At 40.4% G+C, this 71,277-nt stretch overlaps 5 protein-coding genes and 1 non-coding gene across 31 annotated transcripts in view; 4 read left to right on the top strand and 2 right to left on the bottom strand.

Annotated features, from left to right (window-relative positions):
* Positions 1–12,595: 12,595 nt before the first annotated feature.
* LOC141594476 (uncharacterized) lies at positions 12,596–16,522 on the bottom strand. The gene is made up of 3 exons (XM_074414493.1): positions 16,190–16,522; positions 13,881–14,131; positions 12,596–13,232 (listed from the first exon to the last, which is right to left on the bottom strand). The coding sequence occupies exons 1-3, from the start codon at positions 16,520–16,522 to the stop codon at positions 12,596–12,598; spliced, it is 1,221 nt and encodes a 406-aa protein (XP_074270594.1).
* A 1,051-nt stretch (positions 16,523–17,573) lies between these two features.
* On the top strand, positions 17,574–17,680 carry LOC141597692 (small nucleolar RNA R71). Its single transcript, XR_012522913.1, has one exon. It is a non-coding gene; the product is annotated as a small nucleolar RNA R71 (small nucleolar RNA).
* A 20,345-nt stretch (positions 17,681–38,025) lies between these two features.
* On the top strand, positions 38,026–45,511 carry LOC141596139 (uncharacterized). Of its 10 annotated transcripts, none has more exons than XM_074416212.1 (6): positions 38,026–38,285; positions 39,086–40,885; positions 41,518–41,597; positions 43,110–43,476; positions 43,639–43,821; positions 45,156–45,511. In XM_074416212.1, exon 2 carries the CDS (start codon positions 39,088–39,090, stop codon positions 40,510–40,512), a length of 1,425 nt encoding a protein of 474 aa, XP_074272313.1. In that variant the 5' UTR covers positions 38,026–38,285; positions 39,086–39,087; the 3' UTR covers positions 40,513–40,885; positions 41,518–41,597; positions 43,110–43,476; positions 43,639–43,821; positions 45,156–45,511. The 10 variants fall into 10 exon arrangements, 7 of the variants coding, with proteins under 7 accessions (XP_074272313.1, XP_074272314.1, XP_074272316.1 ...); XM_074416213.1 differs by having other exon boundaries at positions 43,110–43,231; XM_074416215.1 differs by having other exon boundaries at positions 43,119–43,476.
* Positions 45,512–46,382: 871 nt separating this feature from the next.
* Positions 46,383–56,282, top strand: LOC141596138 (uncharacterized). Of its 11 annotated transcripts, none has more exons than XM_074416207.1 (6): positions 46,569–49,270; positions 49,850–49,929; positions 50,890–51,020; positions 51,688–51,785; positions 53,165–53,417; positions 55,820–56,282. In XM_074416207.1, exon 1 carries the CDS (start codon positions 46,739–46,741, stop codon positions 48,908–48,910), a length of 2,172 nt encoding a protein of 723 aa, XP_074272308.1. In that variant the 5' UTR covers positions 46,569–46,738; the 3' UTR covers positions 48,911–49,270; positions 49,850–49,929; positions 50,890–51,020; positions 51,688–51,785; positions 53,165–53,417; positions 55,820–56,282. The 11 variants fall into 11 exon arrangements, with proteins under 11 accessions (XP_074272311.1, XP_074272310.1, XP_074272308.1 ...); XM_074416208.1 differs by lacking the exon at positions 53,165–53,417 and adding an exon at positions 55,527–55,614; XM_074416210.1 differs by lacking the exon at positions 55,820–56,282 and having other exon boundaries at positions 46,383–47,150; positions 47,484–49,270; positions 51,688–54,862.
* A 1,484-nt stretch (positions 56,283–57,766) lies between these two features.
* Positions 57,767–63,032, bottom strand: LOC141596125 (uncharacterized). 7 transcript variants are annotated; one of them, XM_074416183.1, is made up of 5 exons: positions 60,852–63,032; positions 60,297–60,353; positions 59,430–59,603; positions 58,996–59,130; positions 57,767–58,226 (listed from the first exon to the last, which is right to left on the bottom strand). In XM_074416183.1, exon 1 carries the CDS (start codon positions 62,868–62,870, stop codon positions 61,224–61,226), a length of 1,647 nt encoding a protein of 548 aa, XP_074272284.1. In that variant the 5' UTR covers positions 62,871–63,032; the 3' UTR covers positions 57,767–58,226; positions 58,996–59,130; positions 59,430–59,603; positions 60,297–60,353; positions 60,852–61,223. The 7 variants fall into 7 exon arrangements, 6 of the variants coding, with proteins under 6 accessions (XP_074272284.1, XP_074272281.1, XP_074272282.1 ...); XM_074416180.1 differs by having other exon boundaries at positions 59,430–59,613; XM_074416181.1 differs by having other exon boundaries at positions 59,430–59,636.
* A 5,956-nt stretch (positions 63,033–68,988) lies between these two features.
* LOC141596140 (OPA3-like protein) overlaps positions 68,989–71,277 on the top strand; it is a 5,882-nt gene continuing 3,593 nt past the window's right edge. The window contains exon 1 of the mRNA XM_074416219.1: positions 68,989–69,382. Coding sequence (XP_074272320.1) covers positions 69,254–69,382 — 129 coding nt within the window. The 5' untranslated portion in view covers positions 68,989–69,253. The remainder of the gene's footprint in view (positions 69,383–71,277) is intronic.

Raw genomic sequence — 71,277 nt, forward strand, 5'->3', positions numbered from 1 at the left:
AGGGGTATAAGATCGTCATTCCTAAGAAGGGTCAGGCGGTCTGTTGCCCTCCACCGGGTCACACCGGCGTGTACATCAGGCATCTGGAGTATGGGCTGCGGTTTCCTCTGAATAAATACGTCGTGGCCATTATCAGTGCTATGAACGTCGCGGTGGCCCAACTACATCCGCTGGCCGTGAGGACGATAGTTGGCTTTGTGTGGCTTTGTCTCTTTAGGGGGGAGATCCCGACAGTCAACTTATTCCGCCGACTTCACAGTCTTCGGCCGTCAATTTCCGGTAAAGTGGGGTGGTAAACGTACTGACGGAGCCGAGCTATGTCTCCGTGAACAAGCTTACTTCTTGCAAAGACTGGCAACGGCGGTGGGTGTATGTCCAAGTGCCGGAGGATTACCCTTTGCCTCGGTCTTTCCAGAGCCCTGTCCACTTTCGGTGTGAGAGCCGGGAAGAGTACGATAAATGTATCTCCCGGGGTAAGGCTAAGATGGATGCTTCGATGGTCCTTCTTTGCGAGGATGAGAAGCGGGCGATGTTGTTTGACGCCGAGAAGGGATGGCTGCCCCGACTCGATTATTCTTCGGGATGAGCCGCTTGGCCACGTCGGCCTCATACCGGCCCTCAGCCAGGGTGAGTGGGGTCGGTGTGAGGCCCATCTTAGCTCGTTATGTTCCTGTTTTTAGAGCTATGTTTCATTTCTTTCATGTAATTCTTTGTTTGATTTCTTGCAGACCGGTTTGGCGAATCGTCCGAGAGTACCTTAAAGAGGATAGGCCTTGATAAGGACGGGAAGGTCGTTTAGCAAAGACATCCTACGGCTGAAAAAAGTGATCGTAGACCGGCTCCTAACGACCTTATGGAGAAGCGGTGAAGTCGTTGGATCCGTCGGCGGCTCAAGTACGGGTTCTCGGAGGCGTGCGAAGAGAACAAAGAAAGGAGCGTCCAGTGGCGGCGACGGCATCGGTGTCCACTCCCTCCTCGACCCCGGTGGTGCAGAAGGATCATGTGGAGATTATCGACATCACTGACAAGGTGGTGACCGTTGCTAAGGGTCCTTCTTCCCCAAAGAAGAGAAAGGAGCCACCACCGCTTCCACCGTTCGGGAGAAGCCTACCGCCCTCCATTTAAGAGGGTCCAAACGGTACGGATCTAACTTGCGGTTCGGATTTAGCCGGTTCGTTGGACATCCCCGATGACCGCTTTCGATGTGTCAATGCAAGGTGATATGGATGCTCTGTGTAAATTTTTTGTAGATCCTCCCTCGGCGACCGCCGTTATTGCTGAACGGCAATCAGGGAAGCAGCCTGAGAAGGCTAGTGTCAGAAATGTCATCGTTGACTCCTCGGCTCAGAAGATTTCTGCCTCCGAGCTTGTGGCAGAGGGTGCGAAACTGTATAAGAAGCTGGGGAGGTGGACCCAACAGGCCGGCTCCTACATCACGGAGCAGGAGAAAACTATGGCCCAAGTGCGCGCCCATTGCCGCAAAGCTCAAACTGGATCTCTCTGCCGCAAAGGGGGAAGCCGCGAAGGCTAAACTGGATCTCTCTTCTGCCACGAAGCGCGTGGAGGAAGTTGAGAAGCTGCTAGGGGCCGAGAGGGCCAAAGTTGAGGAAGCTGATGCCGCCACCGCCAAGATGATGGAAGAGCGGAACAGGTATAAGGATGCTTATGACGCCATGGTTGCCAAGAGGGATCAGTGGAAGGATCAGTTCGACAACCAGGCGGAGGCGCTCAGGGACGCGCAGGCTGCCGTTGCCCAAAAGGAGAAGGATATTGAAATGCTTCAAGATGATCTCCTCCCTAAAATGTGTGCCCAGTTTCGGGACCGGGCCGAGGAGGCGACCAGGGAGGCAATTAAGAAACTTATCCCCGACGGCACCTTCCCGTGGGATAAATTTGACCAGCTTCTGGATGAGATGGCCGATGCTGCGGAAGCAGCGGATGCGGAGGCGGCGAAGGCGGCTCAGATAGCTGAGGCGAAGGCGGCCTGCTATGCAGAGGTGAAGGAGGGTGACGGGCTAAAGGTGCTTGAAAATGTCGAGCCCTCTTCTGAGCCGGCCACCGAAGATGCTGCTGCTGCTGCTGATGGAGGGAAGCAACAGGCATAGGGAGACGGGCGGTCGTCACCAGACTCACCCGGCGTCTCGGATAGCTTTAGCTGTTCGGGGGCCAATTATTGAGCCTCCTCTCCCTGCCATCTTTTGGCGCTTCAAATCCCAAGTCTGTAACCTTATGTTTTTTTTTGTTTCGTAGCTTTTGTAAAGCTTTGGTAGGTAGAGTTTAGGCTATCCCCATGGGGACGGCCGTCGTTTGTACTCTCCTTGCAATCATGTTCAATAAAGTTTTGTCTTTTCGGTCCTCGGCTTGGCCGGGACTTTGGTCACGAACCTTTGCTTTTCTTGCGTTATTAATTGAGTGCCTTCGTTTTTACCGCCAGCATGGCTGAGGCAGTTAGAATACATATCTCAACTGTGTCTAACGTCTTTAGTGTATTGCTTGATTTGCGTCTCGGCTGCACCGAGTCTATGTTCCCGCTAGCATATCGGTCGTTGTGTCCCCGTCGCTCTCGGCTTTGGCCGAGGTAATCGGGTTACGGCTCGATAGCGCGTATCGGTCATTGTGTCCCCGTCGCTCTCGGCTAGGGCCGAGGTAATCGGGGTTATGGCTCGATAGCATTCGTAACTGTAGGCATATTGACCGTCAGACTTGCGTCTCAACTGCACTGAGTGTACGTTTCTTCTTTGGGTGACTGACCGGTGGCAACTTTATGGAGGGGACAAGTACTTTGATGGAAAATTTGGGTGATTCTTCATTTGTTATGATTACGCGTTGGGGTGTCCACAATGGGCTTGGACACCTCCGCCGCTATACAAAATACTTTCTTAAGTTGTCGGTATTCCAATGGCTCATCAAAGGCACACCCTCCATGTCCGTCAGCCGGTATGTACCCGGCCTCATCTCTTCAACCACTTTGTAGGGACCCTCCCGGTTGGCGTCGTCACTTACCGTGAATGTTTCCTTTGTTGGTGGCGGTGACTTCCTTAGGACTAGGTCTCCTATTTTTAAGTCCCTTTTGTGGACCCTTCGGTTGCATGCTCTTCTCATCCGGTTTTGATATCGCCAAGTTGAGACGTCTTTGTATCTCGGCTTTCTTCGACCAGTGTCTAGGGAGGCTTTCAGGCCCTCCTCGTTTTCACGGGTTAAAGGTAGCCGTTACGAATGTCGGCACCGTTGCTTCAATTGGTAGGATCGCCGGAACCGTAGACCAGGTGGAAGGGGTGTACCCGTTGCTTCTTTCTCCGTGGTCCGAAGGGACCACAGGACGCCGGGTAGTTCGTCGGCCCACCTTCCTTAAGGTCTTCAAATCGTTTTCTTCAAACCGTTGAGGATTGTTTTGTTGGTCGCTTCCGCCGCCGTTGCTCTGTGGGTGGCGGACGGAGGAGTACGCAAACTTGATGCCGAGCTCTTCTAACCGATTCATTATCAGTCGCTCCAAAATTCTCGGCCGTGGTCGAATACCATAACTTGGGGCAACCCAAAGCGAGTTATCACATTTTCCCAAATTACCTTTCGACGATCATTTGTGGTCTTCGCCGGTATGCTGCTCTGCCTTCTACCCATTTGGTGAAGTAATCAACGGCGACGATTAAGAACTTCCTTCCTCGGAGGTGTGGGGAAGGGTCCTAGCATGTCCATCCCCCACCGTGCGAAAGGAAGGGGACTAAGCACCGGTTGTAGGTCCCGGGAGGGAGCGTGTACACGGGGCATGCATCCGACAGTTTGTGCATTTCTTGGTCTTTGTTCCGGAATCTTGAAGCATGGTGGGCTGGAAGTAGCCAGCTCGGAGAGCTTTGTGGGCTAGTGTTCTTGCCCCATGTGATGTCCACAGATGCCTTCGTGAATCTCTGTCGATGCTCGATTCTGCGTCGGCCTGGACCGACACACTTCAAGAGTGGTCTTATTACGGATCTTCTGTACAGTTCCCCTTCGAACACCAAGTACTGGTGGCGATCCTTTTATTTTGGCCGAGGGATTGCGGCCCTCCAAGCAATTCACCCGTGAGTTTGTATTTCATGATCGGGGTCATCCACGTTGTCTCGGTCTCTATGTTGCCTACCATGCCGACAGTCTCTGTGATGCTCTTCGTATTCCTGATATCTACCAGCACGGTTCGGCTGACATTCTTGATGGTTGAGCTGGCCAGTTTGGAGAGAGCGTCGGCCGGTTGTTTTCGGATCCGGGAACGCATTGGATTTGGAAAGATTTCAATTTCGCTATGTCGGATTTTACCCTCTCTAGGTACCTTACCATTCCGTCGTCCCGAGCCTCAAACTCCCCTCTGATTTGGTTAGTAACCAACAGTGAGTCTGTCTTCAACACAATGTGTTCTGCTCCGGCGGCCCTAGCTAGCTCGACTCCGGTTATCACCGCCTCGTATTCGGATTCGTTGTTCGAGGCCGAGAAGGTGAATTTCAAGGCGTACTCGAACTCGTCTCCGTTTGGGCTGATGATAAGGATGCCGGCTCCTGAGCTGCTCGTCGTGGAGGAGCCGTCGGTGTAAACCTCCCATATGCCTGGGTTTGGCTCTTCTTGATATGTGCATTCGGCCAGGAAATCTGCAAGTGCTTGCCCCTTTATCGAAGGCCTTGGTTTGTACTGAATGCCAAAACCAGAGAGTTCCACTGCCCATTTGATGAGCCTGCCGGATTGTTCGAATCTTTCCAAAGCTTTCTCAAGTGGCTGATCGGTTAGGACCGTCACGGGGTGTGCGTCGAAGTAGGGTTTTAACTTCCTTGTGGCAACGACGACGGCGAAGGCTGCTGATGGTATCAAGCTATACCTCGCAAGTGCACGATTCTATCGTTGTACACTATTAAGGGTCGATCCCACAAGGAGTTGAAAAGATTACTAATTGTTCTAATCCGATCGTTTAGCTAAGTCGAAAATAAAAGATGATGGTTGTTATACTAATGCTACCTAAGACAAAATGAAATGCAAACTTAACAAAAGCAAGGAAAATAAGCAAGAACGAAGGATAAGGTGTAATTCAAATAATTTAAAGGCCTAAGACTCGGTTCTTCCCAAACAATTCGCAATTCCACATGGTTAAATTTCTAGGCTAATCACAAAGGTAGTTAGGTGAGGAGGTGACGGCTCTAATTCGCCTAAGACCCCCCTCTCGGGTTCGAAATAGGACACTAGCACTACCCACCAACCCCCCTCTCGGGTTCGAAGGTCGGAATCCCTAACTCAATACCCCACTACCCCAAAAACATGCATTTTCCCGAGGTAGTCCGATATTCGCTAAGGTCATTAAGCCCCATCAATACCCGGGTCATCCCACTCCCTCTCTCGAGGGTCGATTTCAAACACTAATTTAGAGGTGTCCTACCCCGGTTCTCCCTTTCGGTCTCAACCGAGGTCAACAATAGGGTCAAGTCTCGGGTACCCAAATCACAACCTAACCAACTCTCGTTGGTGGTCAAGGGTCGTAAGTCAACACTACCCAAGAGTCAACCCATAACCCAAGTCATCCCTCTAAACTACCCTCACCAATTTCCCCAAATAATTAGCCTTTATGAAATTCAATTAATGAAATTACTCATGTCGGGTCAAACCGAGCCCTAGTGGAAGACTACTCACTAATCATGGTTCTAATTGCAAAATTAACAATAAAGATGGAAACTTTGGTCACAAACATGGTGAGAAGATGAAATTCACTACTAAACATGCAACAATCTAACAATGGGTGGAAGGAAAGATGATTTAATCTAATAATGAGAAAGATTTAAACCTAAAGACACAATCTTTAACCAAATCAACCCAAAGATTAAGTCTTTGAGGACAACTACCCAATGATGAACAAAAGCAAGAGGAACAAAGGAAAGATGAACAATGATAAGATGAGCAATGATGGAATTAACAACAACAAACAAACAACAACAACAATTTTAACATAAACAATCAAACAAACATAAAAGATGAACAAAATGTAAACAATTGAAAATAGGGAGAGAAATAATACCAACAAAATAGTGAAAGAGGAATTTGGATAGAAATAATAAAGAAGGAAATCCTTCAATCTTCTTACAAACCCAAATTCAATCACTAATTGATTGAAGAACTTCTCTAATTAAAGAAAGATTAACAAAGAGATTAAGAAAGTTTAAAGCTTGAAAGGGTAAAATTTCTGGATCTAGGGTTGTGTGTACAAAAGGGTTTAAGAGGGGGTATATATAGGTTATACAAGGATTAGGACTGAAATTGGAAATGGGCTTTGAAACACGTATATGTACTCCCGGCCGGTCAACCGGCCGCCGGTCATTTGACCGGCTGGGAGATCCCTGGAAGTTTTGAACAATTTTTGAGGTCATCAGGTGTGCACGGCCGGTCGACCGGCCGCCGGTCCCTGACCGGCTGGGACAGCTTGACTTTGAAGCTTGACTTTTGCCTTGGAGGAACTCCCAGCCGGCTAGCCGGCCGCCGGTCATTTGACCGGCTGGGAGTTTCCTGTAACATTCTTCCAATTTCTTTGTTTCCTAAGCTCAAGTGTCCTCCCAGCCGGCCAGCCGGCCGCCGGGCCACCGGCTGGGAGTGCTTCTTCACAATTCTTCCTCCATTCTCCTTGTAGATGTACTCCCAGCCGGCTAGCCGGCTGCCGGCCTACCGGCTGAGGGTACTCCTCAGCATAATTCCCTTCTTCTTTCATGCAAGGCTTAGAAATCCCGTCTATCTAGCTTCGTTTCGCCCGTTCCCGCCTCAATTTCTGCAAGGGGGCCAAAGTGTCATAGTAAAGGGAATCGGGACTAGAAACGAGAGTAAAGGGGGTACAAAACCGCCTTAAATGGGGTCGAATATGCATGAAAATAGAGGGAAAAAGAGTGCAAAATGGTCCTATATCAAACCTCCCCACACTTAATCCTTACTCGTCCCCGAGTAAGTCCTTAAACCAAATGTACAAAGCATTATTATGATAGACATGGAGAGTGGATGCACAATATAAGCATCACTCAACTAAACTACTACTTAAGCCGATCGAGTATTAGCGCACTCAACGCCCCTTCAACTCACAATTTGACACCCATGAGGGGAGAGTGCCCTATTGCAAGGCAAGTTGGGTCTTGCTACAAAACTTTTGACACATTCATCATGAAAGCACATAATCAACAAATAGAATGCATCTAACAAAATGATCCACCTTCCTCATCTAAGTGGTCGGATTTTTCAAATAACAAAACATGGTCTCGGTCGGGAGTACCGTCTCAGGAGTGCCAAATGAGGTGCCAACCCCCTAAATGTGACAAAAGCAACCCATGTGTGACCAAGGCTCAAGAAACTAATTCAAGAGCGGGGAAAGGGAAGAAAGGGCAAGTCCGCCGAGAATTACAAGGCCGACACAAGATTCGACCCAAGGACCCATGACTAAGGGGACCAAGGCAACGACATCCTCACGGTTTTCACTCGTCACTCAATGAAAGAATAGGGTGATTTTTGTGACAAAAAGTAACCAAAACCACTCGACTAACTCGACTAGCGAAAACGTGCCCGCAATCTAATGTGTAAGACCGTCCTATGTCCAATGAAATGCAAACAATGATAAAAATGCATACAATATGAAGCAAAGGGTTACAACGGGGCTAAGGAGAAGGTCAAAACGGGATTGGTGCAAGCACCGTTGGATATGTGGAGCTCAAATCAAGAATCGTCGACACATCACATCCCATCTCTTATTGCAACACATGAGACACGTCTATGCCCTAACATAGCAATGATGACCAAAACTATGCAAAAATTGCATAAACCCAACTCAAGTAGGAAAAATTTGATAAAACTCCTTTTATTTCAACAAATGGTAACGTCTACACCGTAACAACGACTCGGTTTCCCAAGCCATGCAAAAAATGTGCAAACCCGACTCATCTTTGGAAAAACATCAATTTGCCCCTTTTTATTTAGCAACGGCTTTTTCTACCCCTTTAAATGATGAGTAGGGGTGTTGCTTGCCTTTTTCTTTTCCTTGACAACAAACAAATATTTACAACATAACTCATTTTTCTTTTGATTTTTCATGACTTTCTCACTTTTCTATTTTTTTTTTTTTTTTTTTTTTTTTTTTTTTTTTTTCATTTTTTCCCTCTTATTTTATATACAACACCAAATGTAGACAAAATTTCGACCCAATGGACACGTACTTCGTCCATCACCAAATTCCGACTCCACCACCTAGACACTTCTACAAATCATGACCCATTCTTGATTAAGGAGGGGTGTTTTTGGGATGTAGCACTTTTAGTGGGTATGCCAAAAGGAATAGGCTAAGGCTCAGAGGGGTGAATCAAAAAAGGAAATCAATGCAAGGGACGAAACTAAGCTAATTTGGCTATTGTGAGGTTCATAAAACTGATTTTTGCTTCATATCATGTGCACAAAAATGTAATGCAATTTCATGGTCTAAGGACGACGCGACACACTTATGCGTAATGATGTGACACGCCTCGCGAGGAGACCTACTCTCAAACCTAGATGAGGGCGGGGTATGAATGTACCCGCCCTAGGAGGCTCTACCCTTACCTTTGAGTAGTTAAGTCGAGTCAAAGGTCTAGTCTGACCCTAGGTCTCACAAGATCGGTCTAGACTCATTGGTCAAGCCCTCCTTCCTCGGCTAACTAAGAGGCCACGGGTGCGAGTCACGAGGAGGGGGAAGGCACAATTGAGCACATAAGTTCATCATGGGGGTACTTGGTTCCCTTCCTTTGACCATGTTCTTTCTTAAAAGCTTATTTACAAACTCAATGCAAAAGAAAGAAATGCAACAAGTATTTACATGTGAACAAATGCATGCGGAAATTCAAACAAACATGAAATGAAACGTGCAACAAATTGGCTAAACCTAGCAGCACATCAACACCAAAATTCCAAACGGTCTCCCAAGGAGACACCCAAAGCAACAAAATTCCCATTCTCCTTCAAAATATCCAAGATACTAAAAAGAAAGAATAGTAAAAAGGAGCAAGAGATAGGAAGGATTATACCAAGCGGTCTTCAAGCTCCTTTTTGCCTCAAGTGGTCAATGCGCCGAGCCAAAAGGTTAGACAAAACATATATAAACAATGCAATTTTTTTGAAATTTTCAGAAATTTTTCAATTTTTAGGCATTTTCTTGAATTTTCTTAAATTTACAAGCATTTACAAATATATACAAATATTCACAAGAGTGATATTTCCCTCCCCACACTTGAGATGTACATTGTCCTCAATGGACAAAAGCATAGGGAGTGAATAAGAAAAAGAAAGGAACATATTTTTTTGATTTTTGATTTTTCAAAGGGAAAAAAAAAAAACATATTTTTGTGATTTTTGGTTTTGAAAAATTAAAAAGACATATTTTTGGGTTTTTGATATGAGAACTCCCTTCCCACACTTATTTATTTACATTACTTCCAAATGGAAATAAATGTGTGGAGGGAGTATAAATTAAAAGACATATTTTTGTTTTTTTTTTTTTTTAGGCCCTCCCCACACTTATTTATAGACATGGGAGGGCATATTAGTGAAATAAAATAACATGTTTATGGTTTTTTGGTCATTTTTTCAATTTTTAGTTGTTTTTTTTTTTTTTTTTTTTTTTTTTGAAAATGCAATGCATGCTCTATTCTATATGCTAAATTGAAATGACAATGCAAATTACGCTAAGTGAATGCAATTATTAAATGTGACAATATATTACAAAATTGAAATCTAATGCAATCCTATATGATGCAACTAAATGAATTATTAACTAAATGCATGCGAAAAATTTAAATATGGATGAGAAATTTGGATAAAGGGGAAAGATCATACTTGTCATTTGGATTGATTGGGAGGGTAAACGAAACCATCAACTCGGGGACTAAGACCCCATCTCATCATCATCATCTTCATCATCTTCATTATCTTCATTACCATCACCATCACCTTGAATTCCCCCGAACTCGGAGCCACGAATGAAATCGCCCGTGTTCAAGAGGGCATCCGAGCTAAAATCCTCCATGGCTTGGCTCATACCAACAAACATCTCCGGGTGCCCTCCGGCACCACTGGACCCGCCCTCTTGGAAGATCGAAGGGGCACCCCCGAACCACCTCGCGTCATGTCCCTCCCCTTGGGAGGTAGGCGGGGTGGGAAAAACCGGAGCGCTAAAATAGTCGGGCCGCAAGTTAATATCTCCGTACTTGAAGGTCCCATCTTCCGGATGTCCACCATCCGGGAATAAATAGTAGGAGGGGTGAAGGCCGGAGGGGTGTTTGTATTGGTTCCTCATACAATCATCATAGACCGGGAATTGACCAAGAGAATGGTCATAGTAAATCCGGTCAAGCCTTTGTTGAAGCCCATGCCGCTCATGTGCGGCGTTTGTCATATTAATTTTCATCTCCGCCATGAAGGAGACGAGGTCGGCATGGAGAGGAGGCGATTGTTGTTGGTGTTGAGAGGAGGACCCCTCTCCTTGTTGCAAGGGGCCGGGGACAAAAGGAGAAGTCGGTGTGGCATACCGCAAGGTAGACCTTGCGGGGATGATGGGTCGGCCACGAGCATACCGAAGGTTAGGGTTAATTTGTTGGGGGATGGAGGGGTCTTCAAGATCTTCGATCTCAAGCAAATAATATTCTTGGTTAGGCACCACTTTCATTTTGTCGGGGTTGGGAAGAGGGATAGAATTCCGATCAACTCCATCAACCCGAATTTGCCAATAGTCTAGGCCATCATTCGGGTTGGTCTTCAACCAACCGAGGTTGTGGTGGATGTAATTTTTGAACAACATTGTATCACCAATCATAGAACGCAACCCACCCAAGTTGACCCTCCGATTGAGCCTCTTCATCAAGTGGGTGATGAGTCCACCCACGACAATGGCCGTAGTAGAGGCCGGAGAATTGCTAAGCCGCTGTAATGTGAGGGCCAAATGGTGAGCAATGTCAATTTTGAAAGTGGTTGGGTTGGAGCGAAGGTAAGAGCCGAGAATTTCCAATTCCTCCGTTCTAAAATTATGATTTTCCTCTCGGCCAAAGATGGTCCAACCCATGTACCTATGCCAAACCCGGATAGCCGCATTGTGGACTGTATTGGCGGCTCTCTTGACCCCCTTAACATCATCTAAACCCGTAATAGCCTTCCATAAGGCCCCATGGTCAAATGTCTCGGGTGCCTTGTGAGGAGGGCTAGAGTCAAGCCCAAAATGGGATGCAAAGGTCGGAAGGGTCAAGGAGTAGTCCTTGTTCATCAATCTAAAGTGCAAAAAGGCTACCTTTTGGGTTTGGCGGTGTTTGTCAAGACGGAGGGAGCTCAAAAACTCCCAAGTAAGACGAACATAGGTCCGCTCATGAATTCCATACATCATTCTCATGCCTACCCCATCAAATAAATCAAGAGTAACTTGATCTAATCCTAGTTCCCTCATGGATTGACGATCAATGAATCGGGTAGGGACAATAGGGCGCCTTTTGAATAAGACAAACTTACCTTTCATTGTGATTGAGGTGAATTGGATGTCCGGGAAGTCGGGGTCGGAGCTCATGTCGGTCGCCGCCGCCGCTACCGCCTCCGCCTGTTGAAGAGCCAAGTCTCCTCTCCTCACTCTCTTTTTTGGGGCCATGATTGTGATTTTGATGGTGGGTGAAAGGTTGGGAAGGAGGTTGGGGTGGTTGTTGGTGGTTGAGGTGGTGGTAGGTGGTGGTGGGAGGGGTTGTTGAAGGAGATGAGGGAGTGGGAGTTAGGGTTAGAGTGAGAGAGAGGGGAAGAAGGGGTCGAAAATAATGAAGGAATTTGGGGATTTTGGCGTTAAAACACGATCAGAGGGCTCCCAGTGGTCGGAGAGCCGTGGCACGGTCACCTACTGGGAGTTCAAGTGATTTTGAAATTTCATAAAAAGGATCGAAAACTCCCAGCCGGTCGGGAGACAGCCGCCGGTCACCCTATTGGGAGAACACCCATTTCCCACTTTCTTCATACGTGCATTCCCAGTAGGTGGACCGGCGCATTCGGCCTCGCCACTGGGACTTCCTTCTTCGAGAAAACTTGATGAAAATTCCTCATAAGCGCATCCCAGTAGGTGGACTCCGGCCGCCTACTGGGACTTCCTTCAATTCATTTTGATACATTTCAATTGTATACGTACTCCCAGCCGGTGGACCGGCTGCCGGCCTGCCGGCTGGGACTACTTTCCTTGTGTTTTCTTCAAAATTCCAATAAACTTACAGGAACTTCCCGGTCGGGGGGGGCCCGCCGGTCACCCGGCTGGGACTCCTTCTCATCATGATTTCTTCAATAAACCCTTTACTCCAATTCCCATCATTTATTGGCCTCGATCTCCGTGTTTTCCACTTTCAAACCCGACTCGGGACGTCGGATAAAGGCCAATAAATGGTCAAGCGCTTGTTCATCAAACAAAAACCCCAAGTCTTCAACACTCATGGCCGACAACAATCAAATTGACAAGTAGTATCCATCCAAAATTCCTCGAATACTTCCTAAATGCATGATATATACAAAGATGCATGGGTTGCCTCCCATGAAGCGCCCTTGTTTATTGTCGTAGGCTCGACGGAGTTATGAATAACAATCAAAAATTTGGAATAAAAGTGGCAATTGAGCTCACATTCTTGATAAGAGGGGTTCCGGCAATGTAGTGCTTTAGCCGTTGTCCATTTACCTTGAATGTTTGGTCACCATCGGAAACTTCAACCGACCCATATGGAAAAGCTCGGACCACGGTGAAAGGCCCCGACCACTTTGACTTCAATTTTCCCGAAAAGATCTTGAACCTTGAATTAAAGAGGAGAACCAAGTCCCCCTCCTTGAATTCCCTCCTTATAATAGCCTTGTCATGGAACCGCTTAGTCTTTTCCTTGTACAACCTAGAGCTTTCATAAGCCTCTAGTCGGAATTCTTCAAGCTCATTGAGGTCAAGTAGCCGCTTCTCCCCGGCGCTCTTTAGGTCAAAGTTTAGTAGACGGATGGCCCAATGTGCCTTATGCTCCAACTCAACCGGTAAATGACAAGGCTTATCGTACACCAACCGGAACGGTGAAGTTCCAATTGGTGTTTTAAAGGCGGTCCGGTAAGCCCACAATGCATCGTTGAGCTTGGTAGACCAATCTTTCCTTGACCGGCTCACGGTCTTTTCGAGGATCATCTTGATTTCACGATTAGAAATTTCGGCTTGGCCGTTGGCTTGCGGGTGATAGGCAAGGCTCCGCCTATGTTGCACCCCGTGCTTCTTGAGTAAAGCATCAAGAGTCCTCTCCCGGAAATGGGTTCCACGGTCACTTATCACAATTCGTGGGACTCCAAACCGGGGGAATATGATTGTCTCCATGAGCTTGGTCACGGATTTTGCGTCACAAGTCTTTGTTGGAATTGCTTCAACCCATTTGCTCACGTAGTCCACCGCAACAAGAATATACTCATTCCCATTTGATGAGGGAAAAGGGCCTTGGTAGTCAATGCCCCATACATCGAATAGTTCCACCTCAAGTATGTAGTTCATTGGCATTTCATGCCTCTTTGAAATGTTACCACTTCTTTGACACTTGTCACACTTCTTGACGTAGGTGGCCACATCGTGAAATAGGGAAGGCCAAAAGAATCCACATTGGAGCACCCTTGCGGCGGTTTTTCGTGAACTACCATGCCCTCCACTTGGCATGTCGTGGCAATGAGAGATTATGGGTTGGACTTCTTCTTTGGGGATGCATCTTCTAATTATCCCGTCGGCACAAGCTTTGTAGAGACACGGTTCTTCCCAAAAATATTGCTTAAGGTCATGGAAGAATTTCTTTCTCTTATGGGAATCATAACCGTGTGGGATGACCCCGGATACCAAATAATTTGCATAGTCCGCGTACCACGGGGTATCCATCAAAGCTAGTGCGAATAGTTGATCATCCGGTAATGTGTCATCAATTGGCAATCCATCCTTATCCTTGACATGGAGTAGCCGAGAAAGATGATCGGCTACCACATTTTCTACACCTTTCTTGTCTCTAATCTCGATATCGAACTCTTGCAACAATAGTATCCACCGAATCAAGCGGGGCTTTGACTCCTTCTTGATTAGCAAGTGTCTCAACGCCGTGTGATCGGTGTGCACAATTACCTTAGAGCCCACCAAATAAGAACGAAACTTGTTCATGGCATATATGACCGCCAAAAGCTCCTTTTCGGTGGTAGTGTAATGTGATTGAGCTTCATCCAAAGTCTTGCTTGCATAATATATGGCATGGAGTTTACCATTCTTCTTTTGTCCTAGCACCGCTCCCACCGCCACATCACTAGCATCGCACATCAACTCGAAAGGTTCTCCCCAAGTGGGAGGTTGCATGATTGGAGCGGTGATGAGAGCTTCCTTCAACCTATTGAATGCATCCAAACACTCATTAGTAAATTCAAACGGCACATCTTTTCCAAGCAACAAAGTTAAAGGTCGGGCAATCAAAGAAAAATCCTTAATGAATCTCCGGTAAAAACCGGCATGCCCAAGAAAACTCCTAATTCCTTTTACATTAGTGGGAGGGGGTAGTGTTTTGATCACTTCAATCTTGGCTTGATCAACTTCCAAGCCCTTACTTGACACTACATGACCCAAAACAACCCCGGATGTCACCATGAAGTGACATTTCTCCCAATTCAAGACTAGACCACTCTCTTGACATCTTTTCAAGACCTTACCCAAATTAGCTAGACATCCATCAAATGAGGTGCCTACGACCGAGAAGTCGTCCATAAACACCTCCATGATGTTCTCAACATACTCGGAAAATATAGCTAACATGCATCTTTGAAATGTAGCCGGCGCATTGCAAAGCCCAAAGGGCATGCGCCTATAAGCAAAGGTGCCGAATGGGCACGTGAATGTGGTCTTTTCTTGGTAATTAGGGTGAATCGGGATTTGGAAAAATCCCGAAAACCCGTCAAGGTAGCAAAAATGAGAATGTTGGCCAAGTCTTTCCAACATTTGGTCAAGGAAAGGGAGGGGGAAATGGTCTTTCCTAGTTGCCTTGTTGAGGCGCCTATAGTCTATACACATCCTCCACCCGGTTGTGACCCTTGTTGGAATTAGTTCATTCTTATCATTGGTGACTACCGTGACCCCGCCCTTCTTCGGCACAACATGCACCGGGCTCACCCATGCACTATCGGAGATAGGGTATATTATGCTTGCATCATAGAGCTTCAACACCTCCTTCCTAACCACTTCTTTCATAGCGGGGTTAAGGCGGCGTTGAGGCTCAATGGAAGATGCACTCTCATCCTCCAAATGAATGCGATGGGTGCAAAAAGAAGGGCTAATCCCCTTGATATCATCAATTGAGTACCCAATGACATCCTTGTATTGTTTCACAACATCAAGTGATTTTTGAAGTTCGGTGTCATTGAGTGCACTATTGACAATAATAGGGTAAGTATCATTAGGGCCAAGGAAAGCATGTTTAAGAGTAGAGGGAAGGGGTTTCAACTCCACTTGAGGAGGCGTGGATCTCTCCTCTTTCTTATCATCTCTTCTCAAACTTTCAAATTCTTTTTCCGGGTCTTCTTCAATTGTTGCTTCCATAGCTAAAGCATACTCCCGGTGCTCCTTGCAATCCTTTACCTTGCCCTCAAGGAACCCTTGCAAACCCTTGTCTTCATCAAATTTCTTCATATCAACCCACTCTTCTACCACATCAATCATATAACAAGACTTTTCTTCCGAAGGCTCTTTCATAGCCTTGTTCAAGGAGAATTCAACCTTTTCTTCACCCACTTGCAAAGAAAGCTTCCCATTCTTCACATCAATCATGGCACCCCCCGTAGCAAGGCAAGGGCGCCCCAATATGATGGGAATATTTGAGTCTTCGGGGATGTCCATTACATAGAAATCACATGGAAATGCAAGTTTCCCCACCTTGAGTGGGACATCCTCCACAAGACCAATAGGGTATCTTACCGACCTATCCGCAAGTTGGAGAGAAACCCTTGTTGGTGAAAGCTCATAACCCTTCAACTTCTTGAAAATTTTGAGGGGCATAAGACTAATGCTTGCCCCCAAATCACACAAAGCCCTCTCAATGTGCACGGTCCCAATCTTACAAGGTATGGAAAAACTCCCCGGGTCTTCAAGCTTTTGAGGAGCTTCATTCATGAGAATTGCACTACACTCTTTGGATAAGCTCACCGTGGTTGTTGGGCTCAAAGAGTTTTTGTTTGAGATAAGCTCCTTCAAGAACTTGCTATAGCTTGGGATCTCCTTTACGGCATCAATGAAAGGCATGGTAATGTTGATACCCTTCATCATGTCCATGAACTTCCCATACTTTTGTTCAAGTTTGGCTCTTGCCAACCTTTGTGGAAAGGGAACCGGTGGGACATAAGTTCTTACCACTTGTTGTTGAGGCTCTTCAACCACCCTTGTTGGTTCATCAATCACTTTTGGAGTTTCTACAACAATTTCCACAAGCTCATCTTTTCCCTCCTTTTCTTCAATTACCCTAGGAGGTTCAACCACCATTTGAGGTTCAATGACATTGCCCGGTCTACTACTCTTCCTTTTCTTGACAAATTCCCGGTCTTCCAAATCTCTACCACTCCTCAAGTGAATAGCATTCATGGTTTTCGGATTTTCCTCGGTTTTACCCGGGAATTTACCTTGGGAGGCTTGTAGTTGGCTCATTTGGGTAGCCAATTGGGAGATTTGGTTGTCCGTCATCCGTTGAGAAGCTTGCATTTGGGTTCTAAGTTGGTTGATGGATGAGGTTGTCTCTTCTTGTTTTTGGGTGGTGTGGTTGATGAATTGTGTTTGATGACTCATCATTTGTTCCATCATGAGTTCCATGTTTGACTTTGGTTGGGTGGGTTGTTGGAACGGTTGGAAATTTTGTTGGAAAGGTTGGGTGGTTTGTTGGAATGGTTGGGTGGTTGGTGGGTTAAGTGATTGAAATTGTTGTTGTCTTGGTTGGAAGGTTCTTCCTTGGAAACCCGGTGGACCTTGATTGAATGTCGTGTTTTGTTTTTGAGTTTGGAAGTTTGGTTGTTGTGACTTTTGTTGGAAGGTTGGGTTTTGGACATTTTGAGAGCCATAAGAGAAGTTTGGGTGGGCTCTCAATCCGGGGTGATATTGGTTGTTGTTAAATGCTTGCTTGGCCGGACTAGACTCCCATATTCCGTTCACTTGCTCCATACCACTTCCATCTCCAACCACCAAAGGACACTCATTAGGTGGGTGTCCTTGGTCGCCACAAAGCTCACAACTATAGACTTGGTTCCTCATAGAAGAATTGCTAGATGTTTTGCTTGAGCTCATCAAGGCAACTTGTTGCTTAAGCTCTTCTATCATCTCTTTCACTTCCACATTGTTGGCCGACTCGACCGTTGACTTCCCCTTCCTCTTGTGCCTATCATTGTTCCAATGAAAGGTACGAGAAGCCATTTCTTCAATAAGCTCTTTCGCCGTCTTGTGGTCTATCTTATCCAAAGCTCCCTTCCCCGAGCCGGAATCAAGGTTCATCTTCATATCATTGTTTAACCCTTCATAGAAATTGTTGATGAGCTCATCATCTCCAATACCGTGGTGAGGACATAGCCTTTGGAGGCCCTTGTACCTCTCCCATGCTTCATAAAGGGTCTCATCTTCTTGTTGGGTGAACCCTTGGAGCTCACTCTTGATTCTTGCGGTTCGTTGGGGTGGGAAATACTTGTTGAGAAAAGCCTTAGAGACATCATCCCAAGTCCGAAGAGAGTCGGGTTCACAACTTTTAAGCCACTCCTTGGCGCTTCCCCTCAAAGAGTAAGGGAAAAGCCTAAGGCGTACGGCATCCTCCGTCACTCCATTGGCCTTGAACATGTCACAACTATCCAAGAACTCGTTGAGATGCTCGTTGGGGTTTTCGGTGGCTCCCCTCCGAATTGATTCCCTTGGACTAGTTGTAGCAAGGTGGCTTTCACATCAAAATTGTTGGCTTGAATAGGTGGCTTCACAATACTCGGATTCACCACCTTTTTCGGAGCCAAGTTATCTCTCATAGGAACCGCGGCCATTGTTACTTCCGTTTCCGGTGTTGCAAAAGGATTTTCGAAAGTTTCAAAGACCCGTGGTTCTCCTTGAAGGTTCTCAATTACTGGATTTTCTTGAGGAATCGGTGTTTCTATAAGCCCTCTTCTACGAAGTGAATTTAGTCTTCTTGCGGTTGCTTCGATCTCGTGGTCAATCGGACGAATTGGATGACCTCTTCGAGTTCTTCTTCTCATGCAAAAAGTCCTACACACTCAAGAGAGGGGTTAGTAACAAAAGACTTAGTCTAAACAAGAATGAAAACAATTAATATCTAGCCGAACTCCCCGGCAACGGCGCCAAAAACTTGATGGTATCAAGCTATACCTCGCAAGTGCACGATTCTATCGTTGTACACTATTAAGGGTCGATCCCACAAGGAGTTGAAAAGATTACTAATTGTTCTAATCCGATCGTTTAGCTAAGTCGAAAATAAAAGATGATGGTTGTTATACTAATGCTACCTAAGACAAAATGAAATGCAAACTTAACAAAAGCAAGGAAAATAAGCAAGAACGAAGGATAAGGTGTAATTCAAATAATTTAAAGGCCTAAGACTCGGTTCTTCCCAAACAATTCGCAATTCCACATGGTTAAATTTCTAGGCTAATCACAAAGGTAGTTAGGTGAGGAGGTGACGGCTCTAATTCGCCTAAGACCCCCTCTCGGGTTCGAAATAGGACACTAGCACTACCCACCAACCCCCTCTCGGGTTCGAAGGTCGGAATCCCTAACTCAATACCCCACTACCCCAAAAACATGCATTTTCCCGAGGTAGTCCGATATTCGCTAAGGTCATTAAGCCCCATCAATACCCGGGTCATCCCACTCCCTCTCTCGAGGGTCGATTTCAAACACTAATTTAGAGGTGTCCTACCCCCCGGTTCTCCTTTCGGTCTCAACCGAGGTCAACAATAGGGTCAAGTCTCGGGTACCCAAATCACAACCTAACCAACTCTCGTTGGTGGTCAAGGGTCGTAAGTCAACACTACCCAAGAGTCAACCCATAACCCAAGTCATCCCTCTAAACTACCCTCACCAATTTCCCCAAATAATTAGCCTTTATGAAATTCAATTAATGAAATTACTCATGTCGGGTCAAACCGAGCCCTAGTGGAAGACTACTCACTAATCATGGTTCTAATTGCAAAATTAACAATAAAGATGGAAACTTTGGTCACAAACATGGTGAGAAGATGAAATTCACTACTAAACATGCAACAATCTAACAATGGGTGGAAGGAAAGATGATTTAATCTAATAATGAGAAAGATTTAAACCTAAAGACACAATCTTTAACCAAATCAACCCAAAGATTAAGTCTTTGAGGACAACTACCCAATGATGAACAAAAGCAAGAGGAACAAAGGAAAGATGAACAATGATAAGATGAGCAATGATGGAATTAACAACAACAAACAAACAACAACAACAATTTTAACATAAACAATCAAACAAACATAAAAGATGAACAAAATGTAAACAATTGAAAATAGGGAGAGAAATAATACCAACAAAATAGTGAAAGAGGAATTTGGATAGAAATAATAAAGAAGGAAATCCTTCAATCTTCTTACAAACCCAAATTCAATCACTAATTGATTGAAGAACTTCTCTAATTAAAGAAAGATTAACAAAGAGATTAAGAAAGTTTAAAGCTTGAAAGGGTAAAATTTCTGGATCTAGGGTTGTGTGTACAAAAGGGTTTAAGAGGGGGTATATATAGGTTATACAAGGATTAGGACTGAAATTGGAAATGGGCTTTGAAACACGTATATGTACTCCCGGCCGGTCAACCGGCCGCCGGTCATTTGACCGGCTGGGAGATCCCTGGAAGTTTTGAACAATTTTTGAGGTCATCAGGTGTGCACGGCCGGTCGACCAGCCGCCGGTCCCTGACCGGCTGGGACAGCTTGACTTTGAAGCTTGACTTTTGCCTTGGAGGAACTCCCAGCCGGCTAGCCGGCCGCCGGTCATTTGACCGGCTGGGAGTTTCCTGTAACATTCTTCCAATTTCTTTGTTTCCTAAGCTCAAGTGTCCTCCCAGCCGGCCAGCCGGCCGCCACCCACCGGCCGGGAGTGCTTCTTCACAATTCTTCCTCCATTCTCCTTGTAGATGTACTCCCGGGCTAGCCTAGCCAGGCCTGCCGGCCTACCGGCTGAGGGTACTCCTCAGCATAATTCCCTTCTTCTTTCATGCAAGGCTTAGAAATCCCGTCTATCTAGCTTCGTTTCGCCCGTTCCCGCCTCAATTTCTGCAAGGGGGCCAAAGTGTCATAGTAAAGGGAATCGGGACTAGAAACGAGAGTAAAGGGGGTACAAAACCGCCTTAAATGGGGTCGAATATGCATGAAAATAGAGGGAAAAAGAGTGCAAAATGGTCCTATATCAGCTGCTTTCTCAATTAGTGGGTAATTTCTCTCGGCGGGCAACAGCGTATGGCTGACAAAGTAGATTGGGTGTTGCTGTTTGTCCTCTTCCCTGATGATCACGGCGGCCGACCGTGGCCGAGGTAATCGCTATGTATAGGTATAGCGTCTCCCCCCAAAGATCGGCCGGACGAGTTGGGAGAGTCTGAAGATGAGCTTTCAGTTGCTTGAAAGCCGTGCTCTGTTCCTCTCCCCAGCTGAAGTCTTTATTCCCTTTCAATACCTTGAAGAATGGGGTGCTCTTATCGGCTGACCGAGAGATGAAACGGGCGAGAGCCACCATTCTCCCGGTCAGCATCATAACCTCTTTTCGATTCCTTGGTTCCGGCAGGTCTAGGATTGCTTGGATCTTGTCTGGATTTGCATCGATGCCTCTGGCACTGACAAGTACACCGAGGAATTTACCTGCCCGGACACCGAAGTTGCATTTCATTGGGTTGAGCTTCATCTTGTATTTCCTTAGTGAACAAAATGTTTCGTGTAAATCGGCCGGTGCTGCTTTGTCGGACTTGCTTTTCACAATAGCATCGTTGACGTAAGCCTCAATGTTTCGGCCTTTCTGATTTTGGAATACCTTGTCCACCAGTCTTGTATACGTGGCGCCGGCGTTTTTCAAACCAAACGGCATCATTTTGTACATGTATGTGCCGTTAGCGGTGATGAATGCGCATTTAGACATGTCTTCCTCAGCCATGAATACCTGGTGATACCCCGAGAAGGCGTCTAGCAGGCTCAGCATGGTGTATCCTGCCGTGGCGTCGATCAAGCTATCTATTCGAGGCAAAGGGTAACAATCTTTGGGGCATGCTTTATTAAGTTGGGTAAAGTCTACACACATTCTCCATGCCCCCGATGATTTCTTTACCATCACAACATTGGCTAACCACTCAGGGTAAGTGCAGGGCATAATAAAGCCCGCCGTAAGTAGTTTGTCTACCTCGGCCTTGATGGCCTCATCTTTCTCGACTGAGGAGTTCCTCATCCTTTGCTTGACGGGGCGAGCGGTGGGGAGTACGTTCAGCTTGTGAATAATTACTTCCCGGCTTACGCCTGGCATCTCGGCCGCTGAGTAGGCGAAGACGTCCTTATTTTTCCTCAACAGGTCCAGGAGTTCGGCTCTGAATTTTGGTTCCAGGTTTACACCGACGGTCACGGTGCGACCTGGGTCAATCTCCACCTCCTCTGTCTCTGCTCCTTCAACCATGCTGATGGTTCGGTCGATCTTGGACCTGGGAGTGTGCTGTATCTGGAAGGATTTTAATTTTGAAGCGCCGGCTCTCACCTTCTCTAGATACTTTGTCGTCCTATAGTCCCGAGCCTTGTACTCTCCTTTGATCTGGTTGGTCAATAGGAGCGAATCTGTTTTCACTACGACATGCTCCGCCCCGGCGGTTCTGGCTAGCCTGACTCCGGTTATCACTGCCTCGTACTTGGAGTCGTTGTTTGAGGTCGAGGAGGCAAGCTCCAAGGCGTGCTCGAACACGTCTCCGTTTGGGCTAAGAATAACGATGCTAGCCTTCGAGCTATCTGTCGTGGAAGGGCCGTGGGTGTGTATCTCCCATACGCCGGGTTCCTTCTCGTTCTTCGAGGCGAGCTTGTGTGCTTCCCCCCGGTCCGAGACGTATATCAATGTCAAGGCCCGGATGGAAATTACGGCGTCGGTTTCACTCAAAGTGACCCGGCCTATGAGCACGTTGTGGGCAGATGTGCCGTCGATAACTATAAACTCAGACATAACATTCCTGGCTGCAGTTCCCTCGCCTAACCTCACCGGCAGTCTGACCGACCCCAGGGGTACCAGGCCGACCCCAGAAAAGCTGTATAGCGGGTTGGTGCAGGGGCTCAAATCTTCGACTCTCAGACCGAGGCTGAGAAAGCATTCTCTGTACATAATGTTTGTGTAGGCGCCTGTGTCGATCAGGCACCTCTTCACCAAATGGTTGGCTATGTCCGGGTGGATTTGTAAGTGGGTATTTGTGAGGAGCGATGACTCCCTCGTAGTCCTCCTGCCCGATGGTCATATCGGGGATGTTGGGAGCGGGAGTGGCTGTGTTGGGCACAAGGTTGATGGCCTGATATGATTCATTCAGGTGCCGTTTGTGCCCATGAGCGGACCCATCGTTCCCGTTGCCTCCGATGACCACGTGGATTACTCCTACCCGTTCAAAGATGGGCTTGCTCTTTGACCCGCCGGCTACATATTTGCCGAGGCTCCCCTTACGGATCAGTTCTTCAATGGCATTCTTCAGATGACGGCAGTCGTTGGTTAAGTGTCCGGTGTGGCCGTGGTACTCACGATCTTGGCTCGTGTCACCGTCACTCCTCGGCCTAGGGGTCTTTCCCACTCGGCCCTCGTTCTTGCTCAACGCGAAGACTTCGGCGGCCGATACGACTAAGGGGGTGTGATCATCGTACCGTTTTTTTGTAGTACGTTCCGAGCTCCCCCGCATCCGCCGAGTTCATTTCTGGTAGATTTGTCGGGCCGTGATCTGTTATTGTCACGGCGTCTTTCATCGGACCGTGACCCGTTGTTGTCACGGCGCCTCTCATCCGGGTTGTCCTCCCGGTGACTCTTCTTTTCTGAGTGCTCGGCCTCGCTGGGGCCTACTCAGATCTTGTGATAGTCCTCTACCTTGATGGCCTGGTCGGCCATTTTTCTAGCGGCGTCCAAGTTCAGCCCTCCGCACTTGATGAGCTCATTTTTCAAGTCTCCCCTTGGGAGGCCCTTCATCAGCGCGAAGGCCGCCAATTCGGGATTAATTTCTCGAATCTGCTGGACCTTTCCGTCGAACCTCTTCACATAGCTTCGTAGAGACACGCCCCCCTCCTGTTTGATAGTTAGGAGGTCCGATGTCTCCACGGCCCTTCTCTTGTTGCAAGAGTACTGGGCTAGAAAGGCGTCTCTTAGGTCGGCGTAATAGTATACCGAGCCGTCGGGAAGCCCCTTGTACCAACTTTGAGCCATCCCATGCAAAGTTGTCGGGAAGACTCGGCACGGACCTCATCGGGCTGTTCCCATACCGACATGTAAGACTCGAAAGCCTCGGCGTGGTGGTGGATCATTGTCTCCCTTGTATGATAGAGGTGGTAACTTGAGCTTAGTTGGCACCTGGACGTCTAGGACGTAGGCGTTGAGGGGTTTGTCGACCGCGATCGACCGACGCGCGGCGATCGGCTCCTCGCATTCCTAATCCGGCTCCTCTCCTCGTAGCGGGAAGGACTTCTTCTCCGACTCGGACTTCTTCTCCAACTCGCCGAGTCGGACTCCTCCGGTTCCTCCGGGGTAAGCCTCGTTCGTGTTGCGGGGACGCTGTCCTCCCATGAGTGCGGGAAGGACTTAGGTCTACCACGCCCACTTTGGGCTCCCCGGCGACTTGGCGGGTCGGCTTCTCCCGGTGCTCCGTTCAAATTTCTCGGAGTTACGTTTCGGGCCCTGGTCTCCTGGGCGTTTTCCGCCGCTCTTGTCGGCGTGACAGTGTGAGCAGGCGTATTACTAATTAGGTCCAGGACCATCTTTAGTTTTGCTATGTCAACCACGTGTCCCATGATGGTGACCTGGTTGGCTGGCGGCGACGTGTCCGGCATTATCGGCATCCCGAACTCCGGTTGAATTACTCCGCCGGTGGAGGGCTGCACGACTCCAGAATTGTTGAAAGTGTCATCGTGGTAAAATGCGGTTTCGTCGGTCACGACTGCGTCTTGTTGTTTTGACATCTTCTTAGCTTTTTGGGTGGGTTTTTGTTGTTGTTTTTTTTTTTGTTTGGGAATGATTGTGAAAGGCTTCTAGTGTCTATTCCCACAGACGGCGCCAATTGTTCCGGGTGTAATTCCAGATCAAGTATAGTTACCACCCTTGGCTTGTTGAATGATGTCTTGAGTTGGATTCTCCTTTGGTCTCAATCGTTCCTCACGGCCTCTCCTGCAACAATGAACGAACTGAGGGCTTGGCTTTGTGCCAAGCGTACTCACTCCGACGCTCAAGTCAGTAAACTTAAGAGATAAGTTGTTACTTGGCTGAATGTGTATTGTAGAGAGATAAGGAAGATATTACCAGATGAATAGTGTATTTAGGTTTTGCTGTGTATTCGTTCGGATCCTTTCCTCAATGAAGGTTGAGGAGTATTTATAGGCTTTCACCTTTTGTCACGTAGTGGCCAAGTGGCTAGTAGGTGGAAAGACTGATCTACCCCTCGGCCGAGGGGCCTATGGCTGGCCGGCGGATCCTGTTGACTCGCCGCCGAGGGGTCTTGGATATGAGTACGCGGATATGTGTCCCGGCTGGCAGGTTACCATGCCGAGACCCAGGCTGACGGGCCGATGGGCTGCATCGGCTAGATTGTCCAAGTCGTTGACTTGCTGTGGATATCTTTGACCTTGCTCAATCATGTTGACTTGGTCAGCGGTGCAGAATATGCCCCATCAACAACAAATTTATTCTATGTACCATGAGAGGATGATATTTGACATGTTTTAATATTAAGACGGATACCTTCGTTTTAATAAAAACTAGCTCATCGTTTGGACTTACATACTCACTAGTTCTTTAAATTATGTTCAAATCATATAAGTTCACTTCAAAAAAGTTTAAATCTTACAAGTTCAGTTCAAAATTACAAGTTCAGTTCAAAAAAAGTACACATCACTACTACAAATCCAGGCAAATACAACGCCCCTTTAACAACGATTATTCACGAAAATCACAATAGACGTTGTAGAATGTATGGCGCGAATTTTACTAAAATCAATTACAACGGGTATGGTTATAAAAACCGTTTTTATTAGTTTTAACAACGGGTCACACATGCACAACCGTTGTTAATAATTTGGCGCAAAATTGGCGCAAAGTTAGTGAAAAGTAATCACAACGGTTATTTTTGAAACCCGTTGTTAAAACTTATTTAACAACGGGTGTTTTTTACAACCGTTGTTAAAACTTTTTTCACAACGGTTGTTGTTTAATAACCGTTGTCAATACCTTCCATACTATAAACCACACAAACAAGTCTGCATGACCACAAAACACAACCCTTAATACACAAACACAAACACAAAAACAGCAGACAAACAAACACAAAACACATACACACTCTCTTTTTCTCTTTCTCTCTTTCTCTCTTTCTCATCGTCGCTTTATCTTCTCGCCGTCACCGTGATTTCATCGTCTATTACGTTCGTATTTATCAGGTAAATCTCGTAAATCACCGTTAGTTTCATCGTCATTATTTTCTTTTTCTATTTATTTCTTTTGCATGTATGTGTTTTTATCGACCATTATGTTATTTGTTTAAGTATTGTTCGCATAATTAATTACTAAAACAATGAAGAAGCAAGATGAAGAAGATAAACATAATTAATATATATATATATATTTATAAATACATAAATTAAAAAAAAAATTACATATGTAAAAATGCAATTCTTATATTTTCATGGAGGATCTTATTGTGCTCTATCGTATCCGTCCTCTCCTCCTTGGCTATTTGGAGGTTCCGTTCAGCAGTTGCTATATCGTCATATAGTTGCAACTGCTGCTGCTCCGTCAAGCCATTTTCTTTGGCGTGCTTCAGTGCGGATCGAGCTTCCGCAAGGTAGCTCCTGAAACTTTCCTCAATATGGAGGAACCGGCGGATGAAGTTGTTGTTGTTCTCGATCATGGTAAGAGTCTTTAGGATGAAATCATTCATTTTGTTAGAGTTTTTTGAGTTTGATTTGAAAGATTAAGTAGAGTTTGTTTTAACAGTTAGAGTTTGGAGATGAATATATGAGATAATGGAAATGTTAGTTGAGATATGCAATGTATTTATACTAAGCAATGTGTGGGTTGAGTTAATTGCTTTTTAATTAATATATATGTTAGGAAGTTGTGCCATAATAATCATCATCATATCTCTCAATAATGTTGCTTCAAATCCTATTACTAACCCTTCTCATTCCATATTATCCGTTCATATGTACAGTGATGTCAGTAATAATGCATGCATCGGAATTCTAACAGGCCGTAATTATGCATGCATCTAGTAATATTTAATTTAATTTTTTTTTTATTTTTTAAGAACAAACAACAACGGTTATTGCGAAACAACCCGTTGTCTTTAGTTATAACAACGGTTTTGTATATTACAACCCGTTGTTATAACTTTCCCCCCAAAATTGAGTCACACTTTCCACAACGGGTTTTTATACATAAAACCGTTGTTAATAGTTTTAACAACGGTTTCGTTAAGTAAACCAACCGTTGTTAAAACCTTCTACAACGGACGCTTTAACAACGTCCGCTTTTTTATATAACAACGGTTTTTGACCGTTGTTATAGCCTGTATCTGTAGTAGTGCATCCTAAAGTTCAGCTAAGATTGTATAAGTTGAGTTTAGAAAATTTTAATTTAATTTACTCATTTTCCTATAAGTTCAGTTTTTGCAACGTAAAGGGTTCGGGTGCGGAAGCGTTTTGGTCGATTGTGGTCATTGGGTTGACTTTGGTCGACCTTATGGGATGATTTTGACGGAGTGAATCTTTTTTTTTTATATATTTTTTGTGTGTGAAATTTAGAGATATTTATCAAACTAAACCTATAGTTTGATAATGGGTGAAATTCTCGTAACGGGACAAGAATTCCTCTTAAACTTTGGAACGCGTCCTCGGTCTAAGTCAAGGATCGAACACGTCGATACTCTTTTGTCTCGACACTCATGTTTAAGGCAACACTAAATGTTTCTGACGGGTTTTAGAGAAAAATCTCAAAACAATTTCAATTTCATAGATGTGTTAAAATGAATTACAAAGTTGGCTTATATAGCCTCCCTAAACCGACCTCCCTACATGGGATATACCACCATTTGACCCTTATAATTTTAGTCTTACCTAGTTTTTACAACAATCAACAAATTATATTGTGGAAAAAATAAGGATTGACAACATAGATTACAAGGTTTGAACAATAATCAATTGAAGCCTCGAATTCACGCCCCAAGGACCATGCTCGGCTGCTCCAACCGTGTGTTGCTGCTCCGTACTTCCTTGATTTGCGTGCTTGCTTTACATCGTCAACCCATTAATAATTACTTATTATATTTTTTTTTCTTTTTCCGGGATTATTTTAGTTTAATTTTATTCGAAATTCCCGTAAGTTTTATTGTAATTTCCACCCCCTCTTTACGCATCCGTTTTGATTCTATAATTTGAGTTCACAATATTCAGCTCTATAAGTTCAATTCAGAAAAATTCAGATATTATATAGTCTTGTTCTTTTCGATTAAAAATAGCTTGACTACTAAACTAAACTAAACTAAACTAAACTAAACTAACGTGAGAGTTAATTTGTGAATAGATGAGCTGAATTAAATTGAACTGAATAAAACTAAATTGAATTGAATTAAATTGAACTACATTAAAATGAACTAAAAGGATCTAATTTCAATTTAATTTTTTTTTGACAAAATTAAATTTAAAAGAACACACCTAATACACATTGCACAAAATCTCATTGAAGACGGCACGTATCCGTCACTTTGGAGTGACGTATACAATTTCCTTTCACAAATGACCCAAATAGAGGAGAGAGGGAAGCACATAAGGGTGCCCCCACCTTATCCCCCCTATCCGTTTTGTGAGTGACATTACCCCGTCACTTGCTCCGACCCATTTTCAGTAAGACTAACCGTACATATTGTGATATTGATAATGGAAAGTGACTTGAGGGGAATACGATTTAAGAATACTCCGTAGTCTACTTTATAAAATACTCCGTACGAAATACGTAGAAGATGCTCAAGTCATGCTTACTCAAATTAATTACTGACTTAAAAAAGTGATGGAACCCCATTATATCTAGCAATCAAAACAATGTCCCCTTCCTTATTTACTCTTATCCATTGTGTATACAACACGTGGCACTTCATCTATGGTCAATTCTGTGGGTCCACACTATGTCCTTACCATCAAGCTTGCCAAAAAGAACTAGACCAATCGTTGTCATGCCTACTTGCAGGACTTGTCGGTTTCTCCATCTCTCTTTCTATTATTAAATTAAATATCTTGGCACTGCGATGTCCGTCTTAATACAAAAAGGGATCAAATATTACTCGAGTTATATAAAGAAAAATATTTTATTAGTGGTATATTTTACCCGTTTTAAGTTGGGTGACTCTAAATATTCTACCAAAATGTCCTGAGACACTAGTTTTATGTTTCATATGACTAGTTTGCCTTTTAATTTCCAACTTGACAACTACAGTTATTATAATAGAATTAGGGGTATTTTCGTCCATTACTTATAATATGAGTGTCTCATTAAATTTATGAGTGTATTTATGTGCACCCTTAAGTTTTAGACTGATATTATCGTGTTAAATAAGAATTTTTTATAATCAACAAACTAGTCTTCTACGGAGTATATTACGGTTCTAAGTTAATAGTTGGTAAAATAAATTCAACTCGTCTAAAATATGATCCTTAAATAATACAAGTACAAAGTATTTATAAAAACAGTAAGACCATTTTACACATATTTGCGTTATTTAATTATATAGAAGTGTTTTAAAATGGTTTTATAATAAAATTGACCAAGTAATAGATAAGTTATGATAATACCAAATTAGTAATACTATAACCTTAAATTCACCGATTGAGTACTACAAAAAATTGATAATTAAGAACGTTGTTATGCTATTTAAATATATTAGCCATCATTTTATAAAAATGTAATGTTACTTGCTTTAATGGTATTTCTTTTTTTCCCGATTATTTTTACATGTCTGATTTTCACACAAATAGTTTGGAAATGAGAGAAATATACTTTAAAAAAATACAAAAAGATAAAAATGTAACACCACCCATGAAAATGAAAAGCAACTTTAAGATATCTATAACATAAATTTAAGTAATTGACCAGATACCCGGAAAAAAGTAAATAACTAAGGTCCTATTTTTTTGTTTTTTTACCGAAAAGAGCTGAATTGAAATTAATGAGCTAAACTGTACTGAAAAAAATGTTAATTTATGAAAAGTTGAGCTAAACTTAACTGAATATAACTGAGCTAAAATAAGATTAAATTAAGTTCAAAAGAACAAGATCTAATCAGGATGGAGGAAATATTTTACTATTTATTCTCTTTGTTAATTTGAAAAAATGAAAATTAATGATGAGATGCTTATGTGACATCTGCAAGTGTACGGCCCAGCCCACAGGTCAGCAAGGATCATGGGCCTTCATTTTTGATGTTACATAAAGTGGGGGTTGTACACTTGTATCAGTACTTTTTTGTGATTTTTTCAGAATTGTTTGACTCAAATAGTAATTTACCTCAATTTATGACTTTAATTAATCACTTGTGTAACCAAAACGAAAATTTTTTGTGTGCTTCGAAAGAAACACGTCCTTACACCTAAAGTCTAAAGACAATCAATGAGATAGATATTATAAAGGTTTATGTATAAGGAATACGATTTTTCGGAAAGACACAAGAGTTTTTCAAAAAAAAAAAAAAACTCACTTTTTTTTGTACCATTAACGAATTGTCCTTGCATTTTTTTTTAAAAAAATCTTCTGTCAAAGTCATATCTGTAAACGCACATATCTATTTGACCCGTTTCCTTCCAAAAATTTCCAAAACTACTCGGACAATTTAGGAATTGCAAGTCTGGGGTTTAAAATTTAAGTCCAGTGAAAGATTTAGGGGGGCTAGAAGGGGCCCTCGCTAGCGATCGGAGATTTCGAAGTTTTTAGTTAAAAATTTTCACGTTTTTTCGAATTTCCTTTAAGCCATTACCCGCTTACCCTCGTTGATTTTTCACCCCCGCCGGGGTAATTCTTGGCTACGCAGCTGTTTAAGATGGATATACCCATTTTGGATTGTACTCGTGTTAAACAGAAATTTGTGAACAAAAATATACGAGTACGTATTTAGCGAATTACCCGTGTTAAAACAAAAATTGCAATCCGCCGTACGAGAGTCTTGGCATTGAAGTAGAAATGAGTTTTTGTAGAAGAGAGGAGTTTTAAGGAAATTCTAAGCTTTCTAATAAGTATGGAAATGTGCAAAAAAAAAATTTTTTCGAGTAAAAATAGGGTTGGGGTGATTATATTAAGTCAAACTCCGCAACAAAAATGTATGCGATAAATCCGGTACAAGACAAAGTTCTTCCCAAAGTCCCCAACTACGGAACAAAGTCTAACAAGTAACAAGTACATTAACTAACACAAATTCTTATCTGTGACGAGTATATTTGTCACAAGCACCAATTTAGCGTATAGTCCATCCACAAGACAAGCAGTTTTATAAAGAAGTGACATGATAATTCTTGAACTGAAGTACTAACTAATATAGCCGATGTTGCTTATATGATCTATAAAACAAAGCTGAGATAAACCGCGACACTGAACGAACCATGTATTAATATGCAATCGATACCACACGTAAATAGAACAATCAGGAATAAATGAGTTGATGCAATTGAAACAATAACCTTCTCCTAAGTCTCAAAGTAATGTTGCAATTTGGAGTGAACATCAACACTAGTCTCAAAATCTTCAACAGGCAATGCAATAACATTCACGGCAATGATCGCATCATCGTAAATCTAATACGAGTACTCTATAAATTAAGATAGCATGCAAATCACGTATCACAAAGTGTAAATATAGAGCTCAAAATTTTCGATCTAATATTTCGTAAATTAAGATAGTATGCAAATCACGCATCATAAAGTGCAAATATAGAGATCAAAATTCACTATCTAATATTTCGTAAATTAAGATAGCATGTGAATCATGTTGGAAGTGATGACTTGAAAACAAGGGAAAAACCAATTTTTTGGTTTTGCATCTATCCCACATCGGTGGGGAAACTCCTCTTTGAGGGGTTTATATTTGTCCCTTCCATTGGTTGGTTAATTGTGTGGACCAAGGAGGCTTTTGTGTGTGTTTGTTGGGCCAGTGGGTTTGGGTCCAACACACACGCGCGCGCGCCGGCCCGGCCCGGCCCGAGCTCGGGTTTGGGTAGAGCCCCCGCGGGGCGGGTTAAGTTTACTCCCCACTTTCAGTCATTGACTGCTGCGTTTTAGGGGACGGTTTATGGCTCTCTTCAGCTATAAATACCGAGGTCTTCACATCAGTTCAACACACAACAAAAACTCTTTCTCTCTTCTGTTCTCCACATCTTCCTCTCTACTATATGATTTCTGGGTTCTGCTTAAGTCCGTTCCAAGTCTTACAAACTCGAGTGGGCGTGTTTGTGAGGCGGCGAGAGTGTAATCCTTGGGGACTACTGGGTCGTCGATCGCCACCACGGTCGCACCGGAGAAATAGTTTTTAAGGCAACGGTTTCATGCACCGTGTCACTACCTTACATCCGTTGTCGGTATATCTAATCTCCGGCATTTATTTCGCTCTTGCATTCTTTTCCCTTTCGTAATTCTTTTCGCTAGTGAATTTGCGAACTACAATTTAAAAACTATTTATTTAGTGCAAGAGTAGCCATGTCCGTGATTTGAAAATTGTACACGATATTTCGAAAATTGAGCAACTAGATGGTCGAATTATAAGCGTTGGTCCGTAAACTGTTGATGTTTTTGAGCGATTAGAAATTGATTATGTTTTATTTAATGACCCGCCAAAACCTCGTTGTTCCGTCGATCGATCGAGACTACCCCTCCTGCGGCTAAGGCGGTTAAGTCAAATGAAGATGACATTGCTAAATTTGTTAAGGACAACAAAAGCGCTAGGTGTCACATACTTAATAACATGGTTAACCCGTTGTTCGATTTATTTGCTGATAATAAATCGGCGAAAGTCATTTGGGAGTCCTTTTGAAAAAATATGGGGGCGTGATGACGCTGGGAAAAAGAAATATGTTGTGGGTAAGTGGTTGCAATTTAAGATAGTGGATGAGAAGTCTATTATGGAACAGGTTCATGTCTATGAAAATTTGTGTCTTGATATTGTTAGTGAGGGCATGAAATTAGACGACCTTTTTGTTGCTAATGTCTTTGTTGGAAAAATTCCCTCCCTCCGGTCCGAGTATAGAAATCGGCTAAAACACAAAAAGAAAGACATGTCCCTTATGGAACTTATCAGTCATATGAGGACCGAAGAGGCAAATCGCCTCAAAGACAACCCCTCATTTTTTACCGGTCGTGAATGCATCATTCGCTTTGTCAAAGCTAATTTGGTTGAGTCGGTGGTCCGTCAAATCTTTGAAAAGTTCAAGGGTAAGGGTAAGGCCAAGGTTGGTCGGGGTAAGGGTAAAGGAAAGAAGATCGATCCAGGGAAGTACACCAAGCCGGTTTGCAAAGATTCGAAGCCTAAGGGTCCTTTGGTTTGCTATGTTTTGGGAAACCGGTCACAAAGCCTACCAAAGGTATCGATAAGAAGATCTGAAAGTGAAGCCAATCTTTGTGACTGATGATGTCATTGCTCTTGGTTGTTGAAGCTAATCGGTGGGTAATCTTCTTTGAATGGGTCTTGATATCGGCGCTTCCGGACACCTCTGTCTTTGATAAGGGGTTATTTCTTTGAGTTCGAGGAGATAGCGATGGGGAATGCGTCTACATGGGTAATTCTTCATTTGCAAAGATCGGAGCAAAGGCAAGATCTTTCTCAAACTCACCTCGGGAAAACACTTGCCCTTAATAATGTTTTATTTGTACCTACATTGCGTCGAAACCTCGTGTCTGGTGCCTTGTTAAACAAAGCTGGCATGAAACTTGTTTTTGAGGCTGACAAGGTTGTAATGTCGCGCAATGGGGAATTTGTGGGCAAGGGTTATCTGTCTGGGGGTCTTTTTATCGAACACCGATTCCGTTTTTAATAATATTGCATCTACTTACGCTTATATCGCCGAGTCTATTGATGTTTGGCATGGTAGATTAGGTCATGTGAATATCGACTACATTAAAAAACTTAAAACCATGAGTTTAATTCCAAGTTTGTCGAGTCAAGAATTCTCTAAATGTGGTAGCTGTGTTGAGGCTAAATTCACAAAGAAACCTAGTAAACCTGTGACAACTAGGAATACGAGTCTTCTTGAGTTAATTCACACCGACCTAGCTGACTTCAAAAATGTTGCAAGTAGAGGTGGCAAGAATTATTATGTGACTTTTATAGACGACTGTTCGAGGTACACCCGAGTTTATTTGCTTAAGACCAAAGATGAAGCAGAACAATCGTTTATAAACTTTAAAAATGAGGTCGAAAATCAACTCGACGGGGAAGATTAAAAGGGTAAGGTCTCGATAGAGGTGGTGAGTATAAATCCAGTTATCTAGCGGACTTTTGTCGCAAACGGTTTAATACATGAGACTAGTCCACCTTACTTACCCCAATCCAATGGTGTAGTTGAACGTAAAAATAGAACTTTAAAAGAAATGATGAATGCTATGCTTTTAAGTTCTGGCCTATCTGACGATATGTGGGGGGAAGCAATACTTTCTGCTTGTCACATTCTTAACCGTGTACCTCATAAGAAAATTGACAAGACACCCTACGAGATTTGGAAGGGCTATCCTCCTAACCTGAGTTATCTTAGAGTGTGGGGGTGTTTGGCTAAAGTGGGTTTACCTGACTTTAGGAGACCTACCGTTGGACCTAAGACCTATGATTGTGTTTTTATAGGTTATGCTCAAAATAGCTCTGCCTATAGATTTATGTCTTTGAGTGACCGTTCTATATCTGAGGCTAGAGATGCCGAATTTTTTGAGCATGTTTTCCCTTTTCAGAAAAATGTTGTTTCATCTACTTCACTACCTGTTGCATCTATTGATATGTCTTCACATGCTAGTTGTAGTAGCACTCCTATTGATCATGCTATTGAACCTAGGAGGAGTAAAAGACCTAGATGTCCAAAGGATTACAGTGATTATGTTACAACACATTTATCTGAATATGGATACTCTGTTTGTGCAAGTGATGAGTTTGTTTCAGCTTTTTTAATAGGGGATGACCCAAAAACCTATAGTGAGGCAATGAAATCCATTGATGCTAATTTTTGGAAAGATGCTATTAAAAGTGAACTTGATTCTATTGTTTCTAATCAGACTTGGGAGTTGACTGATTTACCTAAAGGTAGTAAACCCATTACGAGTAAATGGATCTTTAAAAGAAAATAAGACCTGGCGGTACAATAGAAAGGTTCAAAGCTAGACTTGTAGTTAGAGGCTTTACACAAAAGAAGGGCATTGATTACTTTGATACCTATTCTCCCGTGACCAAAATTTCGACTATAAGAACTCTTGTCGCTTTATTTGCTATTCATAACCTTATTATAGTTCGGATGGATGTTAAAACCGCTTTCTTGAATGGTGAGCTAAAGGAAGAGATCTATATGTCGCAACCTGAAGGGTTTGTGATTAAGGGTCAAGAGAATAAAGTGTGTAAACTGAACAAGTCACTTTATGGTCTCGAAACAAGCACCTAAACAAAGTGGTATGAGAAATTCAACACTACTTTGATGAGTAATGGCTTTATAATTAACAATTCTGATTCATGTGTTTATTCCAAAGTAATAGAATCTGATTGTGTTATTATATGCCTATATGTGGATGACATGCTTATTTTTGGTAACAATTTAGATGTGATAATTAAAACCAAAGAATTTCTGTCATCACACTTTGAGATGAAGGACTTAGGAGAAGCTGATGTTATCCTAGGAGTTAAGGTTATCCGAAACTCCAATGGAATTTCTTTGAGTCAATCTCATTATGTTGAAAAAGTGTTGAAAAAGTTTAACTGCTTTGATGTTGTGCTCTTTAGAACACCCTATGATTCTAGTATACATTTGAGTAAAAACTTGGGTGACGAGTGTTTCGGGGAAGAGTATGCTAAAATCCTAGGGAGTGTGATGTTTCTTATGAATCGTACTCGACCGGATATTGCATATGCGGTTAGTAGATCGAGTCGTTATACACATAACCCTGGTAACGAACATTGGAATGCTCTTCGTCGTTTGCTAAAATACCTAAGAGGAACAGTTGATCTGTGTTTGCATTATGGTAAATTTCTTTGTGTTAGAAGGATATTGTGATGCAAATTGGGTTGCAGGTAACGATGAGATTTGTTCTACTAGTGGTTATGTCTTCACCATGGGTGGAGGTGCGATATCGTGGAAGTCTTCTAAACAGACTTGTATTGCACGCTCTACCATGGAGTCGGAGTTCATAGCTCTTGAGTTGGCAGGACAAGAAGCTGATTGGCTGAAAAACCTATTGGCTGATGTACCAGTATGGGGAGGACGGCTGACACCGGTCTCCATGCTGTGTGACTCGAAAGCTGCTATTGGCGTTGCAAAGAATAGTGTCTACAATTCGAAAAAGAGACACATGCGAATAAGGCACGCTGCAGTTAAACAACTCCTTGAGAATGGAGTGATTACTGTGGACTATGTGAAGTCCGAGAGTAATCTTCGATCCCTTTACTAAGGGGTTGACTAAGAGATTAGTCGTTAATACGTCGAGGGGAATGGGGCTTAGGCCCTTAAGTCAAGGTTGAGATTGACTAGGTCCAAAGTTTCATTCCTATGGCGTAGTATGATTCATAGCCTTTATGGTGGTGCTTTTGAGACGCACTTGATGAATTATACACCAGGTTGGACTCATGTCCTTAATGGCTCGTGTGACAAGTGCTACTGAGAAGCACTTGAGCCACCTACGTAGGTGTGATGATTCTAAGACTATGAGAAGTCTTGAGGTCACCCTATTAGTACCAAGGTAACGCATGAAGCTCTAAAAGAGCGCGTTGCACTCTGAAATCGCGGGACGGTCTTAATTAGAAGGTATGATATGTGTTGTGGGGGGTATCGACCGAAGCTCAGCTAGGAATTCAAATCGCAAGATATTCTCTAGCTGTAAGTAAGTTGTTTCCTCATTTCACTAAAGTATCAATTCAAATCGAAAGATATTGATACCTAAGTATCCAATCCTTCCTTTATCTAGAAATCTTTTAGTTCTTTTCTTCGCCATCTGTGGGGGATTGTTGGAAGTGATGACTTGAAAACAAGGGAAAAACCAATTTTTTGGTTTTGCATCTATCCCACATCGGTGGGGAAACTCCTCTTTGAGGGGTTTATATTTGTCCCTTCCATTGGTTGGTTAATTGTGTGGACCAAGGAGGCTTTTGTGTGTGTTTGTTGGGCCAGTGGGTTTGGGTCCAACACACACGCGCGCGCGCGCCGGCCCGGCTCGAGCTCGGGCTCGGGCTCGGGTAGAGCCCCTGCGGGGCGGGCTGAAGGCCCGATTTTACCTTCTTGGGCTTTTTGCGTTTTGAGAGTTTTTGAAATTTGAGTTTGTTTGTCTTTGTTGAATGAGTCACCAACACCTTTGTTAGTGGGTGAGAAGTTTACTCCCCACTTTCAGTCATTGACTGCTGCGTTTTAGGGGACGGTTTATGGCTCTCTTCAGCTATAAATACCGAGGTCTTCACATCAGTTCAACACACAACAAAAACTCTTTCTCTCTTCTGTTCTCCACATCTTCCTCTCTACTATATGATTTCTGGGTTCTGCTTAAGTCCGTTCCAGGTCTTACAAACTCGAGTGGGCGTGTTTGTGAGGCAGCAGTAGTGTAATCCTTGGGGACTACCGGTCGTCGCTGATCGCCACCACGGTCGCACCGGAGAAATAGTTTTTAAGGCAACGGTTTCGTACCGTGTCACTACCTTACATCTGTCGGTATATCTAATCTCTGGCATTTATTTCGCTACTGCATTCTTTTCCCTTTCGTAATTCTTGCTGCTAGTGAATTTACGAACTACAAATCACTTATCACCAAGTGCAAATATATAGCTCAGAATTCGTTATCTAATACAGAGTACTCCCTATTAAGGTAGTTCAAATCCTCGGCGCCTCCAAAAATCTCGCAAGTGGAATTTCAGCCAATAGTATAAGCGAACATGTGCAATGTGCATTACCCACTTTGCAAACCCAAAGGGCATTCAAGTAAGGGTGTGTTAAAAGTAGAATAATTAATTGGATTTCAATGCGGGTTTGATTAAGAAGGTTTTCACACACATTCCCTTTCGTTCAACTAATTACTGATTACTATAAAGAATATAAAAAACATAAACAAATGATTTTAATGGAGACAGCCTATTTCATCCTTAAATAAACACAATTGAGTTGATTATCAACAAAGTTAACATGTAATTTATTAGCAACACTCTCCCTGTCTCGATCAGACGATCAATTGCTTATGTTCTTTGTGCGCGTTATTTTAATCGAAAGTATCATTTTTTATGCTCACATGTTTTCCTAACCTGCAAATTAATGGTTGTATATATAATATTAACTGATTTCTTTTACGATAAACATAATCAATATAAACGGTAAAAATATATGGATGGACATGGAGAACGAAAATTACCTTTAATTATAATAGTGAGGGATTGCAGATTAAAACGATTTCGGCGTTTAATATACATCCTTCTCTCCAATGAATTGTGGAAAATTGACCGTTATCCCTAAATAACTTGAATAGAAAACCCAAAAATAATCAGAACTCGAACTGTCCTAATCCTTGCAAACTCGAAGTGACCAACCCAATTGAATCGTTTCCAACTTGGAAGATCTAAACTCTCAAGTCTCAACTATGGAGTACAAGATTATAGAGTTGGCAAAATCCGACTTAGGCGGCAGAAGTCGGGTCCGAATATCCGATAGAAAAAAAAGTCCGTTAAGTTTTTATGATGTTGATTAGAACAATCACATTTGCCAATCAACTGCATAACAGTACAATTTACATGAAACAAAATCCCTAATTCTCGTTTCCATTTCTTCTGCTAAACCCTAATTCATCCTTGTACACTTCTGGTAATTCTCCTTTCCTTATCTTCTATTCATTCTACCATTTCTGATTATTATGTCTTTGCCTTCTTTTCGATTGCGATTTCAATTTCAATTTCAATTTCATCCTCATTTGCATTTCAATTCTCGTCATTTCTGCAATTCTGCTAATGCTAAGCTTATTGCTATTCATGATCCTCGTAAATTTATGGAGTATGTTAGACAACAATGTCAATTAGGGTTTACTGATCTCCGATTTCCAATTAATCTATTCCACCAAATGATGTCTCTTGTGCGCCCACCTTCGATTATCGATTTTAGCAAGCTATTTATCGCCATGCTCAAACTCAAACGACTACATCCTCACTCTACTGTCATCTCGCTTTCTAGGCAACTTGAGTTATCCGGTACCCGACCCAATTCTTATTCCATAGCTATCCTCGCTAATTGTTATTGCAACTTAGGCCGTGTTGATTTCGGGTATTCTCTCCTTGCCAAGTCCCTTAAGCTTGGGTATCCGTTTGAGTCTAATTTAATTTTGTTTAATACCTTAATTAACGGCCTTGTGCACAATAACCAACTTCCACAAGCCGTTGAGTTGTTCGACCTAGCTGTCGTTAAGCTAGGAATTCAGCCAGATATAGTTACCTATAATACCATGGTGAAAGGCCTTTGCGGGGTTGGGGACAATGCCTCTGCTCTCCATTTCCTCCGCTTAATGAATTCTAGCCCATCGGGTTATAAGCCTCACCTTATTATGTACAACACCATTATCCGTAGTCTGTGCAAAGATAAGCTCTTAACCGAGGCCCTGAACCTCTTTTCAGCCATGAAAACCAAGGGCATCAATCCAGATGTGCTCACCTATAACACATTGATTCAAGGAATGATCAATTTGGGTCGTAAGGTGGAGGCTAAGGAAATGTTGGTTGGGATGATTGAGAGCAACGTTGCACCTGATATTTTTACTTATACCATGTTGATTCAAATGCAATGTAAGAACACGTTGATTGATGAAGCACATGCCCTTATTCAGATAATGACTGAACAAGGTGTGGCTCCTGATGTATTTACTTATAGTATTTTATTGGATGGCCATTGCTTGTGCGGCCAAATGGACAAGGCGAGAGAGATTTTTGATCTAATGGTACAAACTCACTCCCACCCTAACGTTGTGACTTATAGTACTCTGATCAATGGATATGTTAAACTAAAAAACATTGACAAAGCCCTTGACATATTCCAAGAAATGGTTGAGCATCAGATTGCCCCCGACGTTGTGGCCTATAACACTCTCATAGATGGATTGTGTAAATCTAATTGGATTCCAATGGCACGTGAGTTGTTCAACAACATGCAAATGTATGGAATAAATCCAAATGTTTGCACTTATGGTGCCTTGTTAGACGGGCTATGTAAAAATGCACAGCTTGATGAAGCGAAGGCATTGCTCAAGGAGATGGAGTGTAATAGAGTTGCTCCTAATATTTTCATCTATACTATTCTTATTGACAGTTTATGTGAGGCTGGTCGGGTTAAAGATGCTGAAATCCTTGTTTCTGGTCTCCTATCAAAGGGTGTTCTACCCAATCATGTAACTTATACGACAATGATTAAGGGGTATTGCAAAATAGGTAGTGTGAATACAGCTATTGAGCTCCTTAACAAAATGAAGCAAATTGGATGCTCTCCTAACGTCGTGGCCTATAACACACTCATAGATGGCTTGTGTAAATCTAATTGGATCCCAATGGCACGTGAGATGTTCAACGACATGCAAATGTATGGAATAAAGCCAGATGTTTGCAGTTATGGTGCCTTATTAGACGGGCTATGTAAAAATGCACAGCTTGATGAAGCGAAGGCATTGCTCAAGGAAATGGAGTCTAATGGTGTTGCTCCTAATATTGTCATCTACACTATCCTAATTGGCAGTTTATATGAGGCTGGTCAGGTTAAAGATGCTGAAAACCTTGTCTCTGATCTCCTATCAAAGGGAGTTCTACCGGATTATATAACTTATACGACAATGATTAAGGGGTATTGCAAAAGAGGTCTTATGAGTACAGCTATTGAGCTCCTTAACAAAATGAAGCTAGTTGGATGCCCGCCCGATGCTGTCACCTATAATACACTTATCCGAGGATTCATTATCAACAACGATTTGCGGAGTGCATTATGTTTCCTTGATTTAATGGTTAACGAGGGCTTTGAGGCTGATGCTTACACACTTTCTTTGTTCCGCAACCTTTGACATGGCTACAAAGAATAAAAGGTTGTATAGTTTGATGCCTCACAAAAATGTTTCATTGACATGGCGTAGTATTATGATGATTATTCTGGTGAAGTAGGGGTAGTTCCCTGTTTTGGCTATCTTTGTGATTAGATTAAGTATGCTAGGACTAACGGGTTCTTATCTTACACCCAAACCAATTTAAGATTGTGTTAATGGCTTGTGGCCAAGGAAAAAACAGCCCGGTACTGTAGCTTGCTCCCTCTTCTGCCGGGCTATGTGAGGTTTTCCGGTGTACAGAAGGGGGAGTTGGAGGAGGCAGTGGTGCTTCAAGCGCTTGCTGAGTTGGTGTCAAGCATCTTCTGGGATGGAAGATTATTTCTTCATTAACACAGTAAGTAATCGGACAGGGCAAACATGTTATTTTGGGTGCTGATTTGATGACTATTATTTTACTAATGCTCTCACGAGTTTAGTGGAGGTTTAACTCTTCTTGTCCTTAATGGTTGTTTTCTCAGAGAGGAGATTGAGAATTCAAACATATGGGCTTAAATCTGTATATAAAGGATGTCTGAACTTGCGAAGGAGAGGACCCCAACATGTCATGTTCTTGAACCCGTGTTTTGTATATTTTGAAAAAGGTCGACGCTGGCTATCTCAGCAGAGTTAAATGTATGGTGAGCTGAACAAAAAAAAACAGTAATTGAGAGTGAAGAAGAGAGAAAAGAGTGGTTTCTGAGAAGATAGAAAAAGATTTGAAATAGATGGAGTGATGAATTTATCATGTTAAAGTAGCTGCTAATAAAATTACGATTCTTGTATAACTAACCTATTGAAAATTTCACAAATAGGGCCTCAGTAATAAACTTATTTTACTGATAATAAAGTTACTGGATTGTAGGCTACTCACCTATTTCCTTAGTGCCTTTTAGAATCGAGTACTGCGACTTCAGGTCTTGTGATAATCTTTTCTGAATTATTGCATTCTAACATCGTTTATCTTTCTTTTGACGATTCTTTATTCAGTTCAAGGAATTGGCTCAAGCTTATGAAGTTCCGACAACCCATTTGATGCGTTTGAGCAGCTATTCATCCTGGTTTTGGAGGTAATGCGCCTGGCCAATTTGTTTCCTTTATTTTTACATTGCTGTTTTGTTATTGACTTATTTGTTTCAAGACTTTAACAATATTAAGAAATAAAAGATAACTAGGGACAAGATTTGCTCTTCCCGTCTGCCTGACTATTTTGTCCGTCTTTGTTGCCTTAGACCACTTCTTGTCCATGGAGGATCCTTCTGGATTTGTGTCTTTGTGTGGCATTGTCAATCCGGATTTTTTGGATGCGTTCGTTTATGTTGCGAGTATTAATAATGCAACGGTTTTGTAGCTACCTTTTAGTTAAGTCAAAGTGGAAATTACTTTTCAACCGTCTTTCGTTTTTCTTTCTTCTCCAGTGTTTTTAGAATTAAACTCGTTGGTGCTTGATTTTGTGCTTCTTCTTACATTTTTTTTTCTTTTTTTTTTTGGGCAAAGAATCATTTGGCTACCTTATTTTGTGTACCCTTTCCGAGCATTTCGGTTTGTAAGTCGCTGAAGTTGTGGCTTCAACAATTGTTGTAGTATGTCGAAGATGCTTTCTTGATTGACATGAGAACTAGCGTATAACATAGTTAAAAAGTTAATAAATTAGAATTATTACTTGATTGACATGAGAACTAGCGTCCATAGTTGAGTAATTTGACGGATTTGATTAATTTTGTGAGGAAGAGAATTAGAGAGAGTATGTAAGATAGAAATGCTTGTCCAAAAAACAGCTAATTCAAGGCTCCGTCATGCAAATGTAAGATAGAAATATAGGATCACAGCGGGCCGGTCGGGTATAGTTTTTTAATCATAATTGGCTGATAAAACTTAAAAGCACATATTTGAACCGATCAAGACATTGTATCTATAGGCTGCTCAAAGTGGTCATTTGTCAAAACTCAACCAAAGATGGAACTAAATTTGGGAATCTAATTAAGGCAGACGGGGGTATGGACTCTATGGAGTAATTGTTTCAATTTTGTAAAATACATAGTATAGTAAGTAAAGAAAACAAATCGTTGGTTACCGATGTTGTAGTTTGGTGCTTGAATATGAAACAACTTTCATTCAGACTAGGCTAACTTTGTGAAGTTGGGATCATTCTTTACTTATATATTCGTATGTACTATCCACTTCAACTTGCACTATTAAATGTTGGGTACTTACATATTCCCTAAACATTTTAACCGTCTTATTTTATAAATCTCCCTTAATACTTACTCATTAATTCATTAAGAGCTTTCTTTGCTTTCCTTTCTTGTCTGTTTGAATCATAATAATAACACCCACCAGAACAAATGGGGTTCAACAGATCAGGAACATTATAGCTTGAAATTATATTGGCGCATGATTTTTGAAAAGGAAAGACTCAACTCTAATCGTTAAATTGCGTGATACTTTTTTGTGAACTGATCTTTTAATTGCTATTTCTTTAAATTTGTTTGTTTCTCTGAAATTTCTCTCTTATGAAGCATCTAAGGTTTTATTTTGCGTTTTACTCTTTATATTCTTTAACTTAAGAGACGGTAGTGTAGTTTCTGCAGATTGGGAGCAAAATTTTACTTTTTAGGAGACGGAAGAGGAACACCGTTGTCTAATTTTTCACTGGCCTAGATTTTTATCGCCTGATTGCTATTCTTGAGGCAGCAAATATTGGGTACGGAAGTGTTAGAACTCCATATTTTTTTGGAAAATTAAGTGTGCCTTCTATGTTCGGAAGGAATCCTAAGTTCACACCGCTGCACGTCTGAGTCTTTTTTGGCAGTGCAGAAGGAATTCACATCCGAAATCAAGTGTTAAGAGCATCAATAGCTTGTACTCTAGTGTTATTTATATTCTCTATCTGAAATTAACATTCCATGAACCATATATCAACTACACCAGGGAAAACAAAATTACAAGGTACCAGGGTATTTGGGTATTTTTGATATTATGGTTCTCTTATTTAACGCCAGCTGAAAATATAGTGCGTTTGGTTATCTTGTGCCAAAACCTCAAAAGTAGTTTAACAAGTTGGTTTTTACTTTTTTTTTTTCTCACGCTCCAACCCCTTTTTTTGCTTAGATCTTGCCGAGTCCACTGTTGGTTCGAACAATCCTTGTGTTCCATGGCTTGCATTAACACTTCACTCCAGGTAGTTACATGGTGTGATGAAATGATGAATTTTAGCCGTACGGAGATGTACTGAATCTGGGGTCGGTTGCTTGAAGGTTGTAAATAGATGATCCTTCAGAAAAATTGATCCAGGTAATCTCTTGTCTCTTATGTCTTTAATATATATAAGCTTGTGTCTGAGTTTCAATCATATGCATATGCTGTGATGAATTTTAGCCATAAACCGAATGCATTGTGTTATCGTGATATAATGGTTAGCATGGGATTTGAAGATGATATGATGAGCATCGTCACTGTTCCTTGACCATTTTCTCTCAAGATAACCCCGAGTTCCTACAAACATTTCTAAGTTGACACAACGATGATATTGAACTGTCTTTAGTAGTTTAGTGTTAGGGTATTGAACCGTCTTTCAGGTAAATCTTCTGAATTTGGTTTTGGCATTTTTTAGTGGATTCCGGTGCTGTTAGTTTTAAAGCTTGGAACATACTTTTTCCATCAGGTCGTTTTTTTTTGTCATCACGCATCCCCATATCTGTGGAATCATCGTCAATGATTATTCACCAAGTGTATTTTGCTAGAATGAACAATGGCGTAGCCAGAATTGTTAGACTTGAGATTTTCAAATTAGACAAATTTGATACCCCGTAGTAGAACACAGTTAGTTGTCCGAAAAGTAGTGGGGACTCAAGACTCCGCCACTGATTCTGTCTAGCAATGTTGATAAAGTTGATGCTAGTACTATTTCATTGTTGTTTGGATGCTTGATGGTTTATTACAAGAGAACTTGGAGTTGCTTCAGTTTATTTGGAATTGACACGATGATTACCATTTGTTTAGTTTGATGCTAGAATACAGAGGATTGTCATTCGGGTTAAAACTTTCTGAAGTTGAGAACATTGTTTACTTGTTATATCAATTTGCATTATTAAGCGCGTGGTGCTCATATATCGCCTAAATTATTTAACTCATCAACTCATTAAGACCTTTGTTTCCTCAGCTCTGAAATTTCTTGTCTATTTGAATCACAATAATAGTACTCCCTCCATCCCGGTCATTTGTTGTCCTTTTCCATTTTGGGGTGTCTCAGTCAATTGTTGTCCTTTTTATTTTAGGATTGCATTTGATGAGCAATTTGATCCTTCACATTCACAATTTGGTCCACTTGTCATCTTGTAATTGACCCCCTCCTCTTTCCTTGGTCTTTATGCCAAAATCAAAGGACAGCAAATGACCGGGACGGAGGGAGTAAAAAATTAAGACCGGCCCAAGCAAATGGTTTTTTTATCAGAGTAAGCAAATTTAAGCATGATTTTTGAAAAGGAAAGACTCAACTCGTATTAATCATTAAACTATGTGATATTTTTTGTGTACTAATCTTTCAATAAATATTCATTAATTTTGTTTATTTCTTTGAAAAATATTACTGTATTCTCGTACGAAGCCTAATGGTTTAATTTCTGCAGATTGGGAGCAAAAAATTTCGGCATGGGAGACTCAAGAGGAGCACAATTGTCTACATTTTCATTATTCTAGATTTGTTATCGTCTGATTGCGCTATTCCACTTAGTCTTGGGGCAGTAAAGGTTGAGTACGGAAGTCTTAGAACAATATTGTTCGAAAATTTAATGTTTTTTTGTCTAAAATGAAGTATCAGAGGCCTTGTATGTGCAACTTCGGGCAAACGTAGTACTTGTATCAATCTCGCGGAAATCACATTGCAAGTTGCATCAGCTAAATACTGACTCGTATTAGTCGCATATCATACCATATAAGAATGCTAAAACAGCAAATGCATCAGCATATACCAGATGTTTGCACTTATGCTTGTTCTACGATTTTTAGTTTGAGATCCTCCACTACTATACTACCTTGGATAAAACTCTGCCTTCATGTCTGACAATGTGTGAGATGGAAGATCTTTGAGAAACTCAAACATCAAGGTAGTTTAATTCAATAGACTTGGCAAATGGATCACTCGGGTTGGGTCTTGCTAGCTAATGTGTTCATACATCCATTGAAATCACACAAAGGTCACTTGAAATTTACACTAAGTAAATCAAAATTCACATAGCGTACAACAACAATACTCCTATACTATTGGAGTATATTGACGGTATGTTGGTATTGGAATGTACTGACGGAGACAAGGCATATGGGGAATGTGAAGGAAGATATTAGCGCCCTTTCATGAATCAATGTGTCGCTTGGTGAAAATATAACTACCCTTTGTATTGTGTAGTATATAAATAGAACATTATTGTAAACAAAGATTATGCAATTCATTAATAATAATTACGCTTTTTTTTTTTTTGAAGGAATTAATAATAATTACACTTGTATAATTTACATTTGTGTAATTTATCATATACCTAGGGGCGGAGGCAGTGCGTTGCAAGGAGTACCAGCAGCTACCCCAAGCAAGAAATAATAAGTAAAGATGGTGACTATTTGCTACCCCAAATCACATAAGTGTTCAAATCCCATATCCTTTTTTTTTTATTACTTTTTCAATATTCTCATTAAATATTTCTTTTAATGGGTAGAGAATCGTAAAAACATCTATTAAGCTCCTTTATTAACTTAACTAGTCCCTCCTATTCTATAATCCAATGATCTTCCACATCGGTTTTGCCGTAATAATGATATTCAAATTGAATGGTTGGAGTACTAGACTTTTTTTGCCTTAATAATGATATTCGAATTGAATGATGGTTAATACATTTGTTGTTGACAATGTATAAGCCAGAAACAAAATTATTTGTCGAAAAATAAAACGAAGATAAGTTATTACTATAGAATTATAAGCCAGAAAATGTTTTTTTTTTTTTTTTTTTTGAATTTTTATATGTTGCCTAATATTTTCTATTTTCAAGCAAGCATATGTAAGCAATATTTTGTGTTATTCAACAAAAATACACTCAACTCAAGCTAGCTTAAACCCTAAACCCTAATTCTGCTAATGATAAACCCTAATTCATCATCCTTGTACCCTTTCTGGTAATTCTTCTTTCCATTTCTTCTCTTCATTCTCCGATTTCTGATTATTATGTCTTCGTCTTCTTTTCAATTGCGATTTCGATTGCAATTTCGTCCTCATTTGCATTTAATTTCTCGTCATTTCTGCAATTCTGCTAATGCTAAGCTTATTGCTATTCATGATTCTCGTAAATTTCTGGAGTATGTTCGACAACAATGTCAATTAGGGTTTACTAATCTCCAATTTCCCCTTAATCTATTCCACCAAATGATGTCGCTTGTTCTCCGACCTTCAATTATTGATTTTAACCGGTTATTGGCGGCAATGCTGAAGCCTAAACGACTGCATCCTCACTCTACTGTCATTTCTCTCTATTCGCGTCTTGACTTGACCAGTACCCGACCCGATTCTCATTCCATGGCTATCCTCGCTAATTGTTACTGCCACTTAGGCCGTGTTGATTTCGGGTTTTCTCTCATTGGTAAGTCCCTTAAGCTTGGGTATCCCTTTGAGTCCAATTTATTTCTGTTTAATACCTTAATTAATGGCCTTGTGCACAATAACCGACTTCCACAAGCTGTTGAGTTGTTCGACCTAGCTGTCATTAAGCTAGGCATTCAGCCAGATATAGTTACCTATAGTACCATGGTGAAAGGTCTTTGTGGGATCGGGGACAATGCCCGTGCTCTCTATTTACTCCGCCAAATGAACTCGAGCCCCTCGGGTTGTAAGCCTAACCTTATTATGTACAACACCATTGTCTATCGTCTCTGTAAAGATAAACTCTTGACTGAAGCCCTAAACCTTTTTTCAGCCATGAAAACCGAGGGCATCAATCCAGATTTGTTCACCTATAACACATTGATTCAAGGAATGATCAATCTAGGTCGTAAGGTGGAGGCTAAGGAAATGTTGGTTGGGATGATTGAGAGCAACATTGCACCCGATGTTTTTACTTATAACATGTTGATTCACATGCAATGTAAGGACAAGATGATTGATGAAGCACATGCCCTTATACAGATAATGACTGAACAAGGTGTGGCTCCCGATGTATTTACTTACAATCTTTTATTGGATGGGTATTGCTTATGCGGCCAAATGGACAACGCAAGAGAGGTATTTGATTTAATGGTACAAACTCACTGCCAACCTGAAGTTGTGACTTATAGTACTCTCATCAATGGATATGTTAAACGGAAAAGCATTGACAAAGCTCTTGAGATATTCCTAGAAATGATTAAGCATGGGATTGCCCCCAATACCGTGACCTATGGCACTCTGATAGATGGATTGTGTAAATCTAATAGGATCCCGGTGGCACGTCAGCTGTTCAACGACATGCGAACGTATGGAATAAAGCCCGATGTTTGCACTTATGGTGCCTTATTAGACGGGCTATGTAAAAATGCACAACTTGATGAAGCGAAGGCATTGCTCAAGGAGATGGAGTCTAATGGAGCTGCTCCTGATATAGTCATCTACACTATCCTAATTGACATCATGTATGAGGCTGGTCGGGTTAAAGATGCTGAAAACCTTGTCTCTGTTCTCCTATCAAGGGGTATGGTACCCGATCATATAACTTATAATACAATGATTAAGGGGTTATGTAAAAATGGTCTTTTGAGAACAGCTATACGACTCCTAAACAAAATGAAGCAAATTGGACGCTCTCCTGACGTCGTCGGCTATAGCACACTCATAGGTGGCTTGTGTAAATCTAATTGGATCCCAATGGCACGCCAATTGTTTAACGAAATGCAAATCTGTGGAATAAAGCCAGATGTTTGCACCTATGGTGCCTTATTAGACGGGCTATGTAAAAATGCACAGCTTGATGAAGCGAAGGCGTTGCTCAAGGAAATGGAGTCTAATGGAGTTGCTCCTAATATTGTCATCTACACTATCGTAATTGACAGTTTATGTGATGCTGGTCAGGTTAAAGATGCTGAAATCCTTGTCTCTGATCTCCTATCAAAAGGTATGGTACCCAATCATATAACTTATAATTCAATGATCAAGGGGTATTGCAAAGGAGGTCTTATGAGTACAGCTATTGAGCTCCTTAACAAAATGAAGCAAGTAGGATGCCCGCCCGATGATGTCACCTTTAATACACTTATCCGAGGATTCATTATCAACAACGATTTGCGAAATGCATTATTTTACCTTGATATACTGGTTAACGAGGGCTTTGAGGCTGATGGTTACACTCTTTATTTGTTCCGTAACCATTGACATGGCTACAAAGAATAAAAGGTTGTATCGTTTGATGCCTCACAAAAATGTTCATTGACATGGCGCAGTATTATGATGATTATTCTGGTGGAGTAGGGGTAGCTCTCTTTTTTGGTTGTCTTTGTGATTATATTAAGTACGGGTTCTTATCTAATATACAAACCGATTTAAGATTGTGTTAATGGCTTGTGGTCAAGGAAAAAACAGCCCGGTACTGTAACTCGCTCCCTCTTCTGCTGGGCTATGTGAGGTTTTCCATTGTACAGAAGGGGGAGTTGGAAGAGGCATTGGTGCTTCAAGCACTTGCTGAGCTGCTGTCAAGCATCTTCTGGGATGGAATATTATTTCTTCATTAACAGGGTAAGTAATCGGACAAGTCAACATGTTATTTTGGGTGCTGATGTGATGAGTATTATTTTACTAATGCTCTCCCGAGTTTAATGAATGCGTAACTCTTCTTATACTTAAGGGTTGTTTTATGTGAGAAGAGTCAAACATTTGGGCTGAAATCTGTATATAACGGATGTCTTAACTTGCGAGGGACAGGACCCCAACATGTCATGTTCTTGAACCCATGTTTGTGAATTTTGAAAAAAGGTCGACTCTGTCTCAGCAGAGTTAAATGTATGGTGAGCTGAACAAAAATAAAACAGTAATTGAGAGTGATGAAGTGAGAAAAGAGTGGTTTCTGAGAAGATAGAAAATGATTTGAAATAGATGGAGTGAATGAATTTATCATGTTAAAGTATAGCTGCTAATAAAATTATGATTCTAGTATAATTAACCTATTGAATTTTTCACAAATAGGCCCTCACCTATTTCCTTAGTTCCTTTAGTAATCAAGTAATGTGAGTCTGCGACTTCAGGTCTTGTGATAATCTTTTCTGAATTATTGCATTCTAACATCGTTTATCTTTCTTTTGACGATTCTTTGTTCAGCTTAAGGAATTGGCTCAAGCTTATGAAGTTCCCACAGTCCATTTGATGTATTTGAGCAGCTATTCATTCTGGTTTTGGAGGTGATGCGCCATTAAATATTCTGGCATTCTGCCAATTTGTTTCCTTCATTATTACATTGCTCTTTTGTTATTGCCATATTTGTTTCAAGGCTTTAACAATATTAAGAAGTAAAATATAACTAGGGATAAGATTTGGTAAAAATCTTCACTATCCTAATTGACAGTTTATGTGAGGCTGGTCAGGGTAAAGATGCTGAAATCCTTGTCTCCGATCTCCTATCAAAGGGGGTTCTACCCAATCATATAACTTATAAAGGGGTATTGCAAAAGAGGTCCTCTGAATACAGCTATTGAGTTCCTTAACAAAATGAAGCAAGTTGGATCCCCTCCTGATGATGTCACCTATAATACATTTATCCGAGGATTCATTATCGACAACGATTCGCGAAATGCATTATGTTTCCCTGATATAATGGTTAACGAGGGCTTTGAGGCTGATGCCAACACTCTTTCTTTGTTCTGTAACCATTTATCGGATTAAAAACCAGGAGTTTCTCCAGAAGATGCTAAACTGTCGACTTAAAGATTCATGATTTTGTCAACTATGAGTTGGCTAGATGGGCATGTAAGAATGCACAACTTAATGAGGCAGTGGCATAACCTAGTATTGTCATCTACAGTATCCTAATTGATAGCTTATGTGAGGAAGGCCAAGTTAAAGATACCCATAACCTAGTTTTTGATCTCCTGTCCAAGGGTTTGGTACCAGATATTAAAGCATACAATATCATGAACAAAGGCCTCTGTGAAAAAAGGTCTTATTACTGACGCTATAGAGCTCCTTAACAAAATGAGGCATTATGGATGCTCTCCCGATAGTGTCACTTACAATACCATTATCCGAGGATTCATTGTCAATGAGGATTTGCAAAATGCATTATGTTACCGTGATATAATGGATTCGTTATGCTATAGAATCTAATCTTTGGTTTTTTGTTGTTCAACTGTTTCGTAACCTAGGTGAATCATCGGTTTACAACAACATTGCAAAGGATTTATGGTCATTCAACAGATGCTGAAATTCGCCCACTAAATGAGGAGAAAGCTGTTCGGGCTGTGTCTGACCTTATCGGTGAAGTGTTTATCTTCTGGTAAATTTTCTTATACTTGAACCATTCGTTTATTCCAGTGGCTGGTCTCATCTCCCTTGTGCCACCATCTATTTCACACTTCCTAGTGTAAGTGTGTAACTGGATAAAGGCTTGAATTATTTGTGATTGGATAAAACATTGATATGCCTTCGCTGGTCTGACTTTGGCTATTATGGTATGAAATTGGTTTTATAATGACAAAAGAAGATTGGAACTCTTAGTTTTGGGATTGCTTAAGTAAAAAGTTAACAAAACCATTCATTCTTTTGAAGTGCTTGGCCAAGATAAATTGGTGTCTACTGATGAAATGGATTACTATGGCGACCATACACGTTTAGCTGCATACTTCAATCGTTCGGCAATTCTTAGCATCAGGCTTTCTGGCTATCTAGGGCTCTAGGCATAATCTTGTAAACGCTAGAGAATCGTAACACATCTGGAACAGCTCAATGACTCTTCAGCAAGTATTTCATGATCTTAAATAACTTGTTTGGTTGACAAACAGAATAATCTATCATGCCTACTCGAATTTGCAAAGATGTCACAAAGTAGTTATTAGTTGGGTCTCTTGAAGGCGTAATAGATCATCCATGTTCGGTCTTCGGGCAAGTCTGCAGTTCATTGATATATTGAACTAAAAATAATACTCGTAATTTATATTATACAGGTTGCTGGAGCTGCAGTGATTTTTGAGGTGCAGAGAAGTGCAAAATCTGAAGCTAAAAAGGAAGAAAAACGTAAGCAAGGACTGGAGATACTGTAAAGGTACAGTGCTTGAATTTACTTTCTCTTCTGGTGATCTGCAGCAGGTATTATCATCTTCCATACAATCTCACCCCCAGTGCTAAGTGGTCCCTTAAATGGTAAACGGTCAAATCTAGGCAACCTTACCCCAATGTGAAAAGCACACAAATAGGTTACAAGAGGATGACCCATGATATGTGTTAACTGTTGAGAATTGCATAAGAATGAAAAGTGAGCCATTTTATTATATTCCATCTTGTATGGTATATTCGCTGTGGCTTAGTCTATAGTTTCTTTGAAGGAGTAGTACAAATTAATATGTATGATTATGAAATGCGTAATAGTATTTTCTTTTGCCATTTGCTTTGGTACCTTGTCATGTCTGGCTTGCTTCAATTTTAATTGCATCATTACGCTAACTTTCAGATAGCTTTTGTAAGATATGAATAACTAGCTTCTCAGCGAGCTTTTAATTTTCATTTTGAAAGGGTTATTTCATAGGAATAATCCAATATATACCTCGTCTTCTCATATTAATTCAACCCATGCTTTAACCTAGAATAACCTGAACTATACCCTCATTTATCTCATAATGCTACGAGTAACCGGATACCTATTATTCAGGTCACACTTAAATAAAAAAAAAAAAATCTAAAATCATTCAACCTGTGATAACTTTCAACTTTTCAAGTCTATCCCCTCTACCTACTAACTTCCCCATCACCAACCACAATCACTAAAACCACCGTCACGTTATCTCCCTCCTTCCTCACTGCAACTGGACTGCGTGCAATCACCAACACCTCTTCCTCACTCCGTCACCACTCACCAGTAACCTGAGTTTTATCCTTGGTTGCACTCTGCCACCATTAGCAACCTAACCTTCCTCACCTAGCCACAACATCAAACTTAAATTAACTTCAAATCACCATCAAATTCAATTCAAACATTCGTCAAAAATAAAATTAAAACCACAAATATAATCAAAATCCCCTTCAAACCTCACCTTCTACATCTTCAAATCTCGATATTAATAATCAAATTTCTTCATTTGTACATTATGTAGCCTCTCTAAAACCCCACATTTCTTTCCCTATTTTAATGGGGATTTCGGTCTTCTTCAAATTTACCCTCTTTAGGGTCAGGAATTGCAGACCCATTTTAATTGGTCTTCCCTTATTGTAAAAGTACCTAAGTACAAGTTCATATCTGCCCTTGATTACTTTGCGAAGTTGAAGGATGATTCAAATGCTCAACTTTTTGATATTAAAGAATAAAGATACAAGAGTTTGGCTTTTCTTGTCACCTAATTTAAGTATTATTGTTAATTTCTTGTATGCTGTGACAAATTAGCAAGGTTGTGAATTTGTATTGATGAATTAGGGTTTACGATTTTGCAGTTGAATTGCGAATATGTGAGTTATATGGTGGTGTAAATGGTTGATGAAGGGGAAAAGTGGTTGGCTGGGTGGGTTCAGGATACCAGATAAGTGATAAGTGGTGGACTGGTAATAATTGATGATTGATGATGTCGATTGTTGATGGAGAAGATTGAACTGTTGGAGGAGGATGAAGGGAAAAAAATAGGTGACCTGATGGGTTACCTGATTTCATAGGTCAAAAATAACCTAAGTGCAATATGAGCGAAGGAAGGTAATGGCATGGTTTATTTTGATTTAAATTGAAGTATGGATTAATTTGAGAAGATGAGGTATAGTTTGGATTATTCCTATGAAATAACCCTTTTTTTTTTTTGCCTTTGTGAAGTAGAATAGCTCACTCATACAGGGAGGGGTTTCATTTTAGTAAAATATGGACAGATCACTTGATTAATGTGAATTTGGATCCAGATAGACCCTATTTTCGGCATGAAAGGCTTTGAATTGTAAAGTTGGGAACATGAAGAACAGGCACATTCCCCCCCATGTTTTGCATTGGCTCGCAAAGGGGCGCTAACATGTCTTTCCACCATCTTGTTGAAAGAATTTCTTCCATCTTAATTTGGGTTGACCATTTGCACGTTACACTTCAAATTAGCTTGCTAAGGGGGGGCTATGCTTAGTTTAAAAATGAGCACCTTAGGTTCCATTGATCCCGAGTGAGGCCGAGTCTCTCTGAGACGCTCACCAAAACCCCCTTAAGTGCGCCTTCAATAGATGAGGCTCAACTAGCGAGGTGCTCTACTATGCAATGTTCATATACTTTTTCTTCTTATATGCCCTGCACCTTGTCTTCTCGGGCCCTTGATGCACCTCATGTCTTTTAAGCCTAGGGGGTTAAGACGTCTTTCCTCGTCATCTCGGGCCACCGATGCGCCTCATGCCTTTTAAAACTAGGGGGCGAAGATGTTTTTCTACCATCTTGTTAAAAATAGAAACTCCCTCCGTCATGTTCATATTGTTCTCGTTTAGCTTTGTTGGTCATACGAGGTGTCAACTGGGTACAATAAATTTAGGATATTAGTAGTAATAGTAATAACAAAAGATACTTCTTGCTTCTCATTAATTTCTTTGTGTTTTCTTTTGGATAAGTTTTTAGATGAGCAATTGTAAGCGGAGTTAGGGTTGTTAATCACTTCGTATCTAAAAGACTGAAGCAAGTTCATATGAATTGTCGAAGTAACATAGTCTATATCCTCTAAAAGGTCATTGTGAGCAATCAAATGCTACGATATAGCCTAGTCTTCAGTTTAAAGAAAGATGCCAATTTTTGCCAATGGCCTGGTGTTTGTACTAAGCTTCATGCATCTGAGTGTTCACGGTTTTTTGGGGGGTGGCAGAATCTGTGTTATTTAGTCAGGGGGTCAGCTTTTACTGATTTTGATTTTTGAGTTCTTATTCATGTTCATATATTATAACTTCGCCTCCCTTGGCTCAATGGTTGAGCGGTATAGAATCAAACATGAAGTCCAAAGAACAAAGTAACAAACCTTCTCCACCTCTACCCTTCTGCTCCAAGGTTTGCCGCTGTTTTTACACCTTGAAAGTCGAATGTGATTAAAATCACTCTTGTAAACTAGAAGAGTAGAAATTACGTAAATCTGTGGTATGCATGGATTCTTATGGTGTCGAAAGTGTTGCTTACAATTTCTTTGTTTACATCTTTTTGAGAATGTGGATTGAGATCGATTTCACATGTAGAATGGCAATTGTGCAATTTGTCTCTTCATTTAAGAAAGTTCTGACCTTTATTTTTTTTCTTAGGCCTTCTTTCAACATCCATATTTTAGTACACTTTGCATTGCTTTCTGATGTTTTTAATAACCTCTGAACTTGATCACGACGAAGATGATTTGGGTAACATAATATGGACCTACGGAAAACTATAGTGTTTTATCCCTCCAAGTTTCACCTCAATAATATCTTTTAGCTCCAGCGTTTTGAATGTGTTCTGCCAGAAGATTTTTTTTTTGTTCTGAATGTTCCGAGGCTATATTGGTTGATTGAAAATTTCCTGTGTCTGATGCGACCTGGCTGGCGCCTCACTGCGCCTTGCACCTAGGCGCGCTTTTTTAAACTAAGAGACTAAGAGTACTCTTTTATAAATGGGAGTTCCACGGATAACTGAGGATTCTATTCCAACAAAGTATTGCTTTGTCGAGTAATTGACAAAGTTCTTTTTAAAGGGATTTTTTTTTAATGCTGTGTGAAATTTCACTTGTTTAGTAATCCATACAGTTTAGTAGTTTGGCTATGAAATATGATGGGCCAAAGGAAAATGGCTCGCTAAATTGTTCATACTTTCGGTATTGGGAATTTGCAGACCGTAGTTGTAAACTTGTAATGAGATAAGACAGGGAAGGAGTGCGTACATTCAACCATCCTTCCTCGTCATGGCCAAAAGCGTAAAGGTATGGGTATTGCTTTGCTGTTGTATGTTATGTGAATTTTGATCTGCTTAGTGTAAATCCCAAGTGACCTTAATGTGACTTCAATGGACATATGAACACAATAGCCTGCAACACCCGACTCGAGTGATCCATTTACCAAGTCTGTTTAACTACACTACCTTGAGGTTTTGAGTTTCTCAGAGTTTCCATCATCTTAAATTGTCAGACATTAAGGCGAAGAGACGTAGTTTTATCCAAATGAAGTGGAGGATCTCAAACTAAAAATCGTAGAACTAGAGAAGCTAGCTAGGGGACAAGGCGGCATTACTGGCCTTTTCAGCTTTAGACATGCTCAACCAGATACTGCTAAATCAGGAACTGCTGTTTGAAGTCTTCAACTGAATGAATGTATTCTGTGAGTAACTCCACCTGCGGCGTTCAATATACTTTTCTTAGCTTCGATTTGCAGTTTTTTTTTACGGCCCTATCGTCTCTGTAAACTTGTACTATGATGTATTACAACTCCATAATGTGGATGAATATCGACTATTGAACTGGTATATGCTCTCTCATGCAGTTGCTGTTTTAGCATTCTCCAGTCCTGAGATTTGTTCGTAAATTACTTGTAATAACTACTGATCGATGTAAGCTCCAGATTTGATTAATCGAGGTTAGGGTTCATTGATGAACTTTTAGTTGGTCCTCATCATTCCACTTCCTATGAAGGCGGGGAAGTGGTAAACTAGCCCCTTAAGTTTGCATCAATGTGAGAATAACCCCCTTAACTTTATTTTGGTGTAAACAACACCCATAACTTTGTAATAAAGTGAAATCAAGCCCCTTTTACTTTTCGGGTCAAAATCTCGCCGGATTGTTAATTTCTCGCCAATATCTCACCAATATTACGTATAATTGCTCATAATTTAACACTGAGATTTAGGTGCAACTTTTACAAAATTAAATTGCTACGTCCGTAAACAACTGGCTCGGAGAAAACAAGGAAACCTGAAATTGATATCGCCTCTTTGAGAATAGAATGCCATGACATCATTTAGTTTAAATCTCTGAATCATCTTCAACAATGAAACTCTCCTCGCTCGATTATTTAAGAATAAATTTATTTATTTGGCAAAGTTGAGAAAAGGAAAAAAGAAGTGATAATGTTGGTGTTAGAGTGTTATGGGTGATAGACAAAACGACAGGGAATGTGCTAAAATAAGACGTATAAATCTTGCGGATACATGCATTTGTATAAATATATAGAGTAGAAAGGGTGACAAATATACGTAAAATGTACAACATATGAGATATTGGTGAGAAATTGGGAATCCGGCGAGATTTTGACCGGAAAAGTAGAAGGGGGCTTGATTTCACTTTAGAGCAAAGTTAGGGGGTTGTTTACACCAAAGTAAAGTTAATGGGGTTATTCTCACATTGATGCAAACTTAAGGGGCTAGTTTACCACTTCCGAAGGCGGTTCATCAGCATCCTGCATTACCTTTTCACATTCTCGTAATTGGATATGCTTATATAGTTTGAACTTTGAACTTTAAAGCCCAATGAATGAACAGTAAGTACATGGTATAGTTTTTGAGCATTAATATAAAGTTTTTGAGTTTTAATTTAAAAAATTTGAGTTTTATTATAAAGTTTATGAGTTCATTTACTTAAACATTAATCTCAAAATGTTCCATTATAACTCAAAAAAATTACATATAAGCTCAGAAAAATTTAATTTTTGATGTCATAAAACTTACATCTAATTTATAAAGTTTATAGAACTCAAAAAAAATACACAAAAACTCAAAAACTCATTAAGTGTGAGATAGTACATCTGATGTATAATCTTTTTTCTCATAAATGACCGATTACTATTTCGAGTATATGGGTAGACGGTTCAAATAATTAAATGTACGCTCAACGTACCCCTTTTCACAAACGTTGAATGTCTATTTCTAAATGACTTATGACGAAACATTTACCGATAATTACATCAATCAACCCTTAATACACAAAATACCATAAATCACTGCTAAGGATGACTCATAACGGAAATCAATCTGGATGACTCAGGATGGAAATCACGTTGCAAGTTGTTGCATCAGCTAAATGCTGACTCGTATAATGAAACTTTGCCTAGATCGTTACAGGCTTACAGCAGTACTCGCAAAAATAAAAGAAATAATCCCAGTGACGCTTATTTATTTCTTATTTGGGAAATCGGTAGTTATTACAAGTTGTAATTTACGAACAAATCTCAGGACTGGAGAATGCTAAAACAGCAACTGCATCAGCATATACTAGTTCAATTGTCGATATTCATCCACATTATGGAGCGTAATACATCATAGTACAAGTTTACAGAGACGATCAGGGCTGTAAAAAAAAAAACTGCAAATCGAAGCTAAGAAAAGAATATTGAAGGCCGCAGGTGGAGTTACTCACAGAATACATTCAGTCAGTTGAAGACTTCAAACCGCAGTTGCTGATTTTGCAGTATCTGGTTGAGCATGTCTAAAGCTGAAAAGGCCAGTAATGCCGCCTTCTCCCCTAGCTAGCTTCTCTAGTTCTACGATTTTTAGTTTGAGATCCTCCACTTCTTTGGATAAAACTTCGTTTCTTCGCTTTAATGTCTGACAATTTAAAATGGAAACTCTTTGAGAAACTCAAACCTCAAGGTAGAGTATAGTTAAACAGACCTGGTAAATTGATCACTCGGGTCGGGTCTTGCAAACACTAAGGTCACTTGGGAATTTTGGGATTTACACTAAGCGGATCAAAATTCACATACCATACAACAGCAATACCCCTATACCTTTACGCTTCTGGCCATGACAAGGAAGGATGGTCGAATGTACGCACTCCATCCCTGTCTTATCTCATTACAAGTTTACAACTACGGTCTTCGAATTCCCAATACTGAAAGTATGAACAATTTAGCTGACCACCTGACTAAATAACACAGAGCCCGCCACTTTTACTACCGGTATTGCGATTTGCGAGGCATAACACAACAAACTTCACAAGCAGACAAAAGACTGAAACAAAAGAACTGCAGTTAATTCACCAGGCAAAAATTGGCATCTGTTTATAAATTGAAGACTAGGCTCGCTATGCCGTAACATTTGATTGCTCAGAATGACATTTTTTTACATAAGCAATCCCAAAACTAAGAGTTCCAATCTTCTTTTGTCATTTCAACACCAATTTCATATCATAATAGCCAAAGTCACACACTCACACCAACGAAGGCATATCAACGTTTTATCCAATCACCAATAATTCAAGCGTGGTTGCTTCTATCCAAATACACTAGGAAGGCGCATGTGAAATAGAGGGTGGCACAAGGGAGATGAGACTAGCCACTCGAATAAATGAATGGTTCAAGTATAGAAAATTTACCAAAAAGATAAACACTTCACCGATAAGGTCAGACGCAGCCTAAACACCTTTCTCCTCATTTAGTGGGTGAATATCAGCATCTGTTGAACGACCATAAATCCTTCTTTGCAATGTTATTGTAAACCGGTGATTCACCTAGTTACCAAACAGTTGAACAACAAAAAAACACATGGTTAGATTCTGTGAAAATACATGCATTTAAGAGTATAAGGATCGCTATCAGAATATTCAAGATGGCTATAGATGCAATCAATGAGAAAGTGTCCTGTAAGAGATATATTTGGTTCCTCAAAATGGGTTAAATTATTTAGTATTGGTTTAAGAACTTACAATGTCAGTTATGTCACCTTTAGTAATGATATAACAATATTAAATTAAACAATACCAAAATGAAATACATAATTTACTGGCGGGGAAAGAGGATTACTAATTACCAGTTGCCATTTGCGGAACAATCTGGCTCAGAGGTTGATCTTACGGTCTAATCTATGTAGACCTGCTCCCTCTTCTTTTACTTTCTCGATCATCTATTTGACATAGCTCCAGCAATAACAGTGATCGCAGTAGACCGCTTCCTCCTCTTTCTTCGCCACATATGTCAAAGCTAGCTGCACAAACCTTTTTATTTCATCCATATTACCCTCCACCAAGATTCACAACACCCAGTAATTTAAGAGTCATAGTCACTAACAGGGCACTGACAAGCATGGTCAGCTAGTAAAGAAGTAAAACAATCTCATCTAACTTCATCTAAATAAAATAAAGTATCTAGCACAGGGGAACAAGGTATCTATCAGTCACACACTCACAACTGGCCATATTTACACGATGACCAGCACAAAACAATAGTTAAACATATTAAGAGAGCAGACAGAATTCTATCATAGCCTCATAGAACCTAAAAAAGTATGCATGATGCACTGAAGCACACATTGACAGTATTTTGAAGAATTACATCAAGGACAGTTTTCAAATATCCTAAAACCGAATTCCAAGCAGAAATGATCATCAAGTCATCAATTTAGAAATTTCTGGTGAAACTCTTGGTTATCATGCGATAAATGTTTAAGGAACAACAAAAGTGTGCAATTATCAGCTTCAAAGCCCTCCTTAACCATTACATCACGGTAACATAATGCATTTTGCAAATCCTCATTGACAATGAATCCTCAGATGATGGTATTGTAAGTGAAATTCTCTGGTTTATAAGTTTTAGCCAATTCATTAAACTGAACCAAGAATCTTCAAAAGAAAGATAAACGATGTTAGAATGCAATAATTCAGAAAAGATAATCACAAACCTGAAGTCGCAGTACTTTATTTCTACAAGGCACTAGGGAAATAAGAGAGTAGCCTACCTACAATCCAATAACATTTTATCAGTAAAATAAGTTTATTACTGAGGCCCTATTTGTGAAAAATTCAACAGGTTAATTATACAAGAATCGTAATTTTATTAGCAGCCACTTTATAATTATAAATTCCATCACTCCATCTATTTCAAATCTTTTTCTAACTTCTCAGAAACCACTCTTTTCTCTCAATTACTGTTTTTTTGTTCACCTCACCAGACATTTAACTCACTCTGCTGAGATAGCCAGCGTCGACCTTTTTCAAAATACACAAACACAGGTTCAAGAACATGACATGTTGGAGTCCTCTCCTTCACAAGTTCAGACATCCTTTATACACAGATTTGAGCCCATATGTTTGAATTCTCAATCTCCTCTCAGAGAAAACAACCCTTTATATCGACAAGAAGAGTTACAACTTCACTAAACTCGTGAGAACATTAGTAAATACTATTCATTAAATCAGCACCCAAAATAACACATTTGCCTTGGCCGATTATTTACCGTGTTATGAAGAAATAATCTTCCATCCCAGAAGATGCTTGACAGCAGCTCAGCAAACGCTTGAAGAACCACTGCCTCCTCCAACTCCCCCTTCTGTACACAGGGAAAGCTCACATATCCGGGAAGAAAGGGGAGCGAGCTACAGTTCGGGGCTGTTTTTTCCTTGACCACAAGCCATTAACACAGTCTAAACTCGGTTTGTATGTAAGATAAGAACCCGTTAGTCCTAGCATACTTAATCTAATCACAAAGATAGCCGAAACAGGAAGCTACCCCTACTTCACATGAATAACCATCATAATACTACACCATATCAATGAAACATTTTTTTGAGGCATCAAACTATACAGCCTTCTATTCTTTGTAGCCATGTCAATGGTTACGGAAGAAAGAAAGAGTGATAGCATCAGCCTCAAAGCCTTCGTTAACCATTATATCACGGAAACATAATGCATTTCGCAAATCGTTGTTGATAATGAATCCTCGGATAAGTGTATTATAGGTGACATCATCAGGAGGGCATCCAACTTGCTTCATTTTGTTAAGGAGCTCAATAGCTGTATTCATAAAACCACTTTTGCAATACCCCTTAATCATTGTCGTATAAATTATATGATTAGGTAGAACACCCTTTGATAGGAGATCAGAAACAAGGATTTCAGCATCTTTAACCTGACCAGCCTCACATAAACTGTCGATTAGGATATTGCAGATAACGTTATTAGGAGCAACTCCATTAGACTTCATCTTATTGAGCAATGCCTTCGCTTCATCAAGCTGTGCATTTTTACATAGCCCGTCTAATAAGGCACCATAAGTGCAAACATTTGGTTTTACTCCATATGTTTGCATGTCGTTGAACAGCTTACGTGCCATTGGGATCCTATTAGATTTACACAGTCCATCTATCAAAGTGCTATAGGCCACGGCATCGGGGACAATCTCATGCTCAAACATTTCTTGTATCACGTCAAGGGCTTTGTCAATGCTTTTCAGTTTAACATATCCATTGATCAGAGTATTATAATTCACAACGTCAGGTTGACAGTGAGTTTGTACCATTAAATCAAAAACCTCTCTTGCCTTGTCCATTTGACCGCACAAGCAATACCCAACCAATAACGCATTATAAGTAGATGCATCAGGCGCCACACCTTGTTCAGTCATTATCCGTATAAGGGCTTCTGCTTCATCAATCAACATGTCCTTACATTGCATGTGAATCAACATGTTATATGTAAACACATCGGGTGCAATATTGCTCTCAATCATCTCAATCAACATTTTTTTAGCCTCCACCTTACGACCTAGATTGATCATTCCTCGAATCAATATGTTATAGGTGAACACATTTAGATTAATGCCCACGGTTTTCATGGTTGAAAAGAGGTTCAAGGCCTCGGTTAAGAGATTATCTTTACAGAGACCTTTCACCATGGTACTATAGGTAACTATATTTGGCTGAATACCTAGCTTAACGACAACTACTTCCAACAACTCAACAGCTCGTAGAACTTGGTTATTATGCACAAGACCGTTAATTAAGGTGGTAAACAAAACTACATCAGATTCAAAGGGATACCCAAGCTTAAGGGACTTAGCAAGGAGAGAAAACCCAAAATCAACACGACCAACATGGCAGTAACAATTAGCAAGGATACCAATGCTATGAGAATTGGGTCGGGTACCGGATAAATCGAGTTGCGAATAGAGAGAAATGACAGTAAAGTGAGGATGTAGTCGTTTGAGTTTGAGCATTGCCGTAAATAGGCGATTAAAATCGATAATCGAAGGTCGGCGCACAAGAGACATCATTTGGTGGAATAGATTAAGGGGAAATTGAAGATTATGAAACCCTAATTGACATTGTTGTTCAACATAATCCATAAACTTATAAGAATCATGAATAGCAATAAGCTTAGCATTAGCAGAATTGCAGAAATTACGAGAATTGAAATGCAAATGAGGATGAAATTGAAATCGAAATCGAAATCGCAATCGAAAAGAAGACGAAGACATAATAATAATCAATAATAATCGTAGAATGAAGAGAAGAAATTGAAAGGAAAATTTACCAGAAAGTGTACAAGGATGATGAATTAGGGTTTGACTGGGATTATTGTGTTTAATTTCTTTGTTTGTATTTTTGATGTAAGTTTGTTAATGTCTTTCCCTTTACTATTTTGTTATTGTGTTCATTTTCTTGTTTTTCGGTCGGGTCCGGTTGAATCCCGTAATCGGGTAATTTCTCATTGTAGACTGGCGCACCTTTTGAAGTTTCGTGTGGGTAAGGAATATGGTCACTTAAAGTTTAGTCAATCAAAAAAACTTTGACATACGAGAATTTTGAGCTAGGAAGTTTGAATGCAATAAAAAATTTTAATCAAATCGTAATTCTAGCAGTTTGAAAAAAAAAAATCGTCATTTTATGAACTCGTATTTACGAGTTATGGTCGGTCAAAGTTTTCGAAAATTGGGTATTTCGCAAATTAGTTAGACAAAGACGGAGTAAATGTGACGACATTTTGCCTATTTACAACGTAGATGTTCCAAGCTCGACAATTTTTTTTTTCCAAATCACAGTTATCGTAAAGACGAGCAGTTTGAAAAGAAATAATCGTCATTTTCTGAATTCGTAAACACGAGTTATGTTCAGTCAAAGTTGTCCGGTGCTGCCCCGGGTCAAAGTTTTTATGTGGCAGCTCTGTAATGAGGCTCTTGCTACAAAAAGTAATATTATAAAGAGAACCCATAGTGTAGATGGATTATGCCTGATTTGTCTTACGGAGGAGGAAACACATCTTCATCTAGTTCGGGATTGTAGGGGTTTGGGAGGAATGTGGGACGGGCTGGAGTTGGGGAGTGTGATGGAGGGAGAGTTTTGCGGGAGTTAGAGAGTGGATTAGCGAGGTTCTGAAGGAGTTACAGCCACAGGAAATAGTCACATTTATGATGGGATGTTGGGTGTTATGGGAAAGACGGAATATTTTGGTCTTTGAGGAGGAGTTTCGGAGTCTAGATACGGTGATAAGGAGGATTGAGGGGCTACAGGAAGAGATAGGGGATAGCTATGGGCTAGAGCTGATCATATGGCCCAGGCCCGCTAGCCCGACCCGGTCCAGTCCGATTTTTCTCCGAGCTTGGGCCTCGATTTTAGACCCGAAAAGCCCGCGGCCCGATTCAATATAATAGGGCCGGGTTTGGGCCGCCTTTACGGCCCGAATTTTGGGTCGGCCCAAACATATGCAAAATTTACAAATATGTACAATTTAAGAATGTTAGTAAGCATTTAGTAAAATAATTAACCAATTAATTGTTGTATTGTAAATAAGCCGTAGTCACTTGTTTACATGTATTAGTTTGATAAGACTTAGTATTTTCCGTTAACAGTATTTATATGATAATAAATGAGCTAATCTTCTATATATAAAAGCTGAGTTTTTTAAACTCTTCTGATTGGCTCCTTAAAATTAAGAAGCCAGAAGCCAAAAGACTTTTTTTTTACCCCCTATCCACCACTAAAAAAACTCTCAATGAGGATCTTCTGTCCCATTGTGTGTGTTACACCACTTAGCTTCTAACACCTCAGCAAAATAATATATATATTGTAATATTTTATTTTGCCACAAGTGATGTGTCGAAATATAAGTGGTGTGACACATACAATGGGACACAAAAGTGGGACAAGAGATCCTCACTGAAAAACTCCATCAATTTCTCATTTTATTTTAGAAAGTTTACAATATACAATTTCTTTTTAATTATATGACCTTAAACTTTCCATTATGTATATTGTATATATGACCAAATTCATATTTTCGAAAGTTTACAATATCCATTTGTGATTAATAATAATTAATATTAATATAGCTAATTTCATATGTGAACACATAATATAGATTTTAATAATAATCTGTTTATTTTTATTTATCGTTTTATAATTAACTAAATTTAAATAGTAAATCCGTGCATTTTTTTTGCACGGGAATAAAACTAGTGATTTTGTATTACCGGGTTTTCTATCCTATGCCCAGTGGGCATAGGTTAAGAAAACCAAAATAGAAAGGTTTAAATATTTTACTTGGAAAAATAAGTAAAAGTAATTGTATATTACAATTTCCCATAAAGATATCATTAAATTGTTTCTTTTTTTGGCTTTCTTAACCTATGCCCACTGGGCATAGGTTAGAAAAACCCATGTATTACACTAGTGCCGATAAATTGTTTACCATTATCGGCGTGCTAAGTCAATGTTTTTGAGCCTAAAGAACAACAAATATCAAATCAATTACAAAACTAAAACAACATACATGAGTGAGCACCGCACTAAAATATATTATTACACTACTAAAAATTGTGCATTTAGTTTTTATGAGTCACCTCAAGCAGATCATAAAAGCTACATTAGGTTACTACTTTTTAATTGACAATACTCGAAAAAAATCACATAATTCTATACGAAAATTTTGATTTTTTTTTTTTTTTTTTTTTTTTTTGATTAGGTAAGAAAACTAGGTTGATCCTCTAGGGTAGGACCAAGCTATCTCATCCTTTCGAATGAGGGAGGTAAGTTGAAGCCACCGGCTATCAACCCACCTCGAAAGGGTTGGACATGAATGTCCAACTGAAGCCATGAAGTCAGCAACCTTGTTGGCTTCACGAAAGCAATGTTTAATTATCACTTCATCGAAAAAATGAAGGTCTAATTTCACATCCTTGATAATACTAGAAATTTCCCACGGAATTTGCCAAGTACCTCGAATCGAGTTAATAACACATAAGTTATCACCCTCCACAATTTACTTTGAGATTCCTAAGTATTTAGCTGCTAAAATACCTTCTTTTAAAGCAAGTGCTTCCGCAACAAGGATACTATTGGATCCGCACTTTTTTGCTCCCAACAAAACGACTTTACCATTGTGATCTCTTATAGAATATCCTAAAGCAGCTTTATTACCTTCTATTCTTGATCCGTCGAAATTTAGCTTTAGGAAACCGTTTGTAGGTTTTTCCCACCAAATCTCTTCCTTACTAGAATTGTTTCTAGCTGACTCTTCTACCTCGGGATTGTTGAGATCCTTAAATCTAGTCACATTCCATGTCTTAGTGCTATTATTACATAAAGTAATAAGTTTGCTGATACTTAAATTAACATTATTAAAGATAATATCATTTCTATGGAACCATGCATTCCACCAAATAAAAATAATCTTTATAAAGTCATCTTTTGGAATTAAATCCTTGAGATAATTAAGTTTCGTTAGAAAACTTTGACTTGTAAAAGTATCATAATTTGACAAAAACTCGTTGAAACTAATAATGTTCAGGTCTTGGATGACTGACCCAATCAAGGGACATTCGTAAAAGAAATGATCTTTATTTTCAATTGGATTGTTGCACAGAACACAATGAGGTGGGACATCAATATGACTCTTGAGAAGTCTACTTTTCGTTGGAAGGCCGTCAACACAGGCTTTCCAAAGAAAAAATTTCAATTTAGGAGGAATATTCAATTTCCAAATCCACTGAAATTCACATTTGTCAAGAGCTTGATCGAACAAACCTTGCGCTAACCAAGTTGCTGTTTTGGTAGAGAAATTTCCATCTACGGACAACCCCCAAATGAGGGTATCTGGAATATCATTATGTGGCACTGGAATGTTAGTAATCTGATTAACAATATCGTTATTCACTAAAATGGATAATTTACAAACATCCCATTGCTTTATGCGAGGTTATGAAATCTTTAACCAAAAGATTAAGATCGCGACTACTATCATCATCATCCATCTTTGGTAAGAGGGTGTGAGAAAACCCAATTATCAGACCAAAACTTAATATTGTTACCATTACCTACCTGCCATCTTAGTCCTTTTCTAAATAGAGTACGAAGACTCATAAGTTTACGCCATTGCCAAGAAGAGACTGAATTTGGCTTATGATCAAAGAGTGAACAGTTTCTCAAATATTTTTTAGTTATCACTCTAACCCATATACTTTCCTTATCCATAAGAATTTTCCATAGAAGTTTCATTTGGAGAGCTTTATTGGCTGCTTCCGAAGATTTTATTCCCAGTCCTCCAACCGATTTCGGTAAACAAACTTTATGCCAACCAATCAAATTAGGGGAACGTTGTGAAGGATTCTTATTCCAAAGAAAATCTCTATTAACTTTATCTAATCTTTTATGGATTGACGAGGGAAGAAGGAAGCTTTGCATTTGAAAAGTTCCCTTCGAAGCTAAATTAGCATTGACTAGAACTAGTCTACCTGCTTGCGACAAAGAATTTGCTTTCCATTTCGATAATTGGGTGCAAGAAGACTGAATAATACTTTCAAAAGTATTTTTAGTCACTCTGCTGTCAATTATAGGACATCCTAAATACTTACCCAAGTGAGCTTCCTCGTTCATACTAAGAATACCTCTAAAGGATTCCCGAAAAGATCGCTCAATATTTCTAGTGCATTGAAAAGTGGATTTGTCAAAATTAACAAATTGTCCTGAAATCGTGCAAAATTTATCTAAAATAGACTTTATGGTTCTACAACTCTGATTAGATGCTTTAGCGAAAATGATAGTATCATCCGCAAAAGTGAGAAAAGGGATTTTCTCCACCCCAGATCCAATTCTAATACCAATATCACTAGAGTTAAGATCACTATTTTTTTGTAGTGATCTTGCTAAAATTTCGGCGCACATAATAAATATATACGGCGAAAGCGGGTCTCCCTATCGAATACCTCGAGTGGGTCTAAAAAAATCGCATGCTGTTCCTTTTACTAACACCGAGAAAGAAGCAGTTTTTATACATTCCATAATCCAAGAAATCCACTTTGCATTAAAACCCATTTGCTTAAAAGTTTCCTCAATAAAGTTCTACTCTAGTCGGTCGTATGCTTTTTCCATATCAAGTTTAATCGCAATCCAACCTCCTTTGCCTTTTTTACGTTTAAACGAGTTGAAAATCTCATGTGCTAGAAGAATATTATCTTGAATAAAGCGGTTAGGTGTAAATGCACCTTGAAAAGGATGTATAATCTTATGCAAAACACTTCGAAGACGACTAGCCAGTATTTTTGCATTAAAGCTGTTTTAGCTTTTTTTCACTCGGATAAATTGCTAAAAGAAATAAATCATACTTTTATAGCATTAATTCCCAAAGTTGATAATCCTCAAACAGCAAACCATTTTCGCCCTATTAGTCTGTGTTCAACAATTTATAAAATATACGAAAATTTTGATAATAAATACACAAAGTATCTAACTTCATAATGTAGATTTCTAAACTTATTTTAAGAGGGAAAATATTTAGCCCGAATTGGCCCGAAAACCCATTTAAAGCCCGCATGGGCCGGGTTTGTGCCGATAAAAATAGGCCCACACTTGTAGCCCGACCTGACCCGCACACTTGGGCTTAATTTAATGTTTGGACCCGGCCCAAACCCGGCCCGGCCCATGATCACCTCTACTATGGGCGTAGGAGAGAGGAGATTGTGGGGCAAATTACACGAGATGAGAGGGTGGAGAGGTGGTTAAAGCCGAGTAGAGGGGAGGTAAAAATCAAGATGCATGTGTTCGAGAGAATGGAGGAATTGGTCTGGGGAGTGTGTGTCGTGATGGAGAGGGCGGGCTATTATGGTGCATAACGATTCAAAGACGAGAGATGATAGAGCCAAAAGAAGCAGAAGCGGAAGCACTGTTAATGGGGCTAATGGAGGCGAAGAGACGAGGCCATAGAGACGTTATCATGGAAAGCGATTGTCAAGTACTCATTCATGCAGTGAAGCAAGGTTTGCAGGAACGCAGTAATTTTTATCTTATTTTAGACGATATTTATCATTGTAGTAATGCTTTTAATTCTGTTAAGTGGTCTTTCGTTAGGAGAAATTTTAATAAAGTAGCTCACGAAATGGCTCGGTTAAATCCGTGACAGGTGGGTAGAAGAGTGTGGTCTAGTAGTTTTCCTGCAAACATTGTAATCTTTGCGTCACGAGATTTAATAATTAATTCTTAACCTCTTTAGAGGTTTCCTTAAAAAAAAAAAAAAAAAAAATTCCTCAATCAAAAAAAAAAAAACGGGTATTTCATGCAAAGTGACAAAACTCGTAAACATCCCGTGAATTTTCCGTTAAAATAATGAAATTCTCCACAAAACATCGTCTCTTTTCAACATTCAAATTCATAGTCGTACTCGACTCGGTCCACATCACAAGTTCACATTCCTCACTTTAAAAAATGCGATACTTTCAGAGTTTCAGGTCGTTTCTTTTCTTCCAAGAAAACAAACAAGCTTAACAAACTCCTCTTTTGTCTCTCAGACAAATGATCAAACACTTGGTGTGCACATTATACTATAAAAACTTAATTTCATCAAAAACCCAGAAATTTGTAGTTTAAAATCATGGTTCTGCCATTGTTAAAGCTTGGTACACTTGCTTTACGTACATTAAGCAAACCCATTGCTGTTCGTCTCAAACAACAAGCTGGTTTTCACCCTCAATTTCGTCAATTCATCATTAATATTGCTCAAGTATGAATTTATTTTATTTGTTTTTGGTTATTTAATTCTTCAATTTTCTTTATTTTTGGATTGCATTTTGTTTAAAAGTTGAAATTATTTGGGTACGTGGATACAATTAGTCGTTTGTAAGGCCGCCCTACGCGAGGATTGTGTAAAATGGATCCAAATCACAAGAAAAGATGGCCCTGATTGATGTAAAAGTAGTTATCAAGAGAACCGTTTTACCATATACTCCCTCTGTCCCGGTCATTTGTTGTCCTTTTCCATTTTGAGGTGTCTCAGTCAATTGTTGTCTTTTCTATTTTAGGATTGCATTTGATGAGCAGTTTGATCCTTCACACTCAATTTGTCCTTTCTACTTTAGGATTGCATTTGATGAGCAGTTTGATCTTTCACACTCAATTTGGTCCACTTGTCGTCTTATAATTGGCCCCCTTCCCTTTCCTTGGTCTTTGTGCCAAAACCAAATGACAACAATTGACCGGGACGGAGGGAGTACTTGTGTAAGGCCGCTTTACACACGGGTACTTGTGATGTAGGTATTGTGTATGATGGTTTATGCTTGGTTTTTGATGTGATTAGTTGTTGAGTTTGGTTTTTGTGATTAGAGATTTGGTGGGTAGTTGACCATTTGAAGTATTGATTGAAAATTTTGCATCTTTGGTGATTTTTCCGAGTATGTTCATGGTGATCAATGTGAATCGAATACTGAGTCATGTCGAATGCACCGTTGCAAAAATACTTCCCATTTTCGCCTTTTGTGTAAGATTTGAATAGTAAGGATACATAGATAGATATACCAATACTGGTAATGCAAGTGATCCACTTGGTCTTCTAGTTTAAGTTATCTGAACAAAAATGGAGGATAGTGAACTATTGAAGTAGTTTGATCAAAGAAAAAAGATGAGGCAAAAAGGTGAAATTTCAACCCAAAGAGCATAAACATTTGCAAAGTATTTCTGAACCAACCATATAGTGAAAAATGGAAGGTAATATGACTTTGTTCAGTTGAGTTGAACTCGATTGCAAAGAACATGGCCTTTCTGGGAAGTTGAATTTGACGAGGATCATGATGGCACACATTGATCTGTAGAGCATAATTTTAATATGTAATGTTGATAGATCAGTTGGAACTTGGAATTCAAGTTAAGTATGATTATTTGATCCGACATATGCTAGGCAGGATGCCTAAAGTGTTTTACAGTTTAGCATGACACTGATTGTTTTGAACATTATGTTACACCTTTACTGAAATAGCCTTTGACAGTAGCCTTTACTGTTGGCGAGAGATGTAGTAGATAAAGGGGCAAACATATGAAATACCGAAATTTGAGAGGTTTTACTTGTTTGGACCTCAGAGGTGGGTTAGGAATTTAGATAGAGGCATCGAAAGTAGATTAACTCTGTCAGAATAAGCTTTGATGGACTTGGGAGGTTCAAGAGTAAGTAAAAAGTTCAGAACTTCAGATCATAGTATTATACTTCATTGCACCACCATCGCCGTAATATATTTACGGTCTTACGGAACATGGTACGATACGAAGATCTCGAATAATGAAGAAACAACCATTTTGAAGACCTTGGCAGTTACGTCCCTCACTCACTTGAAGAGGGAGGGGGGGGGGGGGGTGCTTTACATGAGACGTCTCACATATGAGACCAACTTAAATCCTTATGGTCTCTTCTATTATTTATAGGGTGAATGCATTTGTCACATATACAAGGCCGACTCGTCTAAGTTTTTTTTGTGTGTAGATTCTACTAGTTGAGAAGTTAGCCCATCAATTATGATTGATAATTTTCTATTGATATGTTTTACGTGAACGGATAGACTTTGTAGGCTGAGCATATTGTGTAGAATAAAATCATGTACTCCTGTATGTATTTCCTTCATCTTTTAGTTA

The sequence above is a fragment of the Silene latifolia genome, chromosome 8 (genome assembly GCF_048544455.1).
Source record: "Silene latifolia isolate original U9 population chromosome 8, ASM4854445v1, whole genome shotgun sequence".
In the NCBI taxonomy this organism is placed as follows: Eukaryota; Viridiplantae; Streptophyta; class Magnoliopsida; order Caryophyllales; family Caryophyllaceae; genus Silene; species Silene latifolia.

Excerpts from the sequence above, each read along its gene's own strand:
- LOC141594476 (XM_074414493.1), bottom strand. The coding sequence starts at position 16,522 with ATGGTGGTTGAACCTCCTAGGGTAATTGAAGAAAAGGAGGGAAAAGAT. Across the intron at positions 14,132-16,189 it reads CTTTGAGCCCAACAACCACG|GTAATTGTGCACACCGATCA; the intron begins GTGAGCTTATCC and ends GTGGGCTCTAAG. Across the intron at positions 13,233-13,880 it reads GCTTTGATGGATACCCCGTG|GCGGAGCCTTGCCTATCACC; the intron begins GTACGCGGACTA and ends GGTGCAACATAG.
- LOC141596139 (XM_074416212.1), top strand. The coding sequence starts at position 39,088 with ATGAAAACCAAGGGCATCAATCCAGATGTGCTCACCTATAACACATTG.
- LOC141596138 (XM_074416200.1), top strand. The coding sequence starts at position 46,739 with ATGTCTTCGTCTTCTTTTCAATTGCGATTTCGATTGCAATTTCGTCCT.
- LOC141596125 (XM_074416185.1), bottom strand. The coding sequence starts at position 62,870 with ATGTCTTCGTCTTCTTTTCGATTGCGATTTCGATTTCGATTTCAATTT.